The sequence below is a fragment of the Ailuropoda melanoleuca genome, chromosome 10, assembly GCF_002007445.2.
Source record: "Ailuropoda melanoleuca isolate Jingjing chromosome 10, ASM200744v2, whole genome shotgun sequence".
NCBI lineage: Eukaryota > Metazoa > Chordata > Mammalia > Carnivora > Ursidae > Ailuropoda > Ailuropoda melanoleuca.
This window is the reverse complement of record NC_048227.1, coordinates 6,732,605-6,802,113: the sequence shown is the minus strand read 5'-3', so window position 1 is coordinate 6,802,113 and position 69,509 is coordinate 6,732,605. Positions and strand designations below refer to the sequence as shown.

The 69,509-nt window shown below is 49.2% G+C and overlaps 3 protein-coding genes across 4 annotated transcripts; 2 read left to right on the top strand and 1 right to left on the bottom strand.

Annotated features, from left to right (window-relative positions):
• Positions 1-37,879: 37,879 nt before the first annotated feature.
• On the bottom strand, positions 37,880-46,289 carry NYAP1 (neuronal tyrosine phosphorylated phosphoinositide-3-kinase adaptor 1). 2 transcript variants are annotated; one of them, XM_011234841.3, is made up of 7 exons: positions 46,146-46,289; positions 44,714-44,865; positions 42,866-43,221; positions 40,891-42,408; positions 39,755-39,973; positions 39,431-39,540; positions 37,880-38,895 (listed from the first exon to the last, which is right to left on the bottom strand). In XM_011234841.3, exons 2-7 carry the CDS (start codon positions 44,779-44,781, stop codon positions 38,638-38,640), a joined length of 2,529 nt encoding a protein of 842 aa, XP_011233143.1. In that variant the 5' UTR covers positions 44,782-44,865; positions 46,146-46,289; the 3' UTR covers positions 37,880-38,637. The 2 variants fall into 2 exon arrangements, with proteins under 2 accessions (XP_011233143.1, XP_002927353.1); XM_002927307.4 differs by having other exon boundaries at positions 39,755-39,970.
• Positions 46,290-49,091: 2,802 nt separating this feature from the next.
• On the top strand, positions 49,092-59,966 carry TSC22D4 (TSC22 domain family member 4). Its single transcript, XM_034669904.1, has 5 exons — positions 49,092-49,772; positions 50,189-51,224; positions 53,535-53,701; positions 58,852-58,900; positions 59,292-59,966. The coding sequence occupies exons 2-5, from the start codon at positions 50,463-50,465 to the stop codon at positions 59,499-59,501; spliced, it is 1,188 nt and encodes a 395-aa protein (XP_034525795.1). The 5' UTR covers positions 49,092-49,772; positions 50,189-50,462; the 3' UTR covers positions 59,502-59,966.
• Positions 59,967-60,120: 154 nt separating this feature from the next.
• C10H7orf61 (chromosome 10 C7orf61 homolog) lies at positions 60,121-65,385 on the top strand. The gene is made up of 3 exons (XM_002927309.4): positions 60,121-61,242; positions 61,433-61,756; positions 64,905-65,385. Exons 1-3 carry the CDS (start codon positions 61,189-61,191, stop codon positions 65,136-65,138), a joined length of 612 nt encoding a protein of 203 aa, XP_002927355.1. The 5' UTR covers positions 60,121-61,188; the 3' UTR covers positions 65,139-65,385.
• Positions 65,386-69,509: the final 4,124 nt, after the last annotated feature.

Below are 69,509 nucleotides of genomic sequence, written 5' to 3'. Positions count from 1 at the left end.
CGCTTAACAGACTGAGCCACCTAGGTGCCCCGTATTTTATCATGTTAAAGAAGCATCCAGGGGCACCTGGCTGGCTCAGTCGGAAAAGCACAGGACTCTTGATCTCCGGATTGTAGGTTCCAGCTCCATGTTGGGTGTAGAGATTACTTTAAAAAAAAAAATCTTAAAAAAATAAAGCATCCATCTTTTCCCATTTAATCTGGTAGTTTGACAGTGTTTTATTTTATTTTATTTTATTTTAAAGATTTTGTTTATTTATTCGACAGAAATAGAGACAGCCAGCGAGAGAGGGAACACAAGCAGGGGGAGTGGGAGAGGAAGAAGCAGGCTTATAGCCGAGGAGCCGAGGAGCCGAGGAGCCTGATGTGGGGCTCGATCCCATAATGCCGGGATCACGCCCTGAGCCGAAGGCAGACGCTCAACCGCTGTGCCACCCAGGCGCCCCGATAGTGTTTTATTTTCTAATTTAATTTCTCATTGTTTCTATTAATTTATTTCTTCTGCCTCTCTTTGATTTATTTTGTTATTCTTTGTCTAATTTCTTGAGCTGTATGCTTAGTTATTGTAATTTTTTATTAAGGACGAAAACATTTCACATGCGTACTGTTTTAGTTGTATCTCATAGATTCCAGTATGTTGTAGTTGTTATTGTTATGCTTAAAATATTCTGGGGGCACCTGGGTGGCTCAGTCGGTTAAGCATTAGCCTTCAGCTCAGGTCATGATCTTGGGGTTCTAGGATCGAGCCCTGCATCTGGCTCCCTGCTCAGCAGAGAGCCTGCTTCTCCCTCTTCCTCTGCTGCTCCCCCTGCTTGTGCTCTCTCTCTTTGTCAGGTAAGTAAATAAAATCTTTAGAAAAAAATAAAATATTCTGTATTTTTATTTTTATTTCTTCATTGGCTCAAGAGTTTCTTTTATTTTATTTTTCTCTTTTTTTAAAAAAATTTACTTAGTTATGTAATCTCTACACCTAATGTGGGGCTCAAACTCACGACCCCGAGATCAAGAGTCACGTGCTCCACTGACGGAGTAGCCAGGTGCTCCTCGAGAGTTTCTTTTAAAAAAGAACAATAAAAAATATTCAGGTGATAGTTTTAATATTAACTTTTAGTTACATTACATAGTGATCAGAGAATGAAGCATATATTTGTTCTATTTCTTTCTAACTTATGAGACTTTCTTTGAAGCCTTTTATATAGCCAGCTAATGTGAATTTTCTCATTGGGTACCTGAAACTGGGCGTGATTAACAATATGAGATCTACCATTATTAATTATGCCATTAAGATCATCTAACTTCTTACTTGTGGAGTTTTTCATAGTGCAAAGTCCTTCTTTTCCCTTGCTACCGGAGAGACACTTCCCCATGCAGTGGCTTGCCTGTCCCATTGTCATTTACCCCACCTCTTCTGCTTCACAGAGTTAAACTAGGTCCAGGAAGCTTCTGTCCCTCTGCCTACTTGTTTCTCCCATCCCAGCCATCTGACATTCACTCTGAAGGGGGTTTTGTGCATCCACGGTTTGCCCCTTCACTGTTGGAGAAATGTATCTCTGGCTGTCTTTAAGATCGGCAATGGCAGTGACTTGCCACCCCTTGTTCCACAGACACCTTTGCTAGAACTCCGCTGCTTTTGGCAGTGTTTCCATCTGAATAGTGGGTTGAGGTTTTAGCTAGTTCAGTATTTTGCTGAAATTGGAATTTGTATTTCTGTTTCTTATTCTCCACATTGCTCTTGGATTGTTGCAAGAAGATAAAGGGGGAAATACTGCCTTTATGCTTCCATCTTCCAAATGGGACTTTCCATGGGCTTTACATAATAATGCTGAGGTAGTCCCCTTCTGGGTGGTACCAGCATACCACACAGAACCATCTGTAAATTGGCCAGCATCATTTTACCCTTGCTTAATTAATCATAGAGGGGCTCCCTCCCACGGTCTAACGGTCTAACGTTGAGGGTGAGGAACAATGGGGCAAGTGAAAGCATACTTGACAGGGGAGGGGAGAAGGATATAAAGACAGAAACAACATGCTCAAGTAACTTACTTAGGCCTTCAGGATCTGGAGTTGACATAATGAAAGAAAGCCCAATTCTGGGTTGCCCAATTTTGAGGAGAGATGGAGTTCAGGTCTCATGGTAACATTTCATCCCAGATAATTACACCAGACTTCAGAAGCAGCAGGCTAGGGGATGTTTCCTGAAAGGAGAATAAGTTATATGCTGAAATGTGGTCTTGCTTCAAAACCCCAGGGGCCTCCCACTGTGACTCTCTGTTAGGCGTGCTAATGGTTTGGTGGACACCTCCAGCACCACTGGGTTCGCAAGGCCACAAGGGCATCTTGCTCTGCAGCCTGGGCTAGTTTCAAAACTTCCTTTTTCTTCTTTTCCTCACTCAAATGGACATATTTTCAGGGCAACCAGTCAACGAGTCAAAGAAGGTCTCCTCAGTAGGGTTGTTTTATGCATGTTGGCCATGGACCCTTCCATGCCCACAGATTCTTCCAAGGAAATCAAACCAGTATTCCCATAGCCCACACTGAGTGGGTAGCCCACTGTAGCAGTAGAATAGTCTCTAGTCACAACTGTTTGGAGGGTAGGAAGGCCCATGATCCTAAGATGGGTAAATCATACCATGGCCTGTAGCCTCTAAAGTTGTCTGATGTGAAAAGACAAGCAAGGAGACTTCAGCTTCTGCCCATGATGTAATAACAGGGATTTCATTCACCATCCCATANGAGGAGCCGAGGAGCCTGATGTGGGGCTCGATCCCATAATGCCGGGATCACGCCCTGAGCCGAAGGCAGACGCTCAACCGCTGTGCCACCCAGGCGCCCCGATAGTGTTTTATTTTCTAATTTAATTTCTCATTGTTTCTATTAATTTATTTCTTCTGCCTCTCTTTGATTTATTTTGTTATTCTTTGTCTAATTTCTTGAGCTGTATGCTTAGTTATTGTAATTTTTTATTAAGGACGAAAACATTTCACATGCGTACTGTTTTAGTTGTATCTCATAGATTCCAGTATGTTGTAGTTGTTATTGTTATGCTTAAAATATTCTGGGGGCACCTGGGTGGCTCAGTCGGTTAAGCATTAGCCTTCAGCTCAGGTCATGATCTTGGGGTTCTAGGATCGAGCCCTGCATCTGGCTCCCTGCTCAGCAGAGAGCCTGCTTCTCCCTCTTCCTCTGCTGCTCCCCCTGCTTGTGCTCTCTCTCTTTGTCAGGTAAGTAAATAAAATCTTTAGAAAAAAATAAAATATTCTGTATTTTTATTTTTATTTCTTCATTGGCTCAAGAGTTTCTTTTATTTTATTTTTCTCTTTTTTTAAAAAAATTTACTTAGTTATGTAATCTCTACACCTAATGTGGGGCTCAAACTCACGACCCCGAGATCAAGAGTCACGTGCTCCACTGACGGAGTAGCCAGGTGCTCCTCGAGAGTTTCTTTTAAAAAAGAACAATAAAAAATATTCAGGTGATAGTTTTAATATTAACTTTTAGTTACATTACATAGTGATCAGAGAATGAAGCATATATTTGTTCTATTTCTTTCTAACTTATGAGACTTTCTTTGAAGCCTTTTATATAGCCAGCTAATGTGAATTTTCTCATTGGGTACCTGAAACTGGGCGTGATTAACAATATGAGATCTACCATTATTAATTATGCCATTAAGATCATCTAACTTCTTACTTGTGGAGTTTTTCATAGTGCAAAGTCCTTCTTTTCCCTTGCTACCGGAGAGACACTTCCCCATGCAGTGGCTTGCCTGTCCCATTGTCATTTACCCCACCTCTTCTGCTTCACAGAGTTAAACTAGGTCCAGGAAGCTTCTGTCCCTCTGCCTACTTGTTTCTCCCATCCCAGCCATCTGACATTCACTCTGAAGGGGGTTTTGTGCATCCACGGTTTGCCCCTTCACTGTTGGAGAAATGTATCTCTGGCTGTCTTTAAGATCGGCAATGGCAGTGACTTGCCACCCCTTGTTCCACAGACACCTTTGCTAGAACTCCGCTGCTTTTGGCAGTGTTTCCATCTGAATAGTGGGTTGAGGTTTTAGCTAGTTCAGTATTTTGCTGAAATTGGAATTTGTATTTCTGTTTCTTATTCTCCACATTGCTCTTGGATTGTTGCAAGAAGATAAAGGGGGAAATACTGCCTTTATGCTTCCATCTTCCAAATGGGACTTTCCATGGGCTTTTAACATAATAATGCTGAGGTAGTCCCCTTCTGGGTGGTACCAGCATACCACACAGAACCATCTGTAAATTGGCCAGCATCATTTTACCCTTGCTTAATTAATCATAGAGGGGCTCCCTCCCACGGTCTAACGGTCTAACGTTGAGGGTGAGGAACAATGGGGCAAGTGAAAGCATACTTGACAGGGGAGGGGAGAAGGATATAAAGACAGAAACAACATGCTCAAGTAACTTACTTAGGCCTTCAGGATCTGGAGTTGACATAATGAAAGAAAGCCCAATTCTGGGTTGCCCAATTTTGAGGAGAGATGGAGTTCAGGTCTCATGGTAACATTTCATCCCAGATAATTACACCAGACTTCAGAAGCAGCAGGCTAGGGGATGTTTCCTGAAAGGAGAATAAGTTATATGCTGAAATGTGGTCTTGCTTCAAAACCCCAGGGGCCTCCCACTGTGACTCTCTGTTAGGCGTGCTAATGGTTTGGTGGACACCTCCAGCACCACTGGGTTCGCAAGGCCACAAGGGCATCTTGCTCTGCAGCCTGGGCTAGTTTCAAAACTTCCTTTTTCTTCTTTTCCTCACTCAAATGGACATATTTTCAGGGCAACCAGTCAACGAGTCAAAGAAGGTCTCCTCAGTAGGGTTGTTTTATGCATGTTGGCCATGGACCCTTCCATGCCCACAGATTCTTCCAAGGAAATCAAACCAGTATTCCCATAGCCCACACTGAGTGGGTAGCCCACTGTAGCAGTAGAATAGTCTCTAGTCACAACTGTTTGGAGGGTAGGAAGGCCCATGATCCTAAGATGGGTAAATCATACCATGGCCTGTAGCCTCTAAAGTTGTCTGATGTGAAAAGACAAGCAAGGAGACTTCAGCTTCTGCCCATGATGTAATAACAGGGATTTCATTCACCATCCCATATTAATCATTCTAAAAATGGACAAAATATGGGCACCTGGCTGGCTCAGTAGGTAGAGCGCAAAACTCTTGATCTTGGGGTTGTGAGTTCAAGTCCCATGTTGGGTGTAGAGATTACTCAAAAATAAAATCTTAAAAAAAAATAAAAATGGACAAAATATACAAAACAACACTGGGCAATGGGCAGGCACAGGACAGTGATCCCTGAGGAAATGGAAAAGAATGAGGTCAGTCCTACCATTGCCCCAGCTTGCTGCCTGGAGAAAATTCCCAGTCTATAGTACAAAGAGGGGAACCCACATAAAGCCTACCTGGAATTGAGAAGAGAGAGCTGAGGCCAAGAGAGCTTGAGTTTATGGGACAAAATATTGGAGGGAGAGGTGCAGAGACAGAGGGAGAGTTCCTAAATCTTCAGAGCATTCATCTCAAGTCTTAAGCTGAGTACTTATCATATATATATATATATATATATGTTTGTGTGTGTGTGTGTGTGTGTGTGTGTGTGTGTGTGTGTGTGTGTATACACGAAGAAACTACTCAAGGCCGGATAATGAACTATCAGAAAGGAGCAAATGCAGTGATTTTTGGAGATCACACAAGTCTGGGAATAGTTCACATTCCTAACAGCCAGAATGGAGAAATCTCATAATGCACAAGATATTTCAAGTACTCTGAAGGATACTGCCTTAGTAGAAGAGCTAAAGTAGCCCTAGATAAATGCTGCTTTTGTCCTCACTAACAAAATTTAAAAGGAAGACTTGAAAAAAAAGTCACAGGGGCACCTGGGTGGCTCAGTTCGTTAAGCAGCTGCCTTTGGCTCAGGTCATGATCTCCAGGTCCTGGGATCGAGCCCCATATCAGTCTCCCTGCTGAGCAGGGAGTCTGCTTCTCCCTACCCCTGCTTGTGCGCTCTCTCTCTCTCTCTCTCTCCCATCCCCCTCAAATAAATAAATAAATAAAACCTAAAAATAAAAGTCACAAACTATTTCCAAATAGCTTGGCTGCATCCCAAAAGACAGGTCAAAAATATTTAAAGGAACACAAAGAAATACGGCACCCAAATGTAACATTCACAGTGTCTGGCATAAAAAAAAAAAAAATCAGAGATGCAAAGAAGTAGGAAAATATGACACATGGTGTGGTGAGAAAATCTTGAAAATTGAAATATGAAAACCTCAGAAGAATGGTTGAGAGATAAAGGAAATCTCCCAAAAAGTAGTTCAAAATGAGATATAAAGAAAATATGAGGTAATTAAAGGAATAGTCCAAGAGATCCAATATATGGATAATAGAAGTTCTAGAAAGAGAAAAGAGAAAAAATGGAGGGAAAATATGATTGAAAAAATTTAAGAAAATTTACCAGAATGGAAGGGCATGAGTTTCTAGATATAAAGGACCTGGGACACCTGGGTGGATCAGTTGAGTAAGCGTCCGACTCTTGATCTCAGCTCAGTTCATGATCTCAGGTTCTTGAGATCTGGTCCCCTGACAGCTCTGTGCTGGGTGTGGAGCCTGCTTAAGACTCTCTCTCTCCCTCTCCCTCTGCCCCTCCCCTCACCCTCCTGCATGTGCACACACACATGCACTCTCTCTCTTTTTCTCAAAAAAAAAATATGTATAGAGAGAGAGAGAGGGAGAGAGAGAGGGAGAACCTATCAAAGTGCTGGCGCAATTGAGAAAAACTAAGAACCTCACCAAGGCACATCCTTGTGAACTTTATTTATTTTTTTAAAGATTTTATTTACTTATTTCACAGAGAGAGAGAGCACAACCATGTGGAGCAGCAGAGGGAGAGGGAGAAGCAGGCTCTCCACTGAGGAAGGAGTTCAATGTGGGGCTTGATTCCAGGACTCTGAGATCGTGATGTGAGCCAAAAGCAGATGCTTAACCGACTGAGCCACCCAGGCGCCCCCATCCTTGTGAACTTTAGAATAGAGGAGATTAAAAAAAACAATTATGTAAGTTTCTAAAAGTACAAATGATCCAAATTATAATTTATAATAGAAATTCTGGAAGCTAGAAGGCAAAAGAGCAATGCATTAAAATTCTGTAGGAAAATGACTTCCAACCTGCAATTTCAAACACAGCCAACCTACAATTATGATTACTCTAGAAGAAAGATAGTCTCATTAAGTAAGTTTTAGATTCAAGTGACAGAAAACCTAAACAATAGTTACAATTTTTTTTTCTTCCTGTTTCACATAAAAATCCAGGTCACTAGAGTGGCTTTGTTCCATGCAACCTAGTTTCATTCCAGTCCTCTCTCGGCCTTGCCCAGGGTGTGGCTCTCAGCCTCGTGGTCCAGGATGGTAGCATCCTCCAGAAGGAGAAAGGGATGATGAAGAAGGAACAAGGGGCATTTGTCAGCTATATCTTCAGGAAGTTTCTCAGAAGCTGCCAAATAACACTTCTGCTTATACCCCATTGATCAGAATTTGGTCACATGGCCACCTAGCTAGGAGGGAAGCTGGAAAATGTAGAAATATAGACTTCATTTCCTCTTCTTCCCCTTCATTTTGAAGGAGATATTCCATTATACTTTATTCCAGTGGTTTCCTAAGAACTTCACTCATGTGGTAGGTCTTCATATTTCTTCAAGTTTTACCTCACACCGCCATTACCTTCATGTCTCAGCAGGACATCAAAGTGACTTGCTACTTCCTAATGCTCAAGGCCAATCAGCGTGGTATCCTAATGTAGCTGCTTCCGGTGACATTCATGGAGGAGTAAATTAGTGTGGTCAGCCATCCCTGTTTCCCAGTGGTTTCCTGGGATTTAGAACTTTCAGACCATCATGAGCAAACCCAATACTTTGTCACCCTAGGGCAAGTGGACTAGGTCCCTGTGAGGATATGCTGCCACACCTGCCAGCTGCCAGATGGTGTGGGTAAACAGAAACAGAAAGAATATATTTTATCATATATCAATATAGCTAATTAAGCTTGAAGTAACCCTCCATTATTTTTGAAGTCCTGTCAATCTTTGCTACCAACCAGTCTGGAGAACTGAATGATTTTCGAAGCAGCCTTCCTGCAAGGCTTCTGTCCTCCTCTTCAAGGAGCTGTGGGTCTATAACTCATTCAAGGGTTGGTTATGGCCGGAGGGCCTCTGACTGTGTAGTATGCTGGCTTGAGTTACATCTTTGTTCATTAAGCTAAGGAATTATTTTGCTGTACAAATCAAGCAGAACCCAGGCCTGCCCATCTGTTCTGTTCCTGCCAACACTTCAGGCAGAAGCCAAAACCTCAACTCAGTGTGTTAGGCCATTTCTTGCGCCGAAATTACCACACCTACTTGGCTTTTGCTTTTTTGTGGCCACAGCTAGGGGTGATATTCAAAATATTTAGCAGCTGGTTACCACATGGCCCCTGGTCAGTTAGAATAGACACTGACTTTAGCACCAAGTCAGATTCCAGGAGGCCAACAGCTGCGCTGGGTGTTAACCCTTTAGTTGCCAAATGAGAGGGAGGTCTGGTGGCCTGGAGGCAGGTTGACAGGGGTGAGGCATCAGGGGACTCTAGGTAGCAATTCAGCAGCTGATAAGAAAATGTTTCAGTATTTCAACAACGTGAGTGGCCATAGGCAGAACGTCAGCTTGGCCGTAGGGAAGAGACGGGATGATCCACCCAATTTTACTTTTAAGACCTCTCTCCCCTTGGGTCTAACCACCTGGTTTCCTCCTTTCCCAATGTTACCAGTAATTTCATTTTGATTAACAGCCTTTCTTCCTTGCTCCTGGCTGGGGCAACTATTCCCGTGAACTTCCCCTTGCTCTGCATTTCCCATCCCCATCCCCCAAAAGAGGTTTTGCTAATGAGTCTTTCAGCAGTGGTGAATTTTTCCGAAGAAGATGAGGTGTGGGCGGGGGGAGGCAGCCGTAGCAGGTCAGTGGCGACATGCTGTCATTCCCTTCCCTTCATTCTTGGTATTTATTCATCTATGATATGCCAAGAGCCATCAGGCTCTTCCGTGTCAGCCTGACAGTATAATCAGCCAAAATGTATTCAGGAAGAGAAGGATAATGGGGGTGGGAGGAGGGGACAGAGACAGAGACAGACAGAGACAGAGACAGAGAGAAATAAAGGAGGAAGGAAATAAAGTAACAGTCTACCCTCCTTTATTTATTTCATCTTCCTTGAGTATGAACCCACGGGATTCAAGTCTACATAGTCACTCCTGCAATAATTCCTTAGAAAATTCCTGGAATTCATTTTGCTTATAATTCCTCTTTTCCTTGCTCAGATTTTGCACACCATCCTTGGTTTCATGATATTTCCATACTCCTATGACCAGATGTTCCTCATTATGAAGTGACTCATCACATTTGCTTGGTAATCGTGAATGCAGGAGAAATTATTTGGAGGGGTCCAGGAGACTGGGGAGCTCCATTCTTTCAAGATATTGCTACTCCGGCTGCCAAGATTTCAGTCTTTGGTAATCAAGACCTTAATTTTAACCATAGAAAACCAGCACAGTTGTGAACTTAACAAATGCTGTAATTTGGCAATTTATAGTATCCTTTTTTGTTATAAAATATTTGGCAGAAAATTTTTGTGGTAACATATTTGAAGACATACAAAGAATACATATTAAGCATATTAACTGTTGTGCATAAAAATAAATGAACATTGGCAAACCTACCACTCAAGAAGTAGCATATAATCAGTATTCACTTTAGGGATCTAATTTTCAATGTTTTTCAACTGTTGGCTAATAATAAAAGGTATTTCTTATTGCAGGGCCACAGACTGGCCTTAAATACTGTTATCTACTCAGATGCCCTGGAACTAATATTTGTTCTTTCTTGATGCAAATCACTTAATGCTGTACAAAAATGTCCATTTGACCCTACAGTCTTTATACTCCTTATTCCTTTAGAATGTCTCTCAAGCAGTGATTCTCAAACGTTGATGTACTTTAGGGTCAACTGGGGAGATCTGAAAAATCCTGATGCCCTAGCCCTGCCCTGAAACAATTAAATCAGAATCTCTGGGGATGCAATCCAGGCACCCATGCTTTTTAAAGCACTTCAGGTGATTTAATGTGCTCTAAAGAAATGGCAATAAAGTCCGCCAAAGCTTTACTTTCAATGGGTGTAGAATCTGAATCAAGACTTCATTAACTGTTTTATCAATCAATGGACTTCTAACTTCCCCTTCAGGAATGTCGAGATCATCTCTTCCTCTTTCTCCACTGTATTATTCCAGAAGGTTCCATACCTCTTCTGAGATTCTGTTGCTTGCAACTCTACTCCTGGAATAAAATTCAATGTTTGTTAAGATAGTTTGGTATTCCATTCGCAAGAAATGGGGCTAACTCTGAAAATTTTAGGGAAAGGAAAGGGTGTGGGAGTATTGTTAGGATATAAGTGGGCTGGAACTGGAAATTACTCAGAATCTGAGTTTGGGCTGGGGTTTGGTTACTGTCTCTTCTGTCTCTTATGGCCCACATACTGTCTCTCATGTCATCCTTCTTTTCTCTCTCGTCACCTCCCTAAGCAGTGGGAATCTCATTGGTTTGGCTAACTATTTTCAGACTCAGATTCTCTATTAGGCAGCCCCTGGTCCAGTCACCTGTGGCCAGCATCCACTTAGGATCACTCAAAGCCCAAGGCTGCAAGTAAAAGGAAAATATAATGAAAATAGCAATAAGGAAGAAGAAGAAACCAGGGGCGCCTGGGTTGCACAGCGGTTAAGCGTCTGCCTTTGGCTCAGGGCGTGATCCCGGCGTTATGGGATCGAGCCCCACATCAGGCTCCTCCGGTGTGAGCCTGCTTCTTCCTCTCCCACTCCCCCTGCTTGTGTTCCCTCTCTCTCTGGCTGTCTCTCTCTCTGTCAAATAAATAAAATCTTAAAAAAAAAAAAAGAAAGAAAGAAAGAAGAAACCATACTAATATCAGACAAAAGAGATTTTAAAAGAAAAAGTGTTATTAGAGATAAAAAGGGCATTTTATAATGAGAAAAGGGTTAATCCATCAGGAAGATATAACAATTATAAACACATACACAACTAACAATAGAGCCCCAAAATACATGCAGTAAAACTAATAGAATCACAGGGAGAAATAGACAATTCAATAAAATAGTAGGAGACTTCAGTATCCCACTTTCAATAATGGGGAGAACTACTAGGCAAAAGATCAACAAGGAAATAGAAGATGTGGACAACGGTAAACTAACTAGACCCAACAAACAGAGTAGAAGACTCCATCTACCAACCGCAGAATATATATTCTTCTTAAGTGCACTGGGAGCATTCTTCAGGATATGTTAGGCCATGAAACAAATCTCAATAAGTTTAAAAAGATTGAAATCATGCAAAGCATATCCTTCAACTTTAATAAAATGAAATTAAGAATCAATAATAGAAAAAATTGGGGAAATTTACAAATATGTGTAAGCTAACACAATCTTAAATATTCCTGGGTCAAAGAAGAAATCACAAATGAAATTAGAAAGTACTTTGAGAGGAATGAAAATGAACAACATACCACAACTTATGGGATGCAGCTAAAGCAGTACTCAGGGAAATCTATAGTTGTTAATGCCTATGTTACAAAAGGAGAAAGACTTCAAATCACTAATCAATCTTCCACCTTAAGACACCGGTAAAGGAAGAGCAAACTAAACCTAAAGCAAGAAGGAAGGAAATGATGAAGATTAGAGTGAAAATCAATGAAATAGGGGATAGGAAAACAGTAGAGAAAATCAATAAAACCAAAATCTTGAAATCAAAGTTTACTTATTTGAAAAGATGAACAAAGTTGATAAGCCTTTAGCTAGACTGAATAAGAAAAAAGAGGGAAGACTCAAATTATTAAAATCAGGAATGAAAGAGAGGCATTACTACTGACCTTACAGGAAAAAAAGGAAGGGGGGAGGGATAATAAGAGAATATTATGAACAATTATATGTCAATAAATTATATAATTTATATGAAATAGACAAATCCCTAGAAACATACAAAGCATGGAAACTGACTCAAGAAAAATATATAAAATCTGAATAGACCTATAATAAGATTAAATTACAAAACAAAACAAACTATACATAAAGAAAAGCCCAGCCCATATGTCTTCACAGGTGAATTCTACCAACATTAAAGAAGGATTAATACCAGTTCTTCACAGACTCTCTTCCCAAAAAATAGAGTAGGAGAGAATTCTTCCCAGCTCATTCTATGAGGCCAGTGTCACCCCGATACCAAAACAAGTTGAAGACATCAAAGAAGAGAAAACACATAGACCAATATGCATACGGACACAAAAATCATCGACAAACATAAAAGGATTATATACCATGGCTAAGTGGGATTTATCTCTAGAATGCTTGATCAGCTTAACATTCAAAAGTCAATTAATATAATGCTCCTTATCAGTATGATAAAACCCTAAAACCATATGATCATCTCAATAGATGCAGAAAAAGCATTTGATAAAATCCAATACCCTTTTATGATAAAAACACTACACAAACTAGGGCTGAAGGGAACTTCCCCAGTGTGATAAAGGGAATCTACAAAAAACCTACAGAAAAATCTACAAAAACCCTTAATCGTGCTTACCAGTGAAAGACGGAATACTTTCCCCTTCAGGAACAAGACGAGGATGTCCCCTCTCACCACTTCTATTAAACATTGTACTGGAGGTCTAGCCAGGGCAATCAGGCAAGAAAATTAAATAAAAGGCATCTAGATTGGAAAGGAAGAAGTAAAACTATTTCTATTCACAGATGACACCATCTTGTATGTAGACACCTTAGGAATCCACTAAAAGGCTATTAAAACATGAGTTCAGGGGCGCCTGGGTGGCACAGCGGTTAAGCGTCTGCCTTCGGCTCAGGGCGTGATCCCGGCTTTATGGGATCAAGCCCCACATCGGGCTCCTCTGCTATGAGCCTGCCTCTTCCTCTCCCACTCCCCCGCTTGTGTTCCCTATCTTGCTGGCTGCCTCTATCTCTGTCGAATAAATAAATAAAATCTTAAAAAAAAAAAACAACCATGAGTTCAGCAAGGTTGCAGGATACAACACCAATAGACAAAAATCAACTTGATTTTTATGCATTAGCAATGAACAGTCTGAAAGTCTGAAATAGCATCAAAAATAATAAAATACTTAGGAATAAATTTAACAAAAGAAGGATAAAACGTATACCTTGAAAACTACAAAGAGCATCGTTGAAAGAAATTAAAGAGTGTAATAAGTGGAAAGACACCCTCTATTAATGGGTTGGAAGATTAATGTTATTAAAATGTCAATACTTCCCAAATTGATTTACAGAGTCAGTGTAATCCCTGTCAAAATCCCAGGTGGATTCTTTGCAGAAATTGACAACCTGATCCTAAAATTCATATGGAAATTCAAGGGACTCAGAAGAACCAAAACAGTCTTGGAAAAGAAAAACAAAGTTGGAGGACTCACACTTTCTGATTTCAAAATTTATGACAAGTCTACAATAAGCAACACAGTATGGTATTGACATAAAGATAGACATACAGATCAATTGAATGGAATTGAAAGTCCAGAAATAAACCCTATTTATGGTAAATCGATTTTTGACAATGATGCCAAGAAAACCAATTGCAGAAAGAACAGTCTTTTCAACAAACATAAATGGGACAACTGGATATCTACATGTGAAAGAATGAATCTGGACCTCTAACTCATATCATACACAAAAATTAATTCAAAATGGACCAAACACCTAAATGTAAGAGTTAAGAGTATAAAACACTGAGAAGAAAATATAGGCATAAATCTTTATGACCTTGCATTTGGGAAAGGTTTCTTAGATATGACACCAAAAGCATAAATAAAGAAAAAATAAGTTGGGCTTCATCAAAATTAAAAATTTTTGTGTTTCAAAGGACATCTTCAAAAAGCAAAAAAACTGGGGTACCTGGCTGACTCAGTTGGTGGAGTATGCAAATCTTGATCTTGGGGTGGTGAGTTTGAGCCCCATGTTAGGTGGAGATATTACTTAAAAATAAAATCTTCAAGGGGCGCCTGGGTGGCTTAGTTGGTTAAGCATCCAACTCTTGATTTTGGCTCAGGTCATGATCTCAGGGTCGTGAGATCGAACACCTTGTCGTGCTCCAGCCTGGGCATAGAGCTTGCTTAAGATTTTCTTTCTCCCTCTCTTTCTGCCCCTTCCCTCTCCCCCTCTTAAAAAAAAAAAAAAAAAGGAAAAGACAGCACACAGAATGGGAATATATTTTTAGAATGACCAAGGACCTGAATAGACATTTCTCTAAAGAAGATCTACAAATGTCCAATAAGCACATGAAAAGATGCTCAACATCATTAGTCATTAGGGAAATGCAAATCAAAACCCCAAATCAATGAGATACCCCTTCACAACCAGGAGAATAGCTTTAATAAAAAAAAAGAGGATAAATATTGGTGAGGAAATTGAAACCCTCATATGCTGCTAGGGGGAATGCAGAATGGTACAGCTGTTTTGGATAGAGTCTGGCAGTTACTCAAATAGGTTGCAATTCCACTTCTAGGGGTATACTCTGAGAACTGAAAGCATATGTCCACTCAAAATCCTGTACATGAATGTTCATCGCAGCATTATGCATAACATTCAAAAAGTGGGTGAAATGGTTAAAGAAGATGAAGAATACACTTACCGTGATGAACACCGAGTAATGTAATTGTTGAATCATTGGGGCACCGGGGTGGTTCAGTCCATTAAGTGTCTGCCTTCCACTCAGGTCATGATCCTGAGGTCCTAGGGTAAAGCCCCACATTGGGCTCTCTACTCAGTGGGGAGCCTGCTTCTCCCTCTCCCTCTGCCTGCCACTCTGCCTACTTGTGCTTGCGCTCTCTCTCTCTGTCAAAAAAAGAAAAAAAAGAAAAAAAGAAAAGAAAAAAAAAAGACTTGTTGAATCCGCATATTGTATGCCTGAAACTAATAAAACACTATATGTTCACTGTACTTCAATTTTAAAAAGTTGAAGCAATCCAAATTTCTACCAACTGATGAGCAGGTAAACAAAATTCAGTATGTCCATACGATAAGATAATATTTGGGAGTGTGGATGACCCTTGAAAACATTATGCTAAGTGAAAGAATTCAGGCACAAAAAAAGATCACACATTTTATGATCTCATTTATATGAAATGTCAGAATAGACAGATCTGTGGAGACAGAAAGTAAATGAGTAGTTGTCTAAACTGGGCAGAAAGGCAGCATTGAGGAGTGACAGCTAAAAGGTATGGGGTTTCTTTCGGGGATCATAAAAATGTTCTAAAACTGATTGTGGTACGGCTGCACAACTCTGTGAATACACTGAAAACCACTGAAATGTATACTTTAAATAGATGAATTGTAGAGTATGTGAATTATATTTTGATAAAGCTGCTTATATATATTTCTTTAGCAGTATAAGCAGTGTTAAGTGGAAAGCGTGAAGTTTTACAGCCTGCCCTAGACAGGAGGCGAAGATGGGGAAGACTGAGCTAAGACAGTGGCAGTTGAGGTGCTAAAATCAATAGCAGGTGATTGATGCACATGGGGACTGAGGGAAGGGAAGGTCCAATAAGACTGTCTCCCACTTTCCATGTTCAATTAGTTACAAGTCCTGCGGACCCCTAACAGATCTCCCTGTTGCCTGTCTCTCCCCTTGCTGTAGATTAAACTTTGTGTCCCTCCAAAATTTATGAGTTGAAATCCTAACCCCTAGTGTGATGGTACTTGGAGGTGAGTCCTTTGGGAGGTGGTTCCTTATGGCAGAGCCTTCATGAATGTGATAGCGCCCTTATAGAAGAGGCCCCAGAGAGCTCCCTTGTCCCTTCTGGAATGGGAGGATAGCGAGAGGACAGCTGTCTATGAACCAGGAAGCGGGTTCTCACTAGATGCTAAATCTACCAGCACCTTGATCTTGGACTTTTTAGTTCCCAGAACCGTGAGAAATAAATGTCTGTTGTTTCTAACCCCCCCTCCAGTCTACTGTATTCTGCTATAGCAGTGCAACTAAGATCCCACATTCAATTCACCTTCTAAACCACCACCATAGTTTCCTTCCTAAAGCTCAGATCTGATTGTACCACTTTCTTGCTCAAGATCTTCCAAATAATCTAAACCCAGTTTATCTCCCACAGCTCCCCCACAGCCCTCTCCCCCTTGTGCGAGCACTTGCACAGACACATACACTCATCCTTCATCACAGCCACGGGAACCATGTGTCTTCTTTGATCTTGCCACATCTCTTCTTTGCTCACCCTGTTCGCTCAAGCTGGAATGTCCCTCCGCCTCCACATCTACGAGGGTTGAAATTATCTCCATTCTTTAAGACCTGATTATAATTCCACCAACTTCATGTAACTCTTCTTTTCTTTTCTTTTCTTTTCTTTTCTTTTCTTTTCTTTTCTTTTCTTTTCTTTTCTTTTCTTTTCTTTTCTTTTTCTTTTTTTACGCCCCACCACCCTTGGAGCATGTAGTCTGGTAGAGGAGATAAATGAGACAATTGAGTTCTGTACTACAATGTGATAATACTGTGGCTGCTGTGCGCACAATGTCCTAGGAGGACAGGGGAGGAAGGCAGAGACTGTTCAGTCCGTTGAAAGATTGAAAATTCCATGCTCAAGCTGACTTACCAGTCTGAGCACTTAGAACTCTGTGAGAGGCACTGATTTTATCCTAATGATGCCTTCCCACCAATCTGCTGTTTTCTCATGAACAGAGGCTATGCTTTTTGATTTCTGTACCTACAGCTCCTAGGAGGGGTCCTGGCCGGAAGCAGTGACAATAAATCTTGAGAGAAGACCGAACAAACAAAAAGGGTTGTCCAACTCATCCTGGAGGAGGGGCAGGAAGTACTTCCTAGAAGAGTTCCTTGAATCCTGGCAAGCGTGGAGTTGAGCCAGGGAGGTTGGGGGAGGAAGGGAGCTCCCAGTAGAGAAAACTTGAACACTGGCATGGAGGTGAGAAATCTGGCCCCCTTGGGGAGTTGGCAGGAGGTCATCAGCCCTGGACTAGAGGTTTTAGAAAAGAAGGCACAGAGAGAAAGCTGGAAAGGGCCAGATCATGAGGGCTGTGAATGCCAGGTTGATGAATTTGAAATTGATGTACAAAGCAGTGGGGAGCTCCTCAAGGGTTTGGCAAGAGAAGATTGACTGGGTGTTAAGTGATGTTAAGGAGACAGATTCTAAATCCATAGATTCCAACCTATTTGGAGGACTCTCCCTTCTTAAAATTTTAATATAATTTGGTTTTGAAAAATAGGCAATATGGTCATACCATTCAAAATCCAAAAGTTCTAAGGAGATATTGTGAAAAATCTCTCTTTCTAATTTCCAGCCTGTGTGGTCCGCAGCTCCACCTCCAGCTCCCTTATCTGGGAGAAATTCAAGTGTATCAGAGGCTCCAGTCTTGTTATGGACATACACAGGCACACCTCATTTTATAGTGCTTTGCTTTATTGTGCGTTGCAGTTAGTGTATTGTTCACAAATTGAAGATTTATGGTAACCCCATGTTGAACAAGTCTGTCGGCGCCACTTTTCTTTCTTTTCTTTTTCTTTCTTTTCCCTTTCTTTCCTTCCTTCCTTCCTTTTTCCTTTCCTTTCCTTTCCTTTTTCTTTCCTTCCTTCTCTTTCTTTTTTTAAGATTTTTTATTTATTTGAGAGAGAGAGAGAAATCAAGAGAGCACAAGTGGCAGGAAGCAGCAGCAGGAGAGGGAGAAGCAGACTCCCTGCTGAGCAGGGAGCCTGATGTGGGGTTCCCAGGACTCTGGGATCATGACATGAGCAGAAGGCAGATACTTGACCATCTGAGCCACCCAGGCACCCCTCGGCATCACTTTTCTTTTCTTTTTTTTTTTTTTAAAGATTTTATTTATTTATTCGACAGAGATAGAGACAGCCAGCGAGAGAAGGAACACAAAGGGGGAGTGGGAGAGGAAGAAGCAGGCTCATAGCGGAAGAGCCTGATGTGGGGGCTCGATCCCATAACGCCGGGATCACGCCCTGAGCCGAAGGCAGACGCTTAACCGCTGTGCCACCCAGGCGCCCCTCGGCATCACTTTTCTAACAGCGTTTGCTCACTTCGTGTCTCTGAATCACAGTTTGTTAATTCTTGCAATATTTCAGACTTCTTTATTATTATTTATTATTATTATTATATTTGTTATGGTCATCTGTGATTACAACTTGCTGAAAGTTCCAATGTTAGTTATTTTTTAGCAATAAGGTATTTTTAATTTAAGTTATATACATTGTTTTTTAAGACATAATGCTATCGCACACTTAAGAGACTACAATATAGTGTAAACATAACTTTTATATGCATTGGGAAACCAAAGAATTCACTTGACTCACTTTATTGCAATATTTGTTTTATTGCAGTGGTCTGGAGCCAAGCCCACAATATCTCTGAGGTATGCCTGTATACAACTTGCAGCCCACTCTTTTTCAACTAGCTTTTTTCATTAACAATATATCTTGGGGGGCGCCTGGGTGGCTTAGTCGGTTGGACGTCTGCCTTCAGCTCAGAGGCTCAGGTCATGATCCCAGGGTCCTGGGATTGATCCCCATTTCGGGCTCCCTGCTCAGCAGGGAGACTGCTTCACCCTCTCCCTTCACCCTTCCCCCCAGCTCATGCTCTCTCTCATGCTCACTTGCTCTCTCAAATAAATAAATAAATAAATAAATAAATAAATAAATAAATAAAATCTTTAAAAAAATAACAAACAAACAAACCCAATATATCTTGGAGATCTTTCCATATCAGTCCCTAAAGAGCATCTTCATTCTTTTTCATGGCTGTCTATTATTCCATTGTATGGATAGTCCATAATTTATTTACATATTGCATATGTACAAGTATATCTGTGGCACTAATTTTAGAGATTTCTCTTTAACACCAAAAAGTTTCACTGATCTCCATGAAGATAGTTGTGCTGCTTGCTGATAGAAAAAATACATATTACAAAAGACTGCTCTGAATTCAGGAATACTTTTAAGTGAATTTGTACTTTTACATGTTATATAAATTTGAAACTAGGTATGTATATATGGGACGTATCATTTATCCAGTCCATAGACAATATTCGGTGTACATGTGGATCCAAACACCCGCCTGCCCTAACTAGGTATTTCCCCCTGTGTGCCTGCCCCTCATTACAAGACTTAGTGTCTGAGTAGTTGCAGGGGGAAAGCAGAGGTGGAAATACAGAATGGTGCCTAGGCTTTTGATGCCCTTCACTGGAATGATGACAGCAGGGGAAAGGCCGGTTTGGGAAAGGGACAGGCACACAATTTGGGCATGTTGAGTTTACTGTGTCTCTAGAACACATAGGTGGGGTTTTAAGCTCTGCAATATTGTACTAATATCCCATCCTAAACCAAGACTGAGGGATTTGCTAGAAGAATATAGGGGGCATTCATGGAGGAGAGGTTGGATGGCCTGGACCACTGTGTCTGAGTTTCTTGAGCCCCTTCTCAGAGGCCAGAGAAGGTCCTACTGCCCCATAGTCAGGGTGATTAAATTCTCCAACACCCAAGAAATAGTTAAATATCCTTTCAGCGCTCCCCTCAGTGCCAAGCCCTGTGTCAGAGCCCTGGTATGGGGCGTGCCCATAGACTGGAAGGGGATATACGGAGAAACATGTAATTAAATATAATGTGATACAAAATAGTTGTGGTGGTCCTAAAATATGTCCCCATATTCTATAATGCTCCCCCCCAAACAGTAGAATCGAATTCCCCTCCCCTTGAATGTGTGGTTGGCCGAGGGACTCACTTCCAACAAATAGAATGTGATGGAAGTGATAGTGCATGACTTCTGAGGAGGTTATAAAAGACATTATGCTTCTACCTTGCTCTCGCTTGGATCCCCCTTTCCGGGGGAAGCCAGCTGCATATCATTGGGCTATTCAAGCATCCTGCAGAGATGCTCATGCAGAGCGGCTCTGAGACCTGTGCCAACAGCCAGCACCAACTTGCCTGCCGTGGGTGTGAGCCATCTGGGAAACAGATCCTCCAGGTTCAGTCAAGCCTGCAGGTGACTTCAGCCCTCCCGCCTTCTCATCTTTCAGCTGAGGCCCCAAACACTGTGGAGCTGAAACAAGCCAATCCCATCATGTCCTGAATTTCTGACTCACAGACGCCGTGAAATAATGTGATCGTTGTTGTTTTAAGTCACTATGTTTTGAGGTAATTCGGTATGCAGCAACAGCTAACTAGTGTAATGGGGGCAGGTGAACACAGAGCACTAAGGGAACACAAAGAATGGATAATTAGCTCAACATGAGAGGTCTAGAAGGCTTTCTGCAGGAAAGGAAACTTGAACCGAGTCTTGAAGGGTGCATAAGAATTGTCCAGAAAGATTGGAAGGGTATTCCAACATAGGGAACAGGACAGGTAAAGGCAGGGAGGCTTAAAACAGTATGGGCATGAGGTACTTATTTAACTTGCCCCTTTTGAATAGGGTCTCAAATAAACTTCATACCCAGTTTTCTCTAGAATAACTCTGTTTGCCATACGTGTCCTACTGGAAAGTATACTTAGCATATGACGAGGTGTTTGAGCTTGTTCATCTGTTGACCTTTCACAAAGAGGATTTCAGAAGTTCAAGAGTCTCAGACCACACACAGTTTGACTTTTTCTTTTTTAACCATCAGAACACTTCATTTTCTGAAAAGAGATATCCAAACTTAGATGAGCATCAGAATCACCTGGGAACTTTAAAAAACAACAACAGCAGATTTCTGGGACCCAATGCAAAACTGCTAGATCTTACCTGGATAAGGCTCAGGATTTAATCCAACCTTCTCGTTTTACAGATGAGAACAAGAGACACACGGGGTAGAGTTGAGACTAGAACCCCAGCTTTTTCATTTCTGTGTATGGTCTTGCCTCCTTATTCCTCTACTGCCTACCAGAGCACCCTACTTTCTTAGCATCATGGCCAATCCCAGCCATGTGATGGTTAAATATTGTGTGAGCTACAGAGGTTTGGCCTACAATATAGATCCCAATCTTTGCATTCCACTTCTCCACGATCCATGACTAAAAGAGAATTTGATGTACTATTGAGTTTTATATCCCTTACTTAAATTTTTTTTGTCCTAGCTTTCACTCCTATTCCTAACCACAAATGTTAAAAAATTGAGATATAATTCACATATCATAAAATTCACCATCTTAAAGTATACAGTTCAGTGGTTTCTAGTATATTCACAGTGTTATGCAACCATCATCACCATCTAATTCCAGAACATTTTCATCATCAAAAAGAAATTCTGTACCTATTTGCAGTCATTCCCCATTCCTCCCTCCTTCCTATCTCCCAGCACCCACTAATCTACTTGTCTACATGCTGTCTGTATAGATTGGCAAATTCTGGACATTTTATATAAATGGAGTCATACAACACGTGATCTGTTGTGTCTAGCTTCTTTCACATAGCATGATGTTTTCAAGGTTCATCCATATTATATGTATCCGTACTTCATGTCTTGTCCTGGCTGTATAATATTCCATCATATGGATATACCACATTCTGGTTTTTCAGTCATCTGCCAGAGAACATTTGAATTGTTTCTACTTTTTGGATAATATGAATAATGCCGCTATGAACATTCACATACATACTTTGTGTGGACATAGGTTTATAATCCTTTTGGCTGGGAGTGTAATTGTTGGGTGATATGGTTACTCTATGTTCAACTTTTTGAGGAACTGCCAAACTGTTTTTCATAACCACATCTATATTTACACTAAGGAAATAGTATTTAAAAAATTGAAAGCCACTTACCCACAAGGGGAAAAAAATCAGAAATCATATTACTCAGAAGTAATATACAATTTAGGGACTTTGAGTAAATATGGAGGTACAATCATGTTTACTTCTCCCTCCTGAAACCCCACTAAAAAGATAGTAAATGATTTTCTTTTAAGATATAAACCCTCACGGACAAAGAAGACAGAAAGGAGAAAATGGGGGTACCTGGGTGGCTCTGGGGCGCCTGGGTGGCTCAGTCGTTAAGCGTCTGCCTTTGGCTCAGGGCGTGATCCCGGCGTTATGGGATCGAGCCCCACATCAGACTCCTCTGCTGGGAGCCTGCTTCTTCCTCTCTTACTCCCCCTGCTTGTGTTCCCTCTCTCACTGGCTGTCTCTCTCTCTCTGTCAAATAAATAAATAAAATCTTTAAATAAATAAAAAAAGAAAGGAGAAAATGGCAACAAAACATCTTGAAGTTAAAAAGCAAAAAGTCACTGATTCATAGCTGACCAGAGAAAGCTCAGACCTAATGAGCAGTGGGGAAGGCCAGTAGAAGGCTGACTGGCCTTCCAGCACCCCAGAAAGTCTCCCTTGTTAGAGATACCAGCTATCCCTGAAAGTGGGAGTGCAAATGGTGGTGAACAAAGAGATCAGATAAAAATTTATAAGAAATTTGCACACCCATGCTCATAGCTGCATTATTCACAACAGCCAGAAGATAGAAGCAACCCAAATATCCATCCACAGATCATGAACAAACAAAATGCAGTACATACATGCAATGGGATATTATCCTTAAAAAGGAAGGAAATCCTGACACCTGCTACAGCCTGGACGAACCTTGAGGATGTTATGCTAGTGAAATAAACCAGTCCCAAAAGGACAAATACTACATGATTCTACTTCTATGAGGTCCCTAGAGTAGTCAAATAGAGACAAAAAGTAAAATGGTGGTTGCAGGGGCTGGGGGCAGGGGGGATGGGGAGTTGCTGTTTGTTGGGTACAGTTTCGGTTTTGCAAGCTAAAGAGTTCTGGAGATCGGTTGCACAACAGTGTACTTGACACCACTCAACTGCACACTTAAAGAAGTTAACATGATAGATTTTATGTTAAGTGCATTTTACCACAATTAAAACAAAGTTGATCAAGAAACAGATTCTCGGCTCCCCTTCACCACTCTGAGCAAGATAAAGTTTCTCCTCAAGTCCAAGCTGAAGGTGTGATGTTGACTTTCTGGGGAGGTTTAAACAAGAGGAACTCTGGGCCAGAGGATGTAACACAGCTGAGGGCAGGGGCCTTAACAGGTCAAATGAGCTCTCCAGCCAGCCCCTCTCCCTTTGACCTCCTCTTCCCTCACTCCCATTGATGATTGGTGGAGTCCTCTCTGGAGTAACTGACTTGCTCAAGAGAAAGACCTTCAGATATTGATATATAAATAGAGAGCTGAAGGTCACACCAGCCTGTGACATGAAAGATAGAAACCAAGCAACAAAGAAAAAATGACCTTGGGAGAAGCAGGAACAGAAAACCTTAAAGAAAAAATTATATTGCTAGCTGTTGGAAAGATAAGATTAGATATTTCATCCTTGAAGCAAATACAAAAGGCCATTAAAAAAGGAACATTTGGAACCAAGAAAGGCTCTTAAAAATTTTAAATATGGTATTGAAAATGAAAAATTCAGTTAAAGGGTTTGAAAGAAAAGGTGAAAAAATTCCGTGGATAGTAGAACAAATGATAGATACAAAAAATAAGAGAGAAAAAATAAGAAAATTCACAAGTCCATTTAGGAGATTGATCCAACATCAAAACCATAGTTTTAAAGAGAACACTAGATAGGAAGAAATTATCAAAAAAAATAATAATAATAATCCAAAATAATAAGAATAACAACAACAATAACTAGGAAAATTGCTAGAATTGAGAAATTTAATTTCTAGGTGGGAACACCCCATACCCCATATGTATTAAATATGATGGATTAAAATAAATCTATATTAGGACGAAAAATCTTGAAATTTCAGAACACAGAAGCCAAACCAAAGATCTTGAAAGTTGATAGAGAGAAATAATAGGAAATCAGAATGACTTGAGACTTCTCAACAATATTATTGAAAAGTAGAGCAATTTTTTTTGAAAAGTAGAAGACCAATTTTTAAAGAGAAAGAAAAGTAGAAGACCATAAAGCAAAGCCTGAGGAAATTTAGATACATCAAATCATTCTGCTGTACACCTAAAACTCATGCAAGGATATATGTCAATCCTAGCTCAGTTCTTAAAAAGCAAACCTTCCATGGAGAAGCACGGTATTAGTATTAATATATTTTTATTGAAGACTGTTGTTAAAAGAGACTGATTATTAAATTAAAAAAAAATTCTGAGGGAAGGTGATTGCAAACCTCAAATTCTGTACCCACCCAAACTATCAATACAGTTAGGGTAGGACATTTTCAGGTTTGTGAAGTCTCAAAAAAAAAAAAGATCTCCCCGGCATGCTTTCTCAGGAAGGGAATAGGCTCCCATAAAACAGGACTAATCCAAAAAAGAGGAACCCTGGAACTCAGAAACAGGAACTGGGAGAGATGTGAGCTTCTCGCAGCCAACAGGGGGCATTCTCGAGTGTAATAGGGAGATGAAGAGCTGTAGGACGGAGGTCTCCAGAAAAAGCTTTGGCTAACGGATCACCTGCTGGGGTTGAATATGTGTTAAGTACCTGTAGAAACAAGACAAAAACTTGAGACAATTAGCTCCAGGGAAAGAAAAGTCCAAGAAAGAAAATAGTCTATCACATGACTGGAAATAATATGTATATAATAATAATATTATGAACACTGAATTCTGCTGTGACCAAAAACTAGGATACAACTTTAAAAAAATATATTTTATTTCTGGGGCACCTGGGTGGCTCAGTCAATTGGGCGTATGCCTTCGGCTCAGGTCATGCTCTCAGGGTCCTAGGATCTAGGGCCACATCTGGCTTCCTGCTCAGCAGGGAGTCTGCTTCTCCCTCTACTTCTGCTGCTCACCCTGCTCATGCTGTCTCTCTCTCAAATAAGTAAATACAATCTTCAAAAAATATTTTATTTTTAAGTAATCTCTATACCTAATGTGGGGCTTGAACTTACAACCCTGACTGAGATCAAGAGTCGCATGCTCCACTGACTGAGCCAGCCAGGCGCACCGGGATGTAACTTTTTTTAGGGATGATGGAAGAAGGGGAAGAGTTGTGTTTGGGGATGGAGGTGTAAGAGTTAAATTCTCATTTTCTGTTTTAAGAAATCATATGGAAAACTAGGGAAAAAATCAAGAAATAGTTTTCCAAGCATGTTCCTGAGAAACAGTGAGGTACCTACCTACCAGAAGAAATGGCTGAAAGACTTGAAAATGACTCAATCTGAGAAGTGGGTTGAGAGTGTAATGAGGTGGGGTTGCTTTTCTTCCAGATTAGTCTTTTAGTATTTGACTTTTAAAATCATGGACAGGTCTAACTTGATAAAAATTAAAACAATTGATTCAATAAAAGGCCAGGGGAAGCAACAATAAAATGGAAGATAGATTTAGGTGGAAGGATGGAACGTTCTGTCCCTTTGTGTTTTAAATTAGGGGCAGGGCACATCAAACTATTTTATATGTGCAATGGATAATAAAAAAGTGCACTTAGGATTTATATGACCAATTATAAAGCAAAGATGAGGAGAGACAGATGATGACAGGAAGTGTGTGAAAAAGAAAGGAAGGAAGAGAGGAAGGGCAGGGAGAGACAGAAAAAAACACTAAGACACGGAAAGACAGAGGCACCTGGGTGGCTCAGTCAGCTGGGCTTCTGACCAGCTCAAGTCATGATCTCAGGGACCTGGGATCAAGCCCCATGTCGGGCTCTACGCTCAGTGGGGAGGCTGCTTCTCCCTCTCCTTCTCCCTCTCCCTCTGCCCCTCCCCCTGCTCATGCTTTCTCAAATAAATAAATAAAATCTTAAAAAAAAAAAAGACACATGGGGCGCCTGGGTGGCACAGTGGTTAGGCATCTGCCTTCAGCTCAGGGCGTGATCCCGGCGTTATGGGATCGAGCCCCACATCAGGCTCCTCTGCTATGAGCCTGTCTTCCTCTCCCACTCCCCCTGCTTGTGTTCCCTCTCTCATTGGCTGTCTCTATCTCTGTCAAATAAATAAATAAAAATCTTAAAAAAAAAAAAAAGACACAGAAGAACAGATGGAGATACCAAAAGATATACCCAGACACACATACACAAAGTGAGAAATGTGGACAGACACAATAGGAAGAGATCCACAGGTACACTGGGGGAGGAGTGTATACACCTGTGTGTGCACACATGATCACGTAATGACAGAGACCCAAATCTTAATAGATAACATCTCAAGCTTTTGTAAAATAGCACAGAAAGAGCTTATAACCCCTGACAATTGCTCCCATCACCATCATGGGACTAAGCCTCCTCTGCTTTCAAGACTCAGCTGAAATCTCCTCTCTTCTCTGGAGCCTTCTAGGCCACACTATTTCTGGAGCCGTTGCTCTGTCCGCTTAACTTCTAGAAAAACAATGTCTTGTCTTATCATTCATTTGGCAAAAAAAAAAAAAAAATTCATAGATGGTCTTGTGACATTCTTACACGGCCACATTAAGCTGTTGCTGTTTCTCTCTTGAACTGCTATTTAGCTTTCCAATGTTCATCATTGCAAACTGGGGACAGAAGAACCTAGCCTTACTTGTTCTGAAGAACCTTCTATGGGCCCAGCTTCCTGGGAAGCTCTGGATTTGAATTCCTTCTCTACTGTTCACTTGCTGTGTGACGTTGGGGAAATTACTTGACTTCTCTGTGCACCAGAGTCCTTATCTGTAAAGTAGAGATACTATTGGGTTGAATTATATGAGATTGCCAATAATCTACCATATCTGACCAACAAAATGGCAATTTTACATGGCTCAACCTAACAAAACCACTGCCTCTTAAGTGATATGAGGATTAAATGCAGTCTGTTGTATCCTAAGCAAGGACCATCCTGCTACATGAGAAATGGACCTGGTAGTAGGCCACTCAGACCTTGTGGAACAAAGGCAATTCCCTCAGTATACAGAGCAAACAAATAGAAAGAGCCTGGCTCTGGATATCCTGGAGCCTCCAGATCCTATGGACTGATTATGTCTAGATCTTCACATAATCAAGAGATAACCTCCCACTTAGGTTTGGCCACTGTTGCTTGGGTCTGTTTTTAAGCACTTTAAACTGAGTGTCTAATGAACAAGGGGTGTGTGTGAGGGAGAAGGGAAGCAGGTATTTCTGCAAAGAGATTTGTGGATGTGATGGCATCGACTGAGATGGGCAGTCTAAGATCTGATGGCTGGTTTGGAGGGAAGCTAATGAGTGCAGCTGTGGACATGTTGTCTTTGAGGTGGGCCTAGGGGAAAACTGCCCTGTTCTTCTGGAGCCCAGGAGAGAAATTGGAAATATTAGTTTGGAAACTGCGCATGTATATATGATTATTTGTAACCTTGGGAAAAGTGGGATCATCCTGGGAAGACATGTACATACAGAAAAGAGGGACTCCCTATTAGCCAAGTATATCATGAAATGGGTGAGAACATTAATAATCATGAATATTATGACCACTGACGATGCAATTCTCCGTATGCCAGGCATGCTCCAAGCTAAATACTTTAAGTGGGTCATTCTAATACTCAGGATAACCCCTCTGGTGGATTTTATTAGTCCAATTTACTGATGAGAAAACCAAGGTTTAGAAGGCAGAGCTGGGATTTGAACCACGTCTGATCAACTTCAAAGTCCATGTTTCTAACCGTTACTCCATAAACCTAAACATGGCCTTTTAAAACTTGTGTTTGTAGGTATAGAGAATTGTCAAAACTCATTGTACTGTAGACTTCAGGTGGGTACATTTTATTATATATAAATTATATCTCAATAAAGCTGATTTTTTTAGAACAGAAATAATGATTTTTAAAGCTTATATTGTGGGATGCCTAGGTGGCTCAGTCGGTTGGGCGTCTGCCTTAGGCTCAGGTCATGATCCCGTCCGGGGATTTAGTCCTGCATCTGGCTCCTTGCTCAGCAGGGAGCCTGCTTCTCCCTCTGCCTGCCACTCTCCCTGCGTGTGCTCTCTCCCTCTCTCTCTCTCTGACAAATAAATAAAATCTTAAAAAAAATAATAAAGCTTACATTGTGCAGGTGTCAGAGGTCAATACCGAAATTGTTAACAAGAAATAATACAAACAGGGGCGCCTGGGTGGCTCAGTCGTTAAGCGTCTGCCTTCGGCTCAGGTCACGGTCCCAGGGTGCTGGGATCGATCCCCCCCCCCCCCCCCCCCCCCCCCGCCCGGGGGNCGGGCTCCCTGCTCAGCAGGAAGCCTGCTTTCTCCCTCTCCCACTCCCCCTGCTTGTGTTCCCTCTCTCTCTGCCTCTCTCTCTGTCAAATAGATAAATAAAATTAAAAAAAAAAAAGAAATAATACAAACAAAGTGCTAGCAAGTGATGAAGGTTGGAACTTAGAGGAAGGTTTTGTGTATTCCCCCACCCCCACCAGTCTGAATTAGAAATAAGAAGTCTTACTGGCACACTCAAAAACAAAAATACACAGACTTGTGGACGGAATAAAGCTGTTAGGTTTTACAACAGGAGTCTCAAGGCACCATGTTCAATTGTATATATTTTTTTAAGTAAACTCCACGCTCAATGTGGGGCTTGAATCCAAAACCCTGAGATGAAGAGTCACATGATCTACCGACTGAGCCAGCCAGGCTCCCGGTCAAAGTACCGCGTTCAAAGTATTAAGATACTGTAACTCAAACCTTCTTGACCTCAACACTCTAGGTTTATCAACCTCAATGCCATTGACATTTCAGACCATATACTTCTTTATTGTGTGTATGGGGGCGGGGGGCTGTCCTGTCCGTTGTGGGTTGTTCAGCAGCATCTCTGGCCTCTACCTGCTACATGCCAGGAGCAACCCCATCCTCTGCTGTGACAACAGATAATATTGCCAGATGTTCCCTGGGGGGCAAATCACCAGGTGGAGAACCATGCTGTAACTACTGAATAGCACACCACCTGAGTGGTTGAATTTTCTCTTGGGCTGCAATACCACCAGGGTCAGGGACTCATATCTACTGGGCCCACCCAGGGTAGCAAGCATCCCTAGGTCACTTTCTAGCCTCTTGGGCTCATCCCACTCATCCTTCTGGGAGGGATCACCACTTGCTTGGCAGGGCACCTCCATCACTGTGCCCTGTCCATCCTCTCCCCGAGCCTGGTCTTGTGGTTCTGTGGTGTCCTTATCTGCACCTCTGGGAGCAACGGCTGGCCTCCGGAGCTGCTGTCCTCTTGTACCCTCCCCCACCGCACACTGTAAATCTAGAGTGGTCTCTCCCTTCAAGGTATAAAGATTGGTGGTCTGTTGGTGGACAGGGCAATGCTCCCTCCCCCTCCTCCAGAATGGCAAAGGAAGGGAAATCGTCCACCCCAGAAAGTGCGCTGGGGTCAGGTCTCTCTCAAAGCAATGATTGAGGGTGGAAAGTTTAGGTGGGAAGGAGGTAGATAACACACTCACACCCCAGGAGGGAATTCAAGCTAGAAGCTAACTGTTCCTCCCCAGTCTCTTTTGTTGTCAGGGGCCCCTCCCACTCTGGGTGTGCGGGTTTGTCTCAGGGAAAAGTTCCTGTTAGGACCAACTTTATTCCCTTATTTTAGGACCTCCTGGGCGGGAAAGGTAGACCGAAACATCGAGAGGGAGGGGAAAACTTTTCCCATGGACTTCCTCACTCATTCAGCCCCACCTCAAAATGGGGAGAATGTTCTCTCTTTTCAGATTTCCATATCTCTAAGTAGACCAACCATGACAGTTTTATGACCCATATACAGGGATACGTTTTATGTTACTAAACGAACAAAATGACTTCAGATCTGAATGGGCAAGGAACTAAATACTACATATAATTAAGAATTTCCCTCTAGTTTCTAATTTTCCAGAAGGTTTCCCCTCATTACTCTGAAATTTCTGGAATGTGTACATCTCGCTGTCCCACCCATCCCTGGGCTTTAAGGCAGGAATGTCAAACACAATCAGCATAAGGTCACCACTTGGTCAGTGGAAATTTTTTTAGATGGTGGTGACACCATTTCTGGTGCTTCTAGCCTAGGGTTTCTGACACGCAGCCACTTTTGGTGGCAAAAGTTTGCCCTGGGGTGGTGGCAGAGGCCAGTGGTTGGGCTGGATGAGTCCCTAGCCAACATGCTTCTCACTCCATCCTGGGTGCAGTTTGAAGACGGCAGAGGAGCAGTGGAACCAGGACCCTCAGAATGGGCTGCCACTCTGAGGGCACATGCATCAGGGGCACCTGATTTGAACAGCAAGTGACAAGAGTCTCCAATTTCCTGGTATCTGTTAACTGTAGAAGTATCTTGAAGAAGCAACCAAGCATATGTGGGACGTGTGACATTCTTTAAGACAAATGGCCCAGGCTATTCCACAAGTCAGTTATGGGAGCAAAAGAAGCAAAGATAAAGTGCCAAATTAGAAGAGACGGAGAAACGTTAACCAGATGCCAACTCCTGGTTCGGGATAGAATCTCGGTCCGTAATCCGTATGCTGATGCTTTAACCTCCAAAGTGATAGTATTTGGAAGTAAGACTTGGAGAGGTGATTAGGTGTAGGTGAGGTCATGGGGGTGGGTCCCTAATGATGGGATTTAGTGTTCTCCGAAGAAGAGAAAGACCAGACTCTCCCACCACATCCTTCTCTTTGGCTCTTTCTCGCGGTTTCTCGCTCTCTGCTATGTGAGGATCCAGCAAGAAGGTACCTGCCTGCAAGCCAGGAAGAGGGCTTTAACCAGGAACCAAATTGGCCAACACACTATTTTGGATTTCCCGGCCTCTGGAGCTGTGAGAAATGAATGTCTGTTGTTTGAGCCACCTAGTCTATGGTATTTTGTTAAGGCAGCTGAGCTAAGACACCAGAATGCTTTGTGACACGATTAGGGAAATGTATATATGGCCTGGATATGAGATAAGATGAATATCTATTGATATGGGAGGTGGAGCCCATGAATGGAGAAAAGCAGATTTTCAAAACAGCCTGTGCAGGATGACCTTGTTTTGTTAAAAAACATATGCATAGAAAAAGTCCTGTGATGTTATACAGTAAGTTTTTAAATGGTAACCTCTAGGTTGTGGAAATATGGTGTTTTATTTTTGCTTTTCAGTATTTGATAACTTTCTACAATGAATGTATATTGCTTCATACAAATAAAAGGTTATTTTTAATTGGAGAGAGACTATGTTCAGGGAGGGGTTTCCTAGAGCGTTTGCTCCCAAACCTCATTTTTTTCAAAGGAGGAAATTTTTTGATTCATCACATTGACTTAAAAAAAAACCCACTTTTTATTGTGGAAAATTTCAAACAGACCCAAGCGCAGACAGAACATTCATCCAGCCTAACAATGATCAACATGTGGCCATTCTTGTTTTGTCTTTTCTGGCATGTACTTTCTCCTTCTCTGTTTTTTTTTTTTTTAAGATTTTATTTATTTATTCGACAGAGATAGAGATAGCCAGCGAGAGAGGGAACACACAGGGGGAGTGGGAGAGGAAGAAGCAGGCTCATAGTGGAGGAGCCCGATGTGGGGCTCGATCCCATAACGCCGGGATCACGCCCTGAGCCGAAGGCAGACGCTTAACCGCTTTGCCACCCAGGCGCCCCTTCTCTGTTTTATTTTAAAGCAAATCCCAGACCTCAAATGATTTATCCCATTAATATTTCAGTACTACCTCTCTAAGAACTCTAAAAAATATATAACCACACTATACTATCACACCTAAAAAGTTAATAATAGTTCCCTAATATCCTCAAATACCCAGTCGGTGGTCATATTCCCAATTGTCTCATAAATGCAAGAAGCAAGGTTTTTGTTTTTTTTTTAAATTTCGTTTGATTGAATCAGGATCCAAATAGGGTCCATGGATTGCAATGGGCAATATGTCTTTTTAGTTTCTCTTAATCTATAGGTTGCCTCTCCATCTCTTTATTTCCCCTGGCAATATATTTGTTGAAGAACTCAGGGAGTTTGCCCTGAGGTGTTTCCCACCATCTCGGTTTTGCTGATCACATTCATTGGTGTTCAATGCATTCCTGTCTTCTCTGTATTTCCCATAATTGGTGGTGGCATTTACGGGCTTGATGATATCTCTAGGTTCAATTTTGGGGGGACAAGAACACTTCATAGATGATGGTACACTCTTTCATCAGGAGGAACATAAGGTCTGGTTGTCTCTTACAGCATGATATGGGATGTTGTCTGTTGTTGGACCTCAGTACCTGGACCCATTACTTCATGATGATATTCTAATTCTAAAATTCTGTCATCATTTATTAGCTGGAATGTTTCTTTGTAGAGAAGCTTTATAATTCAAAATAATGAATTGATTCTCTAGCATCCTCCAAAGGTGAGAAATTTTTTTTGTCAATATGAACTAAGGAATTTAACCACTATTTGCCTTTCAATCCATTGTAGTTCTTACCCTTCTTCATGCTCAAATTATTCCATCTTTTGGCTATTGCGAGCCTCTTCAAGTTTGCTCCCAAGTCTTTTTGATATGACCCGAGTTACCTTTGATTGAAATCTCTCTTCAGAGCTGAAATATCTCCATGGGTGATATGGGCCGTGAGAAATAAGGCAGAATATTATTTCTGAAGTATTTCTTTTCTCTCCCCTGTAGTTTGAATGTGTTACCTCAGCAATGGGGGGGGGGAGGTCTCTCCATGTAGCTCCTTGTTTCCCTCTTGACTTGAGGGCTCCCAGCCCCTCCCACCTCTAGCTGTCCTGTCCTAGAGTCCTGGCTATGCTGGGGTCTAGAAAGGTAGAAAGTCAGTGTTGGAAATGCCTTTGCGACCCCAGGAGGGGGCATGTAGTCCCAGGTGAGTCCAGGTGACTCCAGGTGAGTTTTACCAGGTGTCAGGCAGGGAGGGCTGGGTCTGGGCTGACTTCCCAGGGGTGCTCATCCTTCCATCCTTCATAGTTTATGAAGTTCCAGCACAGCCTAAGTTCTTGAAACTGCCAACTCTTCGCAGGTCTCCAATCTTAGGTAGCCTGAGGGCTCACATTGACCTCAAGCACCTGCCTAACCTAAGCCCTTCCCACCCTAACTCTGTTCGTTCTTGACTCTCACTCTGTTCTTGACTCACTCCGTCTCTGCTGAGGTTCTAGTCTCTGCCCTACCCCTCAAAGGAGTCGTTGTGCTATCTGAAAGCGAGAAACTTGGCTTTACGTGCTGATCTGGGATTTGAACCTTCGCATGCCAGCTCCTTGGTGCTCACACTTCATGCCTGCCTCTGCTTCTTGTCACGGATCACAACTCCTGTCTTCATCCTTCCTGAACACCTAACTACTTTTTATTCTTAAAAAAAAATTTTTTTTTTCTGGAGCGCCTGGGTGACTCGGTTAAGTGTCTGACTTTGGCTCAGGTCATGATCTTGGGGTCCTGAGATCAAGCCCTGTGTGGGGCTCCCACTCAGCTGTGAGTCTGCTCATCTCTCTCCCTCTGCCCCTCCCACCACTTGTGCTTGCTTGCTTGTTCACACTCTCTCTCTCAAATAAATAAAATCTTTAAAAAATATATATTTTCTGATTTCAGAATAAAGATCTACACATAAAAATTCAAGCAGTATACATTTTTTTAAAAGTAAATTAAGCCCCCGCTCTTCTCAGACCTCAAATAATCACCATCAAATATTTGTTATATTTTCTTCCAGACCTCCATAAAAATTTCTAAATAAATGATTTTTCTAAAAATGCGCTTTTTACAAATAATTTTTTCAAAAATATGCTTTTCCGCACATTGCTTTAGTCACTTACTAATTTATTGTGAACTTTTTTGTGTTTAGAACATTGATATCTTCTGTGTTCAATTTAACAGCTTCAGTGTTCCATTGTTACCATAAATTAGTGCCATACTAATGAGATTGGGGTTGTTGCCAGTTTTTCATCATTTCAAACAATACTGCAATTAGCACGTTTGTGCATCTAGCTTTGTGCACTTGTGTGACAATTTCCGTAGGATAAATTCCTGGAAATGAAATTTGAGTCAAAACTATGTACATTTAATTTTTTAACAAATATTATTGAACTGACCTCCAGCAAAGGTATATTTACATTTACCCAATAAGTGCCTATTTTCCCCCCACATACTTGCCAGACTGATGCTATGAATTTTTTCAGTTTTGTCTGATAGATAAAAAGTATTTTATTATTGCTTTATTTCACATCACTTGTGGTTATGGTTGAACATGTTTGTTTGTAATTTCTGTGTCTTTGGTGAATTATCTGCACATGTCCTTCTGTTTGGGTTGTTTTTTCCTTTTCTTATCAACTCATGAATCTTTCTGATATACTGTATCAATCTTTTTCGTGTGTTAGAAATCTTTTCCCAGGGGCGCCTGGGTGGCGCAGTCCTTAAGCGTCTGCCTTTGGCTCATGGCATGATCCCAGTGTTATGGGATCGAGCCCCACATCAGGCTCCTCTGCTATGAGCCTGCTTCTTCCTCTCCCACTCCCCCTGCTTGTGTTCCCTCTCTCGCTGGCTGTCTCTATCTCTGTCAAATAAATAAATAAAATCTTAAAAAAAAAATAAAAAGAAATCTTTTCCCATAGGGCGCCTAGCTGGCTCAGTCAGTGGAGCATGTGACTCTTGATGTCGGGGTCATGAGTTCGAGCCCCACCTTGGGTGTAGAGATTACTTAAAAATAAAATCTTAAAAAAACATATTTTCCTAGTTTAATGTTCATAGTTTGAGTTTTCCACATACAAGTTTTAGTTGAGAACATGATCAAACTTAAGTGTTTCAGTCTGTTTCTGGTTTTCATGTCATTTTAGAAAGACCTTCTCCGTTCCAAGGTTAAAAGAATGTTCACCCATTTTTTGCTTTTAATGTTTTGTTTCTACATTTAAATCTTTTGGCATAATGAATGAAATAGAAATCCAGCTTCCCACACTCTCCCTTGAGTACCTAATTGCTCAAGAAACAACCACTGAATAATCTTTTTCCCCAACCTTAAAATACCACCTTTATCATATACATGCTAAATTCCCATGTGCATTTGGAGCTATTTCTGGGCTGTATTCTGATGGATGTGCCAGTCCTGTGCCAATCCCAGTACACTGTGTTTTTGTTTCAACTTTTTTTTTTTAAGATTTTATTTATTTATGCGACAGAGATAGAGACAGCCAGAGAGAGAGGGAACACAAGCAGGGGGAGTGGGAGAGGAAGAAGCAGGCTCACAGCAGAGGAGCCTGATATGGGGCTCGATCCCATAACGCCAGGATCAAGCCCTGAGCCGAAGGCAGACGCCCAACCGCCGTGCCACCCAGGCGCCCGTTTCAACTTTTAATATTGGTAGGCCAGGTCCCCCCATTACTCATCTGTTTCAGAATGTTCTGGTTTTTCTCATTATCATTCTGGATGAACTTTTGCATTATTTCGTCAAGTTTCCCAGCTCATCCTTTTGGAATTTAGAGACTGCATCAAATTTATGGATTCCGGGAAAACTCTCATGGTTTATATTATGGCCTTCTTATCTAAGAGTAAGTTATTACTCTGCTTATGCAAATATTCCTGGTTTAAGTAACTAAAAGGACTTTAGCTTTATTGATTGATCGAATATAAGTCCTGTACATTTCTTATTAAAGTTACTCTGAGATATTTTATGATTTTTGTTGCTCTTATAAGCAGGATATTTATTTCCATTAAATTTCTAACTAATTATTAAAAAGGTATCAGAAATGGTGCCATTTGTGACATGGATGGGCCTTGAGGGCATTTTACTAAGTGAAATAAGTCAGACGGAAAGGCAAATACTCTATGATCTCACTCATATGTGGAATCTAAAACAACAAAAAACTCACAGACATAGAGAACAGATCGGTGGCTGGTGGTTGTCAGAGATGGGGTTGGGACATGGGCAAAATTGGTGAAGGTGGTTAAAAGGTACAAACTTCCAGTTATAAGATAAATAAGTCCTAGAGTTGTAATGTGCTCCATAACAACTATAGTTAACAATAACATTTGAAAGTTGCTAAGAGGGTCTATTGTAAAAGTTCTCATCACAAGGAAAGAAATTGTAATTATGTGTGGAGATGGATGTTAACTATACTTATTGTGATGATCATTTCACAATACATACATACATCAAATCATTATGTTGGACACCTGAAACTAATACAATGTTATATGTCGATATATCTCAATTTAAAAAATAAAATGTAGAAAGCTATTTCTTGTTCATATTTTGTTCTTAATGAATTCTCCCTTATACAACTCAGTCTAGGCCCCGAGTATAATTTCTGTGTTGATGATTCCTAATGTCTGCAGTCTACTCATCTTTCCCAAACTTCTCATCTCTCCCAAACTCTCATTTCACCTCTAACTTGGTGTTTCCCAAGTTCCAAAAATTCTCATATCACTGTCATAATTTTCCATATTCTGTATATCACAACCGTACCATTATTTATTTAACATTTTTTCTTTAAAGCAACTCATTAAGAATAAATTTAGCTTTATCTTGTGCAATAATATCCATGAAATAACAAATACTTTGATGTGCTGGTTATAATTTCTCTAATAGGAATGAAAATAAATAGAAAACTACTAAAGTTTAAGAAAAAAACCATTCTTCTTGGGACGCCTGTGTGGCTCAGTCAATAGCACATGCGACTCTTGGTCTCAGGGCTGTGAGTCTGAGCCCCACGTTGGGTGTAGAGGTTATTTAAAAATAAAATTTTTTAAAAAGATTTTATTTATTTATTTGAGAGAGAGAGTAGAGAGCACAAGCGGTGGGGGTGGGGGGGAGGAGAGGGAGAAGCCGACTCCTGGCTGAGCAGGGAGCCCGATGGGGGGGGGTGGGGGTGAGCTTGAGATCATGACCTGAACCAAAGGCGGATGCTTAACCAACTGAGCCAGCCAGGTACCCCTAAAAATAAAATCTTTTTTAAAAAGGGGGAAAAATGTTCTTCTTCAGATTGCTTAAAAACATCTCTTGTATCATCCACCACACTTTTTGAAAGTCTGCTCTAGCTGGTAACAAACCTTTCCACCTGGATATTAACCATTGCTTCCAATTCAACGTTCTTCCCTCAAAATCCCTCTCACCCCACTTGGTTTGCTTTGTCAAAGTGATCACTTCCCCAGTCACAGGAGTTCTGAAGTTGGGCTTTGAGGATGCCCCTTTCAGCTCTGGCATTCCCCACCTGAGCATGTTCCTCTGCATTTTGCTAACTATCCTTTGCCCTCCGTTCTCCCAGGCACTTTTTTATTCTCCTCGGTGACTGCTTCCTGAGGATCAGAATCTTGCTTTGATGCCCATTTCTCTGAACCAGCTTCCTTGTAGACTCATTGCCCTTTGCATTATTTAAACACATTTCCTGCCCTACTCCCATCTTCTGTTCTGCAGACAATCATCCTGTGACCTTGGGACTTTCCCTCCTCCCCCTGCTCACCCAAACCTTACCTGTCCTTTTAGGCTCACTTTCTAGAAAGCCTTCTTAGATGATTCTGGCCCCACCCGCACCCCCTTACTGCTGTAGCACTGTCTAGTGTTGTCCCAGGTGTCTCATCCCCCAGACTAGACTGCACAATGCCTGAGGGCAGGCTTTAGTCTGAATGCTCCTTCTGCCCATTGCCAAGCACACATCAGAGGCTGGCTCCGTAAATGCTTGCTGAGTCACGGAATGGTGGCATTCCCAGACTTACCTCAAACTCCACCTCTCCCTGTTACTTGCCACAGGCACTCAGCCCTCCCTGTACCACCTCCAACTCCCACCAACCACGGGCAAGAGGGAAAAGAAACAGGTGTAAGAAAAGTGGAGCACACTGAAATATAAGAAGCCAGTTCTGGGATCGTTAGTCTTTTAATATATTATTCTGAAAAGAAAGGAATTAAAAAAAAGTTCCTGACATCTCTTCTGATTTTTTTAAAATTTAAATAAATACCCCGCCCACCCCCCACCCGCTAAAATTTCCCCCCTTCCCCATCATCCCGCCCATCCCTGGTGCTAGACCCTCACCCCAGAGCTAAATAAGATGCCTGTTTCACAGCAGGCCACACTCACTACCAAATTCTGGCCACTCGTAAATACTGTAAATGAGTCTGCGGCCCTCTCAGCTCACCGGAGCCTCTCCCTTCTCTTGCTTGGCTCCCCACTCCAGACCAATCCCAGCGTCAGGGAGGGCGTGGATGGTTGGGGAGAGCGCCAACTTGGTTCCCTTTAATTGCCCACCACTGCCTACTCCCTGCCCAGGCGTAGGTCAGAAGAGCCCAGAATTAACCTCCCAACTAAAATAAATAACGAAATAAATACCCCCTCCCCACTCCCGGCTCTGTAAAAGAGCCCGTCTACCTCACACTCTAGCCCCGTCCTTCACCTGACCCGCCCCCCTTCCTCCCTTCCCTTCCCTCCTCCCCCATGCTGACCTCTGGCTTGGCCTTTGCCCTCTCAGGAGGAGGAGTCAACCTCGCCCAGCAGGGAGAGCAGCGGAGGGCCTCACTCCCAACTTCAAACCCTCCTCCCCCAAATTTCAGGGGGTGCGGCTGGCGCCCCACGCCCGATGGGCCTGGCAGACTCCCCGTCTCCGCGGGTTAGGGTGGAAGGCAGGGGGTTCTCCCTGGCTTTCTCTCACCTGGTCCTTCCAGTGTCCCTCTTTCAAGGCAAGTCTCCCGGAGAGCCGGGCACCCCCGCCCCGCTCCCCAGTCCGGTGCCCCGGCCTCCCGGCCTCCTCAGATGGCCGTGTCCCAGAGGACGGTGTGCTGCCGGCGGCAGGGCGGGGTGCCGGACTTGCGGGGCTCAGGCCCCCGCCGCCAGCTGGGGAGGATGGGCATGCTCTCCTGCTTGCAGAGGCCTCGGTCGGGGCGGTGGCGGGCCTTGATCTCCTTGCACACGCAGCGCTTGCGCTCGATTACCTCCAGCAGCTTGCCATCGCGCTCGCGGGCGGGCGGAGGCGGCAGGGGCAGCGGCAGCGGCAGTGCGGGATGGGTCTGTGCCCCTTCCTCCCAGCGCCGGCCGGCGACGAGGGGAGAAAGGAATAAGGGGGGGGGGTCAAGGACCTCAGAGTGACCAGGCCCTGTACCCCACTGCAAAGACCAATGTCTTCTCCCAGAAACAAGTCCTCTCTTGCCCCCTCGGCCTCTGTCCTCTCCCCCTGGCTGGGGGGGGGGGGGGNGAAACCCAGCTCTTGAACCCTCTGCCTGGCAGGGTGCCAGGCTGGGCACGTCTCACCCTGGGGAATGGGCACCTTTAAATAATTGATTTCCCAGTAGAATGCACTTTACAAATTGGTACCCCCCATTTTCTAAATGCACAAAGGCGCACGGTAAGCAAGTGGTGGCTCCACCTTGCTGTCCCCACCTAATACAGACCCCTTCCCAGGATCAATGCCCCCCCCCGGGGGGTCCCTCATTCGTCTGTGCCAGCCCCAAGCTTGACCTCCTACTTTCCTTTCCACACCCAGGCTTTCTCCCCCACCAGCTCCTTCACAAATAAAAGAAAGCCCACCTTCGTCTTCCTCCTCACCTGGCTTGGGGCATCCCTAGGCTGACTGCAGGGCCGGGGGGTGTGGAGCGCGGCCTGCCGGACTCCAGAGGTGGAGGCGGAGCGCCCCAGGCGGTAGCCTCCTGTGAAGTCTGAAGTGGAGAAATGGTTAAGTGAGGAGGGTAGGGGCCTCCAGGTTCCCCTCCCGCAGTTCCCAGAGGGCAGCCCCTTCCAGGCTGCCCCTGACTCAGCAGGGGAGGCAAGGGGATGGTGATGTGGTGTTAGAATGGAGGGCCCAGGGCATGGACCCTGAGAGATCTCCCCCCTTCCAGCCCCATCTTTGTCCGGCTGCGGGCAGGGTGTCACCTCCATTGCGGTGGCAGGCAGGAAACGTCTGGCAGGGTATGGGCAGCGCCGTGCGACTCCCTCCTCGGTCCCCTCCATGGTGGATCCTGGCCAGCAGGCCCTCTGCCCCCTGACTCCTCACTGGGATCCCTGATGCCACAGGGCCCCTGTCCTCACGCTCCACCTTGCCTGGACCCTCAGCACTGCCATTCCAGGCCCGGGCACCATCCTCGACCTCTGCTGGGATGACAAGGAGAGCTTAGTGCCTGTACATGGGAAGGGTCTTGCTGTGCCCCCAGCTACACACACACACACACACACACACACACACACACAGTGGGGCGTGCATGGACCGGAAGGGACTGCCCTTTTGCAAGTCACAGCAGGGAAGGGAGGGACACTATTTCACACTCCCCAAACACAAACACACAGAAGGGACCCCAATACTGCCACTTTCCTTTCCACCCATTGGTACCATCCCTGGCCTGAGATTCACAAATATTTGCTGCTGCCAAACCCTTTTCTGTGGTCATAGGGGGTCTCCCCTACCCCAGCTTTAGCTCCAGAGCCCCTCCAGCCCGACAGGGCCACAAGGACCACCCTCTGAGACACAGACTAGGAGCACTGTTCTCCAGGAGGGGGTGATCCCAAATCCTGAGCCAGGAAGTGGAAAGGGGGGGTGTTGGGGGAAGGGCTGCAAGTGAACTAAGCTCAGCTCTGAGAGGAGGCCTGGCAGAGCATTGCGTTGCCAGGCAACGGTAGGGGCCTCCCTCTCCTCTCCCTCCTGTCTGGATGGGTTGCCATGGCAACAGCTGGGAGGCAGCTGTGTTTAGCTCCTAGTGTGTGCACACTCACAAACACACACCCCTGCAGCCTAGCAAAGCGAAGGGCAGGGAGTAGAGCCGGACAGGGGAGGAGGGGGCTACTCTTGGGGCCAGATTCTAGCCCCCCCCATCGCAGATCTTCCTGCCTGTCCAGCACACACGTGGGGACCCCAGCCCCTCAGCCTGCTGCATGCCCTGATCCTCCGGTCTCCTTGAAAACTTCCCACTTCAGGACAATGGGTTGCGGCTTCCAAATAACCCCTCCTGACACTTCCCTGAAATCATCACAGGCACCCCCAGTCTCCCACCCCCAAATTCCCATCCCTCACTCACTGTCCAGCTCTTTCGCCTTCCTCCCTCCATAAAGGACCTTCCTCTGCAGAGCCCAGCCTGCCCCAAATGTCGTCGCGCCCATCTCCTCTTCTTCCTCCTCGGGTGTCCCTGCACTGGCGATGACATGGGCGCAGGAGATGCTGGCAAAGGCACCCCCGTCGGTCCCTTGCTCCTGCAGCTGGATCTTGACCATGGGGGATGGGGCCCCCATTCCACAGCCCTTATTCAGCACCCCCCCAGCCTTGAGGCTCTCATAGGCAGGGGGTCTCTTGAGCCCAGCTGCTGCAGCTGGGTAGGTCCAGAGGGGAGTCAGGGGGCCTGCGGTTGGGTCCGGAAGGCTGTGCGGGGAGGCCAGGCAGCCACGATGGTGGAGGACCCCAGCTGCTGCGCCCATGGCCCCGCTGTGGGGGCTGGACTTCCCAGGCACTGGGGGCCTCGAGCTGGTGCACAGCATCCCATGGAGGACTGAGATCTCCTTCTCCGTCTTTGGCTCCCCAACACCCAGGGGCGGACCCACCGGCAAGACGGAGTGCGTGGTCACCTTGACTGCCGAGTACACCATGGTGTAAGACACAGCCTTGTCCTTGGGGGGGCCAGGGAGCAAGGCGGCCGGGGCAGGAGGGGCTGCCGGCACCCCTGCCGCCTTGGGGCAGATCATGCTGTGGGAGTTGGGGAGCTCCCGCTCCCCCCGGGGCTGGCCAGAGCCCTGGGGTGGCAACGGCGTCGAGTGGCTCCGGGCCCGGCCCGAGGGTCCCAGCAGCAGCAGGTTGGCAGCAGGAGGCGGAGGCGGTGGGGGAGGCGTCTCCCGCTCCCGGGCAGGCACTTGGGGAGCTGGGGTGGAGCCCGCTGGCTCCTTCGAGTGGCAGAGGACAGGTAGCCTTGAGACCCCATCGCCAGGGGTCCGGGAAGCAGCCTTGGCTTGGGGGAAGGCCAGGAGCGGAGGACGGTGCTGGAGGAGGTTGGGGAAGGGTGGGGGGATTTCACAAGGAGTGGTCTTGGTAGGTGTCCCATCCCTCCGGCTTGGGAGGGCTGAAGCTGGCCGGCGGTGGGTGTGGGGCTGCAGGGCAGGAGGCTGGTGTGGCGAGGAGCTCGCGGTCAATGGAGGGGCCCCGTTGGCCCGGCCTTCCCCTGCCTCCTCGGGCAGCGGGTACTTCATCTCCTCATATATAGCCTCGCTCTCCTCTGAGTCCGAGTCGGCGCCAGCTGGAGGGGTTGGGCCCCTACCCCCAAGAGGGGGCCCAGTCAGGCCCCCTCCACTTCGCCCTCCTCCCCTGAAGACATCCCCCACCATCTCAATGTACACAGGCTCCTCTTCCTGGGCACCCACCTCAGGGTCCCCAGCTACGCAGGACCCCCTACTGAGGCGCTGAAGGGGCAGATTCCCCCCTCGAGGAGAGGGGGCTGGGGGACAGGACTCATCGAAGGAGACAGAGAGCTGGGTGTTCGGGCTTCTCCTGGGCTTCTGTGGAGGAACCTTCCGGCTGGACTCTCGGCCCTCTGGGGTTGGCTTCTGTGAGCCTGGGCAGAATGGGAAGGAGAAGAATAAACTGGGCTCTTCGTGGGAGAAGGAGATGGACAGACCCCTTCTGACGTCTTGACCCATCTGCAAGGGTGTATCTGCGTCTTTATTTTCCCTGCGTTCCTCAACTTAAAGCACAGTGGGTTCCTTTTCTACCAGCCCGCGCTCAGTCCTGATGAACTCCCCAGACTCTGCAACTCCCACCGTAAATTCTGTCCCACCCTCATGTTCCTTCAAGGCCACCCCTTTCCCAGGAATGGACTTTTCAGGGAGCTTCCCCTGCCCTTGAATGGTTCATCTCAGGCCCTTCCAAAAAGAAACCACCCCCCCACCACTCCCACTGAGAATGGAACCTTCCATTTCCTGGGTTCTTCCCTGAATGAACCCTCCCCTGTAGGCCTCTCTTGGCCTGGAATGGATCCTCTCAGCTCCTGGGGAGGGTTGGGGGTGTCTCACCTGCTTTCTTGCCGGGGGGCATCTCTGCCCCCGACCCTGCCATGCTGAGCTTGGTGCTGGGATGTCTCCGGGGCTTGGCAGGGGGTCTTCGGGCACTGCTGTCCTCTGTGAGGCCCCCACTTCCCCCCCCAGGCCCACCCCCAACGCTGTCCATGCTGCCCACTGAATGGCAGGAGAGTGAGCGTGGGGCCATGGCGCTGCGGCAGGGGTGGGGGGTGTGCTCCTGGGAGGCTGGCATTGTCATGAAGCCCATCCTGAGGGAGCGGCGCAGCGAGGCGATGTCCCTCACACGGACCCCAGGCCCCGGGCCAGCCCCGGGCCCTGTGGGGCCTGCAGGAGCCACCTCCTTACTGGAGCTGGGGAGAGAAGGCCAAGATGGAACAGAAGTCGGGCCTCAGGCCTGGGCCTCTCCCTCCACTACCCTCAGAGGGGTGTGCAACCCTGTGGCCTCCCAGGAGGAGGAGGAAAGGGCCTGGGGTGGGAATGGAAGGCTGCCTGAAGGTCTAGGGCTCTGAAGTAGAAACTTGAGGCAGAATCCCTAGGCTTTAAAACGGACCGAAACTGGAGAGGGTAGGTGAGTAGGGATGAGCACGCATGCAGGGGAGCGTCCCTGGAGCTGTCTGATCCCAGCCTGGGCATATCTGGCACTGGGCACCTGTGTGGACGGCTCCATGCACAGGTGGAGAGAGCCCCGCCTGGCACATACACCTGCGCCACGGCTCTGCTGCTCTCACGCTCATGCTGGCCCACACCTGGCCTCCGGCCTCCCATCATGTCCGGCTGCTGCGGCCTCGGCTCCCACACCACACCGTGCCTCCGCTCCCAGATGAGGGCTGTGCAGCCGCATCGTCAGAGCAGCCTCCTGCTGCTGATCCCTTTCCTCCCTTCCCCTCGCTCTCCCTCTCCCTCGGTGCTGTCCTTTCTCTGTCACCCTCCCAGGCTCACCCCCATTCCCTTTCACTGTCCCTGGGCTTCTGTGTGAGTGAAGGGAGGGGCGGCTGGCAGGGAAGAGGGGAGAGCCACTGTGGGGTGGGCTCTCATTAAGGCCCTGTCTACTAACCCTTCATTAGGGAGAGATCACTGCAGTCATAGCTCTGATTAATCTAATTAACAACAAGAATTAAACTCCACAGTTTGGAGGAGGGAGAAGGGAGCAGGGAGGTGGCTCTGACTCAGGCTCCAAGAGGCTGTGCTGTCAATGGGAGTGAAGAGAGAGGGGAGCAAGAGGGGAGAGGCCAGGATCCAGGTCCCTGGGAGGGCAAGGAGAGAGGGCAAGCAGGGAGAGGTCCCCAGCCTTGGCTCCTTTGCAGGGCCCAGCCTTCACGTCTCCCACCACACACACACACACACACACACACACACACACACAACCTGTCACTTGGCCATTCACCTCCCCCAGCAGCGGAGGTGGGGAGGGGGCCAAATGGATCTTCTCTGATACACCGCAAATGACCCTGTCCCTGGACCATGAAGGCAGAGGGCTTGCCCCTTCCAAGGTCAGGTGACAGGGGAGCCTGAAGCCAACCCCACACTCACAGAAAGGAGAAGACTACAGGCCAGAGGTGAGTCAGGAAGGAGTGACTCGGGCCTCCAGGGGTGGGGAAGAGCCAACAGCGTGCTCCTGAGCTGGAAGCCCCCCAAGAAGCCAGGACAAGGGCTAGAGCCAGGAGCCAGGAGCAGGGTGGGGACAGGGTGTATGCAATTCCAGCAACTCTGTACTGAGCACAGACTCTAAGATCAGACTCCTGACCAGGCTTTTGGACCCAGGAAGGGCAGAGGGATGTGGCCCAGCCACCAGGGAAGCAGAGGTGGGACAGCCCAGAGGACAATCTGGGACTGCAGCCTTACCTCCTCTTGGCCTCCTCCTCCTTGTGCTGCCTCCACTCCAGCTTGGTTTTTCGGTAGAGGAGGTTCATGTCGTGGGGCAGGAGGTGGGGGCTGGGGGGCCCTGCTCAGCGCCACCAGGCCCGGGGGGCGGCCCTCCCTGGGTCCCGGATCCACTTGGTGGGGGAGAAGGGAAGGAAAAAAAGAAAGATGTGGGGTGGGTGGGGGCCAGGAGTGAATGAAGGGGAGAGAGAGAGAGAGAAAGGAGCGGAGATGTGACTTGGGTCCTCAGAGAGTGGAAAACAGATGGAGGCAGAGAAAACCCAACACCGCCTCTAGGACCCACAGACAGACAGACATGGAAGGATACGTGTACACAGAGTCAGAGTCACACACCCTGACAAAGGTGTTCAGAGCCACAAATACACATCCCGGAGAGATCAGCTCGACACAGATTCCCATCCTGTAAATACATCCTGATCTACCACACAGGCCCCACAAATACAGAGCAGCCCCACAGCCACACAAACACACATTCAGACACACAAACCACCAGGCCACAGACCTGTATCTACAAACAGAGGACCAGACACAGAGATCAGCATAGGTAAACACAACCTAGGAACAAGCAGACACACACAGACATAAACACCCCCGACACACCCACAGCACACACAGCCCTCTAGACACACACCACCGGCTACAGGGAGCTGGACATACCTACAGACAGGAGTTCTGCTACGGCCTACTTGCCTACTTGCGTACATGGCACCCCACTGGGGAAGGGGGAGATGGTCAGAATCCCCACCCCCTCTTGGGCCCTGAGGCTGGGGTGCCATGAAGGCAGGGTGGGGATGCTGGCAAAGGGATGGGGGCAGTCGGAGTTGGGCATCTACAATCCTACCCATCCATCTATTTCCATTCCCTGCGGGCAGTTCCCCCTTCCAGTCCTTTGCCTGGGCCCGGGGCCTCCTTCCACCCCTATTCCTGCACCCTAGCCCCTCAGTGACCGCCTCCACCTCCCTTGATGATGGCCCAGATCCCCTTCTTCCTCCTCCAGGAATCTGGGAGGCTCCCGGCTTCCCTCTTCCAGTCCCTGCCCTCAATCCCACCCGGGGGTCTCCAGTCTGGCCCCATAGCTACCTTCTGAGCTGCGGCCTCCAGACCTGCTCTGGTTTCCCTCCCCCCAAACACACTCTCCTTTTCGCCGTCGGCCTCACCTCTCCTCCTAGGCGCCCCTCCTCACTGCCGTCCTCTCCCTTCCCTGTTTGTTCCAAACCTGGCGGCTTCATTCCCCTCTCCATCCAAGGGCCCCAGGTTCCCGGGCACCCCTCCCCTTCCCCTTGTCCTACTACCCTGGGTTTCTCCGTCTCTCGCCCCGCCAATCCTCACTACTCCCTGTTCCCCCCACCCCACCTCCCCGCACCAAGGCTCCCCAATTTCCACATCACCGTACCTGGCCTGCCGGGCGCCGGCCCCCCCATGCCGGGCTCCGCCCGGAGCAGGAGGAGGGAGGAGGAGAGACAGAGAGAGACCGGGGGGAGCCGAGCTGGGCCCTGCCGCAGAGACAGCCCCGCCTCCGGGTCCGCCCCCAGACCCGCCCCCGGCCCCAAACCCACCCTTCCACACCCTCCAAGGACGGAGGGGGAGCGGCCGCTCCGCGCTGCGCCGCTAGGCTGGGTGGGAGGCGCGGGGGACGCAGAGCCCGCGGAGCCCGCGGGGGGACTCGGAGAAAGGTCGCAGGGCGCGGGGGACGTGCCGCCGGCCCGCCCCCGCTTTGAGGCATCCGCTGCTCGTCGCCCCTCGGTCTCTGCCCGGCCGGGCGGCGTTCGGTTCTGTGTCCGGGGCCCCGGCGGAGCGAAGCGGGGCTCAGCGCGTGACGGCGCCCCCCGGTGGCAGCCCGGGACCTGCACCCCGCGCGTACCCCGTGCGCGCCCGGCGCTGCCCGGGTGCGCACCCCGCGTCTGGCCGGGGCGAGGCTGCGGCGGCGGGGCCCTGAGTGCAGTGAGGCGGCGAGGCCGGCAGGGGGTGCCGCTTTCCGGGCCGAGGGGCTCAGAGTCGTGAGCCCTACCATCCGAGTCTCTGCACAGCAGGGGGCGTGTTCTCTTGGCTGCGCCCCATCTCCCCGCCGCCCCCAGGTGCGGGGAGGGCGCCGGCGCTGGCTCTCCTGCTGCTGGGCGCCTATCCCTGGAGCCTCCTGGGCGCCCGGACCTCGTTTCACGGCCTGGGCTCAGAGGCTTCTGCCAGTCCGCCCCAGTGGCTCAAGTCATCCTCCCAGTAACCTTTGACTCCGCGGCGGCGCCCACCGGGTCCTGGGTGCTCCGAGGGTCGGCCTTTGAGTGGGACCACCGCGGCAACGGCCCGGGTGCGGTTGAGGCGTCCGTTCAGGGTCGCGCCCCCACCCCCATGCCCCATCACCTTTCTCTTCAACTCCGAGAAATCCTCCCTCGGACATCCCTTTGCTGAACATTAGCTGCAAAAAGACCTGGGTTCTACCCTCAAGTGGCTGAAAAATGGACCCCCAACAGATATCCACCTCTAGTCCCTGCAACCTGTGCACGTTACTTTATATGGCAAATCTTTGCAGATGCGCTGTGTGGCTTTGGGCAAATCGCACCCCCTCTCTGAGAGATGCCTCCTGTCATACCTACCTCCAAAAAGTTGTTGGGGGCAGCAAAGGAATTAATACAGGGAGCTTTGTAAGCTGTAAAATACATTAAAGGGCTATTATTGCCCCCAGGAGAGGGAACACATTAAAATACACAACAGTCCTTTCACATTTACACCTTAGTGCGAATGAATTTTTATTTATTCATTCAATAAACATCTCTGCAGAGACCAGCAACGTCCCAGGGCCTGCAGACACGGAGGAGTCCCAAGTTGCTGCCGAGCGTCTGAGTTGGTGGGAAGGGGAGGGTCCAAAGATAAAATTGGAATAGTTTGTAGCGAGTCAGCGCTGAAGGAAGGAGGATCTGGGGCGGAGCAGCGGGGCTGTGTTCTGAATATTGCCAGAGGAGAGAGAGTTGGGGGGTGAGGGGTTTGTGTGGGAAGCTGCTTCCTGGACCTCAGGATTTGGGAGGCCTTTAGGACCTGGCTGTGGTAGCCACTGTTACTATGAAAAGAGAGAGGAAGGAGTAGGTGCATTTTAACAAAGAAATTCAGAATAAATACATAAACGTGGAGGCAGGAGGCATCATTTTGTTTTTCCCTAACCCTAAAGAGTAGTTAAAAATTTCCATGAGCTAAAGCTGAAGAAGGAGGGATGTGTCAGCCCATTCCTAGTCTCGATGCCATCAAATTCTAGCTCTGAGGCCTGAGGCAGATAACTGAACGCCTGTGAGCCTGTGATCCTCTGTTTCATCAGCAGAAACACAGGAGTTCAAAACCTTCCCCATCCCGGCCCCGGACTGTTTTGAGAATCAGTGAGATAACTATGTCAAGCAGACGAATATGAGGAATTTTCAGAGTGCTCAAGAGTAGTTCCATTTGACCAAAATTGATTAGAATCCATTCCCTTCTGAAGCTAGGAGTGAAGGCAGATGTGGCCGTTAGACCCTGCTTTTGCTCAGATTGTTGGTTGAGGGTGCCACAAAAGAGAAAATGGCCGTTGGAGGTTAATGTTTTCATGCCAAGCACACAGTAGGCCCTTCGTGGTGTGTGCAGATCCTCCAGTAGCAAAGGAGGGGTGGCATGGGAGAGGCGGGGTGCTTTGGGCCCGCAGGGTGTGTCCTCGGTTGCATCTGTGTGGGGGAGTGTGTGTACATTATGCATATATGTCTATGTGACCAGGGTTGGAGAGAAAGTGCTAGTCAGCACATTTCTGAGCACATCTCTTTGTTTCTCTGTATGGGGGCCAGACAAGGGCACACCCGAGTGCGTAGAATGTTGCAGCTGTACCACTGACAGCCTTTCTGAACCTTCCGGGTCTCAATATCCACATCTAAGAAGGGGAATAGTACGGTGCCTGGGATTTGGTTCAAATAGTCCAGCACGACACAACAAAAGATATTGGCAGTAGAGATGAACCAAAGCTGGTTGTGAGTTGATCATTGTTGAAACTGCACGATGGGGACCTGGGAGTCCTTCCTATTCTCTCTCCACTTGGGGGCCTGTTTGCAAACTGTCACCATAACCCACTTTTTAAAATAAGACCAGGAGAGAGTAACAGTACCCGCCTCATAGAGTTACAGTGAAAACCAGTGAAGAGATGGCAATAACAGCGGAGCAGCCCCCTAACGCGTACGGGCTGCTTATGGGGTGGCGGGCAGCCAGTAGAGCCCCTGGTGGTAAGTTCCCTCCCACTCTTCTCCGTCTCGGTAGGCCAATGGCAGCAAGTGCCTACAAGTAAGGGAATCCCTGGCCTCCCTGCAAACTCCTCCCCTTTCACTCCGCCCTCCACAGCCCCTCCCTCCGAGGAAGCGCTGGGCTCGGGCCCAGCAGGTGTGGGGTTAAGCTCGTTGGGGGCCCCAGGAGCAGCGGCAGCAGCGGCAGCAACTGCACCAGCAGCGGTGGTGGCGGGCCTGGCCCCGGGCCAGCTGGCCGGGAGCCCCAGGAGGCAGAGAGGGCGGAGGAAGAGGGGAAGGAGGAGGAGGAGGAGAGGAGCAGTCAGCAGGCCCGGGGAGGCAGGACTTCCTGGTGTGGGGGTTGTCAACAGCCCAGAAAGAGAAAGGCAGAGAGACCGGAGCGAGAGGAGCTGAAGAGCGGAGGGAGAGCCAGCCGTGCCACGCGGAGGAGATTCGGGAGACCCACTCGCCCCAAGCACCCAGGCGGCTCCACCTGGAGGCTCGGGGGAGGGGGTGGGTGGGCAGAGCCGCCTCTTCCCGCACGGGTCCGGAGGTCTTTGGGGCTTCAGAGGCCGCGCCTGGGCTCCACCAAGGAGGCGGGGGTTCCTTCTTTCCCGGAGAGCAAACTTTTTACTGAGATGCCTTGCGGGACGAAGTGCGGCTCCCGAAGAGAACCGGACAGCCTCTGATCGCCGCCTGCGCCCCCCACGCTGCTGGGGCCAAGAGGCCCCAGGGGAAGGACAGCACGACATCTTAGGCGGCCGGGACCCCCGGCCCAGCTCGGTGGCCGAGGCCGAGAGGTAGGGCTCTGGGCTGGGCGGGGCGCCGGGGCAGCGGGGGAGGGCCTGCCCCAGGGATGGGGGAGCTGGGGTGCGAGGGCCTGGACACCCAGCAGAGGCCTCTCGGCGACGGGGCCAGGCTGAGGGGCTGCTTCACCCCAGCTCAGCCAAGGTCCTGGAGCCCCCCTGCCGTCGGGCGACTGGGTCCTGTGAGTCTGAATCCCAGAGCAGAAATGCTCAACTTCGGATCTGGGCTGCCCCTTCCTACTCTGTGGGACCGCTGGGATCTCCCGGTCTCTGTCCTCTCTGCCTGTCTCTTTGTCTCTGGGTCTCTGGTGGTTTCCCCTTCCTCCCCCATCCTGCTCCCCAGAGAGGAAGCCCCGGAGGTGGCCTGCCCACTGCTTTCTCACACACACACTCTCTCTCTCTTTTTCCAGTTTGCAAACTCAGCTCTGGAGTTGGGCAGCGCCAGCGGCAGGAAAAACCTGCCCCTGCCCCCACCTCCCGCCACCTCCCCTGCCCTGTGCTCCCTTCACCAACCAGGCACCCCCAGTTCCCAAAAGGCCCTCCTGCCATGTCGGACCCAGATGTCCCCAGGGGCCCTGATGCCCCCGCCATGTGGCCCCCCTGTTCCAGGGGTGCCTGAGCCCTTTCGAGGAGCCCCAGCTGTGCCCCCCGCCCACCTTGGCCGAGTCCTGAGCCCCAGGGACCATGAGTGGGGGCAAGAAGAAGAGTAGTTTCCAAATCACCAGCGTCACCACGGACTATGAGGGCCCAGGGAGCCCAGGGGCTTCAGAGCCCCCTGCCCTGCCGGCCCCCACCGGGCCCCAACCCCGTCTGCCTAACGGGGAGCCCAACCCCGAGCCAGGGGGCAAGAGCACCCCCCGGAATGGCTCCCCACCGCCTGGGGCCCCCGCCTCCCGTTTCCGGGTGGTAAAGCTGCCCCAGGGCCTGGGAGAGCCTTATCGCCGAGGCCGTTGGACGTGTGTGGATGTTTACGAGAGAGACCTGGAGACCCCTGGCTTCAGCCGGCTCCTGGAGGGAGTTCGAGGGGCCTCGGGAGGCACTGGGGGCAGATCTTTGGATTCCAGATTGGAGCTGGCCAGCTTGGGCCTTGGTGCCCCAACCCCGCAGCCAGGCCTGTCTCAGGGCCCCACCTCCTGGCTCCGTCCGCCCCCCTCCTCCCCTGGACCTCAAGCCCGCTCCTTCACCGGGGGGCTGGGCCAGCTGGCGGTGCCTGGCAAGGCCAAGGTGGAGACACCCCCCCTGTCAGCCTCCCCACCCCAGCAGCGCCCCCCAGAGCCCAGGACTGGGGATAGCGCTGGCACGTCCCAGGCTGCCACGCCCCTGCCCTCCCTGAGGGTGGAAGTGGAGGCTGGGGGCTCAGCATCAGCGACCCCTCCACTGTCCCGATCAAAGGATGGAGCCCTGCGGCTGAGAATGGAGTTGGCTGCTCCAGAGGAGATGGGGCAGGTAAGAGCTGGGTTCGGTGGTGGGGGAGACACCTGAGGGCCGGTGCCTGCTCATCTCAGCCTGGGCCTAACCTCCAGCCTAGGCCTTCCTGCCTCCACCTCCATACCACCCTCTCCTTGTCTGTCAGGTCAGGCAGCCCCTCTTTTCTCTTCCTGCCGTCTCCCTGGGAAGTCCATCCTACTCTTCCCACAGCCTTGTTTTCTTTCTCAGGTTCCCCTTTCCCCTACATTCTGCACCTTCTTTCTTTTTGGCCTTTAATTTGTTACCTTTGGCCCCTGTCTCCATTTCCATATAGCCCAGTGCTGTCTCCCTCTCACAGAGCTGTGGCCTCCTCACTTTGGCCCTTACCTTCTGTCTTGGTTTCACCCCTTCTGGCTTGGGGCATTGAGGGTGGAGGTCCCAGGTGGGGCTGGGTGCTTGGGTCTCTGGGAGAGGAGCTGCCAAAGTTGGCTGGGAGGGGTAAAAAGTAGGCATTCCACTGTAAGTCTCCCTGGCAGCGCCATTCCAAAGGTGGGGGTCTGTCTTCTCATTAGCCGCCCATCCCAGCCCCAAGCTTTGTCCCAAGTCAGATTTCTCCAAGGATCTGAGGAACTGGGTGGGATAGGGGGTTGGTGGTTTGTCTTCTCCACCCCCAGCTGTCTGTCTCTGGTCCCCACATCTAGGCCTCTCCACTATTGATAAGTGGAGGTGACCACCAGGGAGTGAGAGAGGCAGGAAGCAGTGGAGAAGGAGTTAAATCCTCTGCTCTTTCTGCTTCCTGTCTCCAAAAGAGGAACAAGTCTGGGCTGGGGGGCAGGATGCCTGGGTCCCTGGGGTGGGGGTGGGCAGCCAGGGATGTGGGGGATGGATGTGTCTGTCCTGGAGGAGAAAATAACACCTTGGACTTCAGGAGGAAAGGCAGGGAGTGTGAGGATGAGAACTTTTCCCCCTTCCTGGCCTTGGGCACAAACCACAGTATAAAAATAACCTGGGACTGGATGTCTGGGCCCTGCCGGGACCGGTCAGGACCGGCTCCCCCCACCCCCTCTTGGCCTCAAGCTCACATCTCTCATGCTGCGCCCCCTACTTTTCTGGAGCTTTCATTCAGTTCCTACCCCAGGGGAGAAGATGCTCTTTCCTTTACTGGTCCCTGTCCCCATGCTCTTCCATAGCAAGCCCCCTTTGCCCCAGTCTCTCCGTGTCCTTAAGCCCTGCCAGAGCTTCCCTTGGGCCTGCAGACGTCCCTCTCTCCTCGGTGCCCCCAGACCCCTTTCCTTTCTCCACCTCCTCAGCCCTTCCTGTGTGCATGCATCTGTGCTGCTGTTTCCTGGCCCCGAAGTCTGGGTCTCTTCCACACTCCCCCCTGTCTCTTCTCTCTCAAGAGAGAGGCTGGGAGGAGGGCTGGGGGGGAGGGGGACACCACCTGGGCCCCTTTCCTATGCTCTGTCCCTCTAACCACTCTGGACTCTCTGTTCTTGGCTTTTCCGAGAAGCAGGGGCCTCCTGGGGCCTCACAGAGGCGGCTTGTTCCTGTGGCCCCCGCCCTTTTGCAGCCACCCCCAGCGCCTGTTGGGCTGTGTGGGTCCATGCCCAGGCTCCGCCTCCCCCCCATCTCCGCAACCCAACCGCTCTCCCCGCCCCAGGGCCCAGCGCAGGAGCAGAGCTTCACCTGAATCCTGAATCCGAGAAGTTGGAGAGAAGAGGCTAGAATGGATAGAGTGGGGTGGGGGGAGGACCAGTTTCTGAGGATTCATTCATTCTACAAATAGCTATTGAACAAACTCTAAACTCTGCCCTCTGGAGCTTACCTTCCAGCAGCAGGGAGGCAAAAATACTTTAATTTGAGGTACTATTCCGTGCTCTAAAAAAAAAAAAAAAAAAAAAAAAAAAAATAGAACAGTTCAGTGGAATTCACTAGTCGGATGATGGGGAAATGCCACTCTGAGGAAGTGACACTTGAGTTGCTTTAATAAGTCAGGTGACAGAAGGCAGACACCCTCTGATTAGCCCCTGATTGGGGGGTCTTGGGTCCCCTGGTGGAAGGGTGCTGGAGTGCAGACCAGGTCTCTGGTGCTCTGATACCCCGCGGGCCACTTTCTGGGAGCTGCTCACCCAGCCCTCAGGATGGGCACTGTTTCCCTTGCTTCCGATACCTGCCTGGTACCTCCACCAGACCTGGGGGAGAGGGGGCCTTTGGGGCAGGACTCCTGGGTTCTCGGAAGAGAGCCAAGGTAGGTGGGGAGAGCTGGGCAGGTGGGCTACTAGGGAGGTTGTAAGGTGGCTGTTCCTTTCTTGCCCTTGACGTGATGGTTCCTACCTCTCTTGCCTCTAGGTGCCCCCATTCGACTCTCGCCCCAGCTCCCCGGCCTTCTACTTGTTCCCCGATGCCAGTCTGGTTCATAAGTCTCCAGACCCCTTTGGAGCAGCAGCAGCCCAGAGCCTCAGCCTGGCCCGCTCCATGCTGGCCATCAGTGGCCACCTAGACAGTGATGATGATAGGTAGGTGGGCTCTGGGTCCCCACCCAGCACCTGGGGTAGCCGCATGAAACTGCCTGGTGGGTGTCCTTCCCCCAAGTTAAACTTGGAGACGACCTCTTCAACAGGGAAACCTGGCGTGGGCACAACCACTGGGCAAAGTTGATTTGGGACCCACTCCCTCTCTGTGGAGAGAGCTGGGTGGGACTCCCTGGCTTAGGATTGTCAAATCATAGACTTTTTTTTTAGAGTTTGAAGGGAGTCATTGTTGTCAAATTCCAGAGCTCTTGCAGATTTAGCGATCATTTGGCCAACCCTAAGAATTTACTGGCAAATGCGCTAGGGAAGAGAATAGGGAGTGGGTCTCCTCCCGGTTCGCACCTCCCTCCCCCTACTGAGCGCAATGGAACTCCTGCCTTTGGAGCAGTATCCTTAGGGACCATGTGCACTACTGAGGCTCCTAGGACCTCTAGTACCAAGAAAGCGCGTTCCTGAGGTTCTGTTCTCTGCGCTAGGAAGACCAGGAGGGCCGAGCCCTCCCTGTGGCCAAGCCAAAGCTGGGGCAGGATGGTTGTGGGACGCAGGGGAGGCACGGGAGAGCAGGATCTGTTGGGGTTTGCCCTTCAGGGGAGAATGTCCGTTCAGTTCGGAGGCACGGTGGGCAGAACTTCCTGTTTCGAGGGCCAGGTTTCAACATAGGAATGTCAGCAAGCTGAAAAGGGAGGAATGAAATTTCGAGTCAGATAGGCAGGCTGCTGCCTTCTGGCCGTAGACTGATAGAAGGGCTGGGGAGTCACCACTTTTATTTTGGAGGGAGGAGTGGGACTTCCTGTTTGAGGCTTGGGGGAGGGACTTCCTCTTTGGGAGGAAATAAGAGGTGGGGCTTAGCCTTGAGTTTTGTGGGTGATGGGGGGGACCTATTCAAGAAGGGAGTCCTCCTTCCTGCCTGCCCCTCAAGGGGCGGCCCCCCCACCCCCCCGGAATGAGGGACTAAGTCTCACATAGAAAAGGGCCTGTGGCCTTGCGGGGAGCTGGAGGCAGAGAGGAAAGAGAAGGGGTGGCTGGGCCAGTGGGATGGGGGACAAGGGGCTGGTGGCAGCTCGTGGAGAATGAAGGGACACAATGGGACAGGGCAGTGCTGCTTCTGGGCTCCCAGCTCTCAGGAATGTGTGAGGTGTGAGGTTGGCCAGGGCCAGAGGAGTCACCTGCCCCCCCCCCCCCCCCCCCCCCCGTTGCTATTCTCAGCACTTCCCACCCTTACTCCCTCCCACTTGGGAGGTTCCCTGGCACGAGGGCTCCCTATCCCTCCCCACCCCTGTTGATTTCGGAGCCCAACCTCCTTCCCGCTTGCTTCTCCTTCTCAGAAGGCTCTGCCTCCAGGAGCCTCCTCAGCTCTATTCTTTAGGCTCACCCCTCCTTTCCTCCCTCTGTCCCACCCCTCTTCACACCCCAGTCTGACCGGTCAGGCACCCAGCCTCCACTTTATCCTGCTCCACTCCAAGCCTCTGGGGCTCTGGGCTAGCCCAGCCCCTCTCTTGCCCCACCCTGCTGGGCCAGTAGGTAGGATTGAGGTTGGGCCACCCCCTTGGCCCACTGGAATGAGGCATATAGCCCCCACCTCATCTCTCAGGTGTGCCCAGAGCTGGCAGGAGAACAAGGTCTGAGTGGCATGGAACCTCCCTTTCAAGAGGGAAAGTGGGCTGGGAGTTAAGTGCCTGTATCCCAGATGGGGAATTGGGGATCCCAGCCAATTTCAGAATCTGGGGATGGGAGAACAGAGGGTGCCTGGTGAATGGTGAATGCTCACGTGCTTCTGGGTGGCAAGAACCTTCGTGTCCCCAGGAGAGCCTAGCGGTTGGAAGGTACTTGAATAAGTGGATGGATGGATGGATGGATGGATGGATGAGTGGATGGGTGGGTAGATGGCCAGCATGGGGTATCCAGGCATTATAGAGAATGAATCCCAGGGGCTTGGGGAAGAAAAAGTAACATTTATTTATCCAGTGCCTCCTTTGGGTCAGGCGCTATCTTTTCTCTCACTAAAGCAACCCCATGATCCCCACTTTCCAGAGGAAGAAGCTGAAACTCAGAGGAGGAAGGTTTTAGAAACTTGCCCAAGGTCACCCAGCTAGTAAGTGCCAGGACTACATTCAGAGCCTAGGTCTGACCCCAAAGCTGTGTTCTCCATTCTCCTGCTGGGATGCTTACATCCCAAGAGAAGAGGAGGTGGCAGTCATCTCTAGGATGCCTTTTCTCTCCAGGACAGAGGCAGGGACAGCTCTTCTAAGCTGGGTGAGGAGCCACCTCCCCCCACCTGGCCTGGCCCTCCCCAAAGGCACCAGAGATCCGGGAGGGAGTAGTACAGAGAGGGCAGCCGGTTGCCACTTTGTTGGCCTCAGGCCCATCCCCTGCGGGCTCCTTAGAGCATAGCTAGGGAGCAGGACTGGTGGCCCTTGTCCCCAGGATCAGAACCTTTCCACCTCTCCCAGGTGTCCTGTTTCTTCGTCTGATGCTCATTTTGAGGCTGTTTTATTTGACCTTCAAAAAGGAAGACCAGCCTCTAGGGCTGTCCTTGTCCCAGAACCCAAGAGTCCTCCCGCAGGGCTCAGCTGTGCATATCATGCAGGCCCAACCCCATGGGCCGCCACTCACATTTGAAGTCATTGTCTTGGACGCTTAAAGTCGTGACAATTTTCCAGAAGATGGCAACAAGTGTCTGGAAGGAGGGGGCATTTTGTTTGAATGCACACAGTTGTGTTTTGGGCTTGTGGTGGGGGCTGATCCCCCCCAATCAGCTCCAAGCCTCTGGGTCCTGACTCTGCCCCCCAGGAATTCCAGCACAGTGCCTGCTGCTTTCTTACCCCGGGGCGGGGGAGGCTCTCAAAGGGAGGGTTTGGGTTGCCAGCCGGAGTCCCGGTCCCTTGACGTGTTAAGGTTAGAAGCGATGGTGGAAAGTACTGTCAAAAACTCCCCAGCACTAGACAAACAGGAGATAGTCATCTATCAGCCAACAAATGTTTATTGTTGTATTATTCCTTTATTTCTGGCAAGAACAAACTTACTTGGCATCTTTACCTGACTGTCCGCCAAGCAAGGCCAGTGTTCCCATTCCTGTGACTCTTCCCCTCTTAGGTCTCTGTGTGTCTGTGTGTACTGGGGGAGGGGGGTGTGTGTCCTGTGGTCGCCCAGACTCCACCGAGGTGTCTCAGACTGAAATAGCTTAAAAACTGCCCTGGCTCTCCAGCTGGCCGGCTCAACCTCCACTCTTTAAATTTGTCCTGCCCGCCACCCTCCACAACCCGAGGAGTCCCAGTGTCCTTTCCTCACCCTGCCGTGTCCCACTCTTTCAGGCCTGGTCACCCCCTTGGTTACTCCACCTGTCAGCGCCTTCTGCACCCAGAGCTTGGACAGGAAATGGAAAATTCCCAGCTCCCTCGTGCTCCCTGCCTGGCTGCAGGGCCTCATCCAAGGGTCACCTTGAATTGAGTGCTCATTCCCCCCACAGGGAAGCGAGTTGGAGCCAACAGTCAGGAGAAAGGGCTCGACAAGGGAGCACAAGAGTGCAGGATGCGGCATGTTGAGACCACCCGCTCTGAGAGGGGCAAACCTGGGGGCTCCAGGACAGGATCGATCCTGTAGCACAGGGAGGCCTGGGTGGAGAGCTGGCCCCAGTGCTCAGGTGGCTGAGGGAGAAGCTGGACGGGGGTGGGTCGTGAGCCTTGGGGTGAGGCAGGAGCCTGAGACCTGGGTGGTGAAAAGAGGGAGACTTGGGGGATAGGGCAAGGCAGAGAGGCTTGTGCAGGCCCTTGGCCTCGGAGAGGCAAGACGTGCTTGAGGGATCCAGACGCTGGCTATGGGAACCATTCCGCCAGGCCTGAGTCGACCTCTGCTGGCCATTTAACAAACTGCAGCCAGACCTGCTCTCCCGTCGTTCGCTCCCAAGGATCTTAAAAGCCCCTGCTCCAATTCCCGACGTCCCACCTCCAGCCTCACCTTCCCACCTCTCCTCACACCTCTGTTTCCTCCAAGACCCCAGAGCTGAGACCCAGGTTCCAGATCCGTAGGCTGTGCTTGTCTTCCGGGGCTGTTTTCGTTGCTTTGGTGACCTTTCCATTTCTCTTCTCCTTCACCATGGGAGATGGGAGATCCTCTCTGGCCAGGCCCCACGGGTCACCCATGATGTGGGCTTTGTGTCTGGGATGGGGGTTGGGGGGGTTGCTTACAGTCCAAGGAAGATGACAAGTATATCAGAAACGCCTGCCATCCCAGCTGAGTGGAGCTGAGGGCTTGAGGGAGGCCGGCATTAGCCCAGAGGGGTGGATGGGGTGAGGTGGGGGTAGGTTCCTGAGGCCAGGCTGTCCTTCATCCTTCACACCCCTCCCTGACCCGGCCTCTGGCCCCAGAGCCCCTCCCCTGACCCAGCCCACCAGCTGACTTCCCTCAGCCTGCCCCCTTCCCTCTGCTCTGGGATTGGTGCCAGGGTGAGAAGGGGACACTGGCACTGACCGTGTCTGGGAATTCCCGCCCACCATGGAGTCGGTGGGAGGGGGTCCCCGTGTCCCTGAGGAGCCAATAGCGGCCAGGCTTTCCCCTGGGGGGCGGCGTATATCTTTCAGACCAGCACCCCCTGGGCACTGTCTCCTCTCTGCTTGCCTGGCACCAGCCAGACCCCGCTCTGCCCCGGGGGGCTCTGAGCCCCCCAGGCAGTCCTTCTGATACAGCCCTCTCCCTTTGGAGGGGGTCTGAAGCCCTTTCCTTTGGGGATGGCCCAGCCAGGCATCTCCGTCAAGTCCCTCGTGTCATCTTATGAGACTCGAGTCGGGGGGATGGCTCCAGGGCCTCCCCGGAAAAGGGGCTGTGTCTCCTCTCCTTGCTCCCCTCGGGGAGCATCCCCCATCCGAGGGGCATCTGCACCCCCACCCCACCGGGGCCTGGGGGGGCCTGGGCAGCGGCCCTCACCCCGCCGGGGGATGGACAAAACCCTCCTCTCCCTGATTCTCTACTGTCACAGGTACAGGCAGGGGTGTGGGCGGGAGGCTGCACTGAATGGGGTTTGTGGAGGAGGCCAGAGCCTGCTCTGAGAAGCACCTGGAAGGCAGCCGGCTGGGGTGTCCAGACACCTGGCTTGGCACCTACTCTTCCTTCTCACCTCTCAACTCCCTGTGTCTCTCCAGCGGCTCCGGAAGCCTGATTGGCATTGACAACAAGATCGAACAAGCCATGGTAAGAGAAGCCATCTTGGTCCCAGGAGGTTCCGGCTCGTGTCCTGCTGCCCCACCCCTGCTGTCCTCATTAGGGAATACTAACTCCTAGCTCCCCAACCTGCTCCCAGCTGGGTTCCCTCCTGTCTCCACCTGAACTCCTGATCTCCCTTGGCCCCTGGCCCGGCCCCCATCTCTGTCTTCAAGCCCTGACCTTGTCTCTGTCCGGCATCGTTGCACACCGCAACCCTCACCTCCCCCGCTGCCTCTTCCCTGCTTTGCTGCTTCTCCAGTGGTCCTTCGTCATTTGGGAGCAGGGCCATCTCTCACATCCAGGCCCTCAAGGCACTGGGCAGGGATGAGGTTGGGGTGGCCTGGGACCCCTGACTCTTTGTCTGTCCCCGGGCCCCCAGGACTTGGTGAAGTCCCACCTCATGTTTGCGGTCCGGGAGGAGGTGGAGGTGCTGAAGGAGCAGATCCGAGACCTGGCCGAGCGGAATGCCGCGCTGGAGCAGGAGAATGGACTGCTGCGTGCCCTGGCCAGCCCCGAGCAGCTGGCCCAGCTGCCCTCCTCGGGAGTCCCACGGCTTGGGCCCCCTGCGCCCAACGGGCCCTCCATCTGAGCCTCCCTTCCCTCACAATGTGCCTTTGGGGGCTGCCACAGCTGCCAGGCCTCGTGCCAGCTGCCTGCCCCCTCTTCCTATGCAGCTTTAATGCCTCCTGGTCCTTGGGGATGCGAGCTGAAGGCTCAGAATTGGCCTGTCCCCCCACTCTTCCTCAATCTCCCCCTAGCGCCCAGGGACTGGGCTGTGGCATCCCCAGGCCTTGAAGGAGGAGGGAGAACTTCAGGATGGGGTGTTAAATAGGGCCCTCCTCCTCCCTCCCGGGGTGTCCTTGTTCTGGGACCCTTGGCAGTAGATGGCTGGGGGGGTTGGAGTCTCCTTGGCAGACACCCCATCCCCACCTTGTTCCCTTAAAGTACCCCCTCTCCTCTGCCCAGGGGAGGGAGTGTGGACAGTCTGCAAGTTCTGGGATTCAGGTTGTTATTAAAATAATAATTATAATTAAAAAATCCGAAGAAACTTGAATCTGGAGGTTGGCATCTTGTTGCTTGTGTCCAGATGGGGCCTGCAGTGGCATTTCCACTTGTGGGGGAAAGACTGAGGCTGTGGGCCCCCTTGGAGAGCTTGTCCAGATTGGGAAGGTGCAATGTGGCTTAGACAGAGTGGTCGAAAGAGTTGGGGGGGGCTGCACCAAGGCCCAAAGGGAGTCAGAGGCCTGGGTCCTGGGAAGGGGCAGGCAGGCAAGGCAGAGGGAGTGGGGGGGGGAGGGGGGCATCAGCCCACGTGCTGGGGGGCAGGGAAACAATGAGGCCTTTGGTGATTGCGCAGGATCCACCCCCAGCTTCCCAGTGTGTCCCCTCTGCGGGCTGGATCCCGGTGGCGGCTTGGGGGCGGGGCTGGGGGCCCTCAATGGGCCCCTTGTTTCAGCGCTGGGTGTTGGCCAGGCTCCCCGGGCACACGGTGCCCTCGCCAGGCCTGGCCGGCCTCCGTGGCTTCCACCCTCTGCTGGCTGAGGACCGGCCCTGTGGGTGAGTGGGGCCCCTCCCTGAAAGCCTCAGCCAGGCTCCCGCCCAGGCCCCGCAGAGGCAGGTAGGGAGAAGGGCCCCATCTAGTGGGGAAGGGGGGAAAGCAGCAGCCTCCGGCTGAGAGCACCCTGGCTTCAGACTAAAGGGGACACGTGGAGAGTGGGATCCTGGGGGCTCCCCAGGTTGGACTTCCCACCCTAAAGCTCCCCAGATTTATGACCTTGGGCACGTTCTTTGTGTTTTCTGCATCTCAGCTTCCTCGTGGGTGAAATACCTACTGGAGGGCTGCAGTGCTGATTACATGACATCATAGGTGGGAAATGTCCCGTGAGTACCAGGCGCTGAGTAAATGTTAGTGTCCCTTCCCTGGACCTGGGGGAAGAAGGGCTGAGCGTGCAGGGATTGGCTCGGTGGGTCCTGGAAGGGCCTCGGGGGTTGGGGTCAGGGCCACGCAGGTTCTCACAATGGGCTAGAACTCTGTCTTCCTCTGAGTTCTCATCCACTTTGACTCCTCTCCCTGTCTCAGGGAGGGGAGGAAAGACTTTGGATGAGTCGTCGGTGAAAGCTTTTCCCCTGGATTCTCTCTTTCTTTCTTCTCGGCTGTGCCTGAAGCTCCCGAGAGATCCCTCAGGTGGTGGCCACTGGCCTGCAGCCTGTTCCCCTCCACCCTTTGTACCAAATGCTTGTCCTGCCCCCTACTTGGTGCTCGTGTATTGGGAGAAATGGCTGTGGTAATGAGGTTCTTCCGGTGGATTTGGCAAAAGATTACTCGCTGGGTGAGTTTCAGAGAATACCCCTTCCTTCTGCCATGCTGGGCTGGGAGGTGCTTGGTCAGTGACCTCTAGGTCACAGAAACCCACTGGGGGAGGAGGCGGGGACACTCACGGCCCCTTCCCCTCTGTGTTGGCCTTTCTGCCAACCATCGTGCCCTTCTCTTGTCTCTCCTCCCCCTGTCTCGGTTCTCAGGTTTTCTTCTGGAAACACAAAGCTAAGTCAACCGTCTTGGAACACCATGACTCCCAGAAAAGTGTAGTGAAGGTCGAGAAGTCTTCCAAGGTGATTGAGACTTTCAAGTTGGTTGAGCCCTGCGAAGAGGCTAAGATCTCCAAGACTGAGGAGACCCCCAAGGTGGCTGATCCCTTCACGTTGGTCACATCAACAGATAAGGCTGAGGTAGAGCAGAAGCGTGGGGGCCGATCCCTGCTGCAGCTGCCGCGGACAGCTGTCCAGTCTGTCTCCACGCTCATGGTCTCGGCCCTGCAGAGCGGCTGGCGGCTGTGCACCTGGAAGGTCAGCACCGTATTTCCCTGCTTCCCGGGGGTCCTTCCACCCTCCCTGATCCCCCATGACTCATTACCCCCTCCAGCCACTTGGTTGACATTTGTTTTGTGTGCCTCTTGGGCCCTGAGGCGGGCAACTGAGGAGGTGAATGAGATTGACCCAGACTGAGGGAGCTCCAGACAAGATCATAGGCATTGTTGGTTCAGGGTGTCAGGGGTGTGACATGGGAGGTCAGAGGCTGTGGGAGCCCAGAGGAGAAGCAGACTTGGAGAGTCAAGGAAGGCCTTCTTAGCAGAAGAGAGGGTGAAGCTGACATCGGAAGGATTGGCCCTACCTTGGGGTGGAGTGGGCTGGGGAGGGAGTGAGGGGGATCGTTCCACAAAGACAGAATAGCAAGTGGGCTGGGGGGGTGGGTGGTGCTGGCCCAATGTGTTGGGTTTGGGCAATCCTGGGGCCAAGGGCCAGCTTGTACAAGACAGAGTGGTTGGCCATCTGCGGAGTTTAGATTTGACCCTAAGAGCAATGGGAGCCCTTGTAGACATTTGAGCAGAGGACTGACACCAACAGATTTTAATTTAGAAAGCTCGCCTGCTCTCATAGGTTGTGGCATGGCTGCTGTGGAAGCAGTTTGATAGTTTCGTTTCGTTTCGTTTCGTTTCTTTTCTTTTCTTTTCTTTTCTTTTCTTTTCTTTTCTTTTCTTTTCTCTTCTCTTCTCTTCTCTTCTCTTTTCTCTTCTCTTTTCTTTCTTTCTTTCTTTCTTTCTCTCTTTCTCTCTTTCTTTCATTTTATATTAATTTGACAGAGAGAAACAGCCAGCGAGAGAGGGAACACAAGCAGGGGGAGTGGGAGAGGAAGAAGCAGGCTTCCAGCGGAGAAGCCTGATGTGGGGCTCGATCCCAGAATGCTAGGATCACACCCTGAGCCGAAGGCAGACGCTTAACGACTGCGCCACGTAGGCGCCCCCTTTCTTTCTTTTTAAGATTTTTAAAATTTGTTTATTTCAGAGAGTGAGAGAGAGAGAGAGAGAGGGAGAGAGAGCACAGAGGGAGAGGGAGAAGCAGACTCCCTGCTGAGCGGAGAGCCCGGCACGGGGCTCGATCACAGGACCCCGACACTATGACCTGGGCCCAAGGCAGACGCTTAACCACCTGAGCCACCCAGGCTCCCCAGTTTGGTAGTTTCTTATAAAACTAAACCTGCAATCATCATATGCCAAGGAGTCATACTCTTGGCATCTATCCTAGACAAATGAAACTTTATGTTCACACAGAAACCTCCACGTGAATGTTCAGAGCGGCTTTATTAGTAATAGCCAAAACCAACCCAGATGTTTTTCAGTGGGTGAATGGTTAAATTGTGATGTGTCCATACCGTGGAATACTTCTCAGCCATAAAAAGAAACAAATTATTGATGTACCCGACAACTTAGATGAGTCTCAGGAATTATGCAGAGTGAAAGCAACCAATCCCCAAAGGCTATATATATATATCATATATATATTATATACGGTATATATGTTATATATATACATATATGTAATATACGTAAATATATGTGTGTGTGTATATAATATATATATAGTATGATTCTATTATATACCACTCTTGAAATAACAAAATTATAGAAATGGAGACTTGATTAGTGGTTTAGTGATTGCCAGGGACTAGGAGTTGGGGGTTAGCAGGTAGGTTGGTTATAAAAGGGCAACATGAGGAATTCTTGTGATGATGGAAATGTTTTGTGTGTTGACTGTGGCAGTCTGTGACATGAACCTGCGTATGTGAGATAAAATTGGGTAGAATTTCATATACACACAACTGAGTACAAGCAAAGGGGGAAATGTGAGTAAGATCAGTGGATTGCATCGATGTCAGCATCCTGGCTATGACACTATACCATAGTTTCGCAGGATTTTACTATTGGGGGGAATTGGCATACGAGGACTCTAGTATTTCTCACAACTGCATATGACTACAATTAATCTCAAAGTAAAAAATGTAATTTTAAAAAGGGAAGTGTCTAGATCACTACCAAACCAACTTATTTTGGCCTTCAGTGAAGTATTACAGCACTAATAATAAAGTTCACTTGGTGCCCTGTGATGGGCAGGTCAGAAAAGGACAAGAGGAGAGGCAGGGTATTTAAAAGTTAGAATTGGGGTGCCTGGGTGGCATAGCGGTTAAGCGTCTGCCTTCGGCTCAGGGCGTGATCCCAGCGTTATGGGATCGAGCCCCACATCAGGCTCCTCCGCCATGAGCCTGCTTCTTCCTCTCCCACTCCCCCTGCTTGTGTTCCCTCTCTCGCTGGCTGTCTCTCTCTGTCAAATAAATAAATAAAATCTTAAAAAAAAAAAAAAAGAGTTAGAATTGTACCAGCCGGTTGCTTGGATGACGGTGAAGGGGGAGGGAGAGACAGGAGTCAGAGCAGGCTGGAGCCATTCACTGGGATGGAGAATCAAAGAGCAAGAGCAGACTTAGGGGGGCAAGTGATGAGTTGAGGGCATTGGGACAAGATGAGATGTCGGTGGGACATTTGCGTGGAGATATCTAGGAAGCAGTGGGATATACAGGCCTGGAGGTGAGGAGGGAGCTCTGGACTGGAGATGGAGGTCAGGGGGACATTCTGTCCTTCTTCTTCTTCTTCTTCTTCTTCTTCTTATTTATTTATTTATTTATTTATTTATTTATTTATTTGAGAGAGAGAGCAAGCACACAGAGAGAGGGGACAAGCAGACTCCCCACTGAACAGGGAGCCCCACATGGGGCTTGATCCCAGAACCCTGGGATTATGTCCTGAGCTGAAGTCTTAACGGACCGAACCACCCAGGCTCCCCGACCCTGCCCTTCATTTTAACACAATCTCCACGAAACCCTAGCGAGGACTCAAAGATGGGTGAGACATGGTACGTGTCATTCAGGAGCTTGAATTCCAGTTTTGAAAACAGCTCTGCAGAACAAAGAGGGTATGACATGCCAAATTTTGAGGCAAACACAAGGGTAGAGACAAAGAACACCTAATGAAGCCCAGGAAGGCTTCCTGAAGGAGGCGGTGGCACTGAACAAGCCTTTGCTGTTCATCTGGCAATGGTTTGCACCAGCGATTTCTCCCTGGATCAAGCTATTTACATGTGCACATCTTCTCTCTCTCTCTCCTAGTCCTCTGTGAGTTCTACCTCCATTTCCTCCCAGATGAGGTCTGGGTCCCCCCTGGAGACGCCGGAGGCTGAGATGCTGCGGGAAGTGTACCTGGTACTGTGGGCCATCCGCAAACAGCTAGGACAGCTAGCCCGCAGGCAGGAGAGGCGGAGGCGGCGCCACATCAGGGCCCACACTGGCCCCCAACCTGAAGCAGCTCAGGGCCTGAAACAGGATGCCCGGAGTCCCCTCTAGGGGGGAAACCCACATCCTCCAAAAAGCCCCTCCTCACTCTTAGGTAAGGTTGATAGGAGAGGTTAGGGCACCAGGCCAGGAGTTGTGGGTGAGGAGAAGTTTTCATACTGTCACCTCTCATCGGGAGCCAAGTCCAGGCCTGGGGTCCCACTTATTCCCCTTCATTCCTTTTATTCAATTTGTTAAATAAAAAAGAAAAGAAATTATCAAAATGTTGGGAAATAAATATCAGATATTTCTGAGTAAACCTAGAGTGTGTTGTGGATAGCCAGAGGCAATGAGGGGAACTCGGGTGGGGCAGGGAGGGGCGCCTCAGGGGCTGGCCCAAATATGTGTGGGAGTAACTTGAGGGCTGGGCGGGGCGGCGATCCCCATGTCCAGGGTCCCCTGGGCCCGAACCCACTTTCAGGGGCTGATTGCCTTTGGCAGCTCTGCCAGGCCAGCAACTCCTCTTTACTGAAGACATGAGGCGCCTCTCGGGTCCCGATCCCGGGCTCTCCCTGGCAATCCTACAAAGACGGGGCGTTTTGCAGAGGTTAAGGGACTTGTCCAGGGCCCTGCAGCTAACGAGACCTGCGGGACACTGCGCGCTCCGGCAGCTAGCCCACTGCCCCGCCCCTCTGGCGCTCTGGGGCTCCCGCATAGCGAGGTCAGGGGGTCTGAAGACCGACGCAGCGGCAGCCGGACACGCATCGGTGGGGAAGGCTCGCAGGCCCTGTTGGCCGCACCCCTGTCGAGAGCGGCCGAAAACTACACCTCCCAGGGTTCCGGGAGGCGCCGGGGGCGGGGGCGCCGGGGAGGCGGGGCCTGGGGCAGCGGCCGCGCGTCTGCGCCCGAGGGCCGAGCGTCCTGCTGCTCGTGAGGGTGTCAGGCTGGCTCCTGGGGCGTGGGTAGGGGGAGGCAATACGAGGGGAGACCGTGGAGCCGCAGGTCCCCTCGCGGACTTAGTACGCCCTCTTGCGCGGCCACACGAAGGCGCAGAGGTGGCTCCCCGAGGAGAAGCAGGGCTGTTTCACAAGAGTGCAAAATTGGGAGATTTCAGTGTTCACAGGGCTTGCGGGTGCAGTGGGGAAGGAGGACGGGATGCCAGCAGAGGCCGCGGGGAAGCGGGAGAGGGGGAGGAGGAGGGAGGGTGTGGCTGGCCGAGCCGCTGGGTCTTGCTCGCGGAGTTAGTGTGACGAGCAAGCAGGTGGTGGGCGTGAGCAAAGCTGGGGGTAGTGAGGAGCAAAGGGGACGGATTGCTGGACGCAGCCAATTCCCTAGAAAAGTCAGCAAACTACTCGCCTCCCCCCCAGAACCCCCTCCCCGCCCGCTCTGTTCTGGAAAAGTTAGGCCCCCCTTGCTGGCAATCTGGGTTGCCTTTCCCAAAATTCTGGAACTGCAGCAGGCTGCCCAGCCCTTACAGCTCTGCTACGCCGAGCCTGTTAGCTGTCCCCCGCACCCCAACCTTGCCAGCCACAGGAATACCAGCCGCTCTTATTAAGCTACCGCGACTACTTTTAAGTCTCGTTCTAAGTAATTCTCACAACAGATTTCTGATGAAGTATTGTTGTTTCCATTTTTTGAAGGAGAAAACCAAGGGACAGAAAGGTCATGTTTAATAAGTCATGCAGCTTTCACTGAGCCACCTGATGAGTCTAGCTCACACCGGACACATAACACACATGTTACACACACACACATACACGTTACAGGGCAGGCGTTTAGTACACGAAGTGGCTTCGCTGGGAATGTGTCTTGAGTTTAGCATGAAGTCAAGGCCTGTTCAGGTGGTTCCTCAGAACAAGCTGATTCACAGTGGCTCATTTCTGGGGCTTTCGATCACCAAGTATTCCTCACCTCTCCCTGTGTGCCAGGAACCATTCTGGGGCCCAATGGCATTGGTGCTGGGTCTGTGTCCCTGGGTGAGATTCAAGATCAGGCCCTCCAAGCCCTTAGAGACAGGCTCCTCTTCCAATTGGGGACATTAAGGTTTCAGTGAGGGTCGCTGGTAAAGAGGCTTGCAAGTAGCTACAGGCCCAGGAGCCAATCCAGGCTTGAGGCTGTGCGCTTGTGGGAAGGAATACTGCCCTCGTTTTTCTTTGGCTTCTTTAGCATCTTGGGAGTGGGAGGGGAGGAAAGGAAGAAGGTGAGTTCAGCCAGCAGCCAAGGGAGCTGTTGGCACCTCCCACCACTTTCTTCCTCCCCAGACATGATGGAGTCCTGTCTGGGCTTGGCCAAGCAGAGGAATGGAGACTTGCAGGAGAGAAAGGAGCAGGATGGAAGAGAAGTCCAGAGAACTTGCTTTTCCTAGATGTCTCAGTGGACCCAGGTGGCCTCCTTTCTCCCCATCCTAAGTAATCCAGCCCAGAGCCCTGGGGAAGGCCTGTGCTGGGGCCTGGGGAGGAACTTTCCAACTGGGAGGGAAGCTTAAGGAATCCCCTGGGGTAGTAATTTGCAGGGAAGGATGCTTACTCACCCCAGCCCTCTCCTAGTAGAAAGAAGTGGAGGACAGAGTGACCCCCACAGAAATCTGCCTCCTAATGACAGTCTTGTGAAAAACTGCCACCTTGGACACCCTCCTCTCCCATCCCCAGACCTCAGGCACTTCTCCCCCAAAGCTGCTCGACTCCATGAGGCAAAAGTGGTAGGGCTATGGGTGGGCCGAGTTGGGACCAGAGTCGTCCTCTATTTTCAAAAGAGAGGGTCCCTAGGAATGTGGGGAGCCACGTGAGATTGCTGCTCCCAGATGCCCTCGTTCCCCCCCCCCAATCATCTGATGGCCTGAAAGTTTCAAATCTTTTGTCTGGCTCCACCACACAGCAAAACATGTCCTACCCCTGCTGAAACCTTCCAATAGTTTTCCACCCTTCTTGGAAAAAAATCCATACCATTCCCTTTGTCTAACTTCCCTTCTCTCAGGGCTTGGCACTGTGGGCTCCTTTGCTGGTCTGGACTCCGTAAGAAATCACCACGTCTTCACGAACCCTCTCCCTGATGACCTGACTAAATCAGCTAACCTCTGAGCCTTGGTTTCCTCATCTGTAAAATGGGGAAAGTGTCACAGGGTGTCATGAGTGTGAAGGAAAGGATGCTTAGTACAGCACAAGGACTCAACAAATGTTAGCTGCTATTATTATGATAATGGTTCCGATTTACCGTGTACAGTTACTATCCCCGTGGCCTAAAACAGTACTGACTAAAACAAAGTAAATGTTCCCCTAGTATGTGGGAAGCACACTCCGACCAGCTGGGTCTTGGATGCCTTGCCATTTTGGAAGCGACCAAGAAAGAATGCCATGTTCAGCGAGTAGCAGGAAGGGCACTGGACGGAGAGTCAAAAAGCCCTTGGTTCTGGACTCAATATTGCTGTCTCTCTGCTGCGGGACTTGGGCCAGTCACCTTCCTTCACTGGGCCTTGGGCTCTTCAAATAAGATAATGGGTTGAAGCAAACAGTGGCTCTGCTCCCTGCCAGCCTCCGGGGGTTCTGGTTCGAGTCCTGTGCTCCCTTGATCTACCACTAGTCTTCAGGGTTGGGGACACATGGTGCCTTTAACTCCCCTCAACCCTGCCTCCTCACAGCCCAAAGCTGCCACGGAGAGAGTCGACCCAGGTAAAACATTCTTGGTTTAAGCCTTTGAACCCAGAAACAAAAGTCTCAGGCCTGGACACTGGGTCTTTCTTGACCCATGTCACTCCCTCCTCTTCGGCTCTCTTATCTGAGCTCTGGGGGAGGAAAGCCAGCCCCGACTGAGCCTCCCCGGGGGCTGGACCCGGGCATGGAGGCTTTGGCCTCGGTTCTTCTTGGATGCGCAGACAGGGTGTGTGTGTAGCTGGGTTTACACAGACGTGTGCACCTGCGTGTACTTGTGGGTATCTGTGGTTATATTTTGACTTGGTCGCATTTTCTCCCTCAGGAGTGGCAAGACCGAGATTGACTAGAGGGAGAGATCGTGTCCATTGCAGGGCTGGTAATGCTCTCTGCCTCTCACTGGAGCTGCCTGTCTGCCCCTCGGGTCGTTCTGGGGTAATGGGGATATAGCCTGTTAAGCTCTCCAAGGGGGACATGGACCAAGGGGAGGGATCTCCTCTTCCCTTCTCGGTCCTCTTTGGTTCAAAAGTGGAGCCCACCTGCCCCACACCTGTCTGCCCACCTCACCGGGGATGCCCGGGTCTGTGTCCCTGTGATAGCTGAGTCATGGCCTTCTGCCTGTTTCCCTTTCCCTCAGTGCCTCCCGGGGTGAGTGGCTGTAGAGGGGCAGGTTTTGCAAGACAGGCCTGGTGTTTTGTGTTGAAGGAGGAGTGCACAACTGAGGTGTGGCTGTGGCTGGCTCAAGCTGGGGCGGCTGAGGCCCCGAGAAGGCTGGTTCCCAGGATGCAGGGGTCCGTAG

What these genes read in the sequence shown, in the direction of transcription:
- NYAP1 (XM_011234841.3), bottom strand. Translation starts at nt 44,781, where the DNA reads ATGAACCTCCTCTACCGAAAAACCAAGCTGGAGTGGAGGCAGCACAAG. An exon ending in TGCCTGCCACCGCAATGGAG is followed by an intron (nt 39,541 to 39,754) that starts GTGACACCCTGC and finishes TCTCCACTTCAG; the next exon opens with ACTTCACAGGAGGCTACCGC. An exon ending in CTAGGGATGCCCCAAGCCAG is followed by an intron (nt 38,896 to 39,430) that starts GTGAGGAGGAAG and finishes GAAGGGGCACAG; the next exon opens with ACCCATCCCGCACTGCCGCT.
- TSC22D4 (XM_034669904.1), top strand. Translation starts at nt 50,463, where the DNA reads ATGAGTGGGGGCAAGAAGAAGAGTAGTTTCCAAATCACCAGCGTCACC. An exon ending in CTAGACAGTGATGATGATAG is followed by an intron (nt 53,702 to 58,851) that starts GTAGGTGGGCTC and finishes GTGTCTCTCCAG; the next exon opens with CGGCTCCGGAAGCCTGATTG. An exon ending in ACAAGATCGAACAAGCCATG is followed by an intron (nt 58,901 to 59,291) that starts GTAAGAGAAGCC and finishes CCGGGCCCCCAG; the next exon opens with GACTTGGTGAAGTCCCACCT.
- C10H7orf61 (XM_002927309.4), top strand. Translation starts at nt 61,189, where the DNA reads ATGGCTGTGGTAATGAGGTTCTTCCGGTGGATTTGGCAAAAGATTACT. An exon ending in GGCAAAAGATTACTCGCTGG is followed by an intron (nt 61,243 to 61,432) that starts GTGAGTTTCAGA and finishes CTCGGTTCTCAG; the next exon opens with GTTTTCTTCTGGAAACACAA. An exon ending in GGCGGCTGTGCACCTGGAAG is followed by an intron (nt 61,757 to 64,904) that starts GTCAGCACCGTA and finishes TCTCTCTCCTAG; the next exon opens with TCCTCTGTGAGTTCTACCTC.